The sequence below is a fragment of the Lathyrus oleraceus genome, chromosome 5 (genome assembly GCF_024323335.1).
Source record: "Lathyrus oleraceus cultivar Zhongwan6 chromosome 5, CAAS_Psat_ZW6_1.0, whole genome shotgun sequence".
In the NCBI taxonomy this organism is placed as follows: domain Eukaryota; kingdom Viridiplantae; phylum Streptophyta; class Magnoliopsida; order Fabales; family Fabaceae; genus Lathyrus; species Lathyrus oleraceus.
Genome location: NC_066583.1, coordinates 638,673,970 through 638,746,058, shown reverse-complemented (window position 1 = coordinate 638,746,058; position 72,089 = coordinate 638,673,970). Strand labels below are relative to the sequence as shown.

At 37.0% G+C, this 72,089-nt stretch overlaps 1 protein-coding gene across 1 annotated transcript; it reads right to left on the bottom strand.

Annotated features, from left to right (window-relative positions):
• Window positions 1-44,176: 44,176 nt before the first annotated feature.
• On the bottom strand, window positions 44,177-46,503 carry LOC127087510 (coatomer subunit beta'-2). Its single transcript, XM_051028400.1, has 10 exons — window positions 46,338-46,503; window positions 46,142-46,168; window positions 45,961-46,022; window positions 45,763-45,817; window positions 45,612-45,648; window positions 45,201-45,526; window positions 44,976-45,107; window positions 44,741-44,889; window positions 44,560-44,628; window positions 44,177-44,468 (listed from the first exon to the last, which is right to left on the bottom strand). Exons 1-10 carry the CDS (start codon window positions 46,338-46,340, stop codon window positions 44,393-44,395), a joined length of 936 nt encoding a protein of 311 aa, XP_050884357.1. The 5' UTR covers window positions 46,341-46,503; the 3' UTR covers window positions 44,177-44,392.
• Window positions 46,504-72,089: the final 25,586 nt, after the last annotated feature.

Here is a 72,089-nt window from a genome sequence, read left to right as displayed (position 1 = left end):
TTTGATATTGTTTTTATACATTTTAAAGTTAAAGAAAAACCTATTTATTATAAATAGTTTTTTATCAATAAAAAATAGAAATATAGTAATAAGAGAGTTTCTTGTGGAAAAACACATAATAGAGTCTAATATGAAAAAAAAAACCTTATAGGCATTAATATTTTGAATAAGAAGAGTATCTTGATTTCACAATATTTAAAAGTGAGAAATTATTTTAGCATATAAGTAAATGTAACAATAAGAAAAAAGTAAAATAATTGAAGTAAAAATAAAATACTTCAAAAAATTTGTGAAAAAGAAAACTTAGCATATAATTGGGCAAATTCGAAATGCTAAATTTTCGAATATATTTATATGATATACATTTTTATAGACAAATTCATTATTATTATTAGTACATGTTTTCATATTTTATGTGAGTGTTCTATGGGTACATGTTATTTATGTTTGACATGAATTTTTTATTTTCATTAAAAATAAAATGACATTTTCGAGTGGTTATACCTCAAAGTATTTATGAGTTAATACTAACCGTTATACATGGTTACTTTATCTCAAGAAAATAAAATATCTTATAATATATTATCCTTTTAATATAAATGATTTTAAAGAATGGGTTTAATCATTGAATCATTTGACATGAACATAAATAAAAGATATTATACAATTATGCCAAAATTTTCACCTCATTCAACAAATAACATAGGTATATTTTATGGATGCACCATGCTTAATGTACTCTCTCAAACATATATTTGTTTGACAAGTGGCACACACCTAATTTCTCAAAACTTCTCTCTCTCTCTCTCTCTCTCTCTCTCTCTCTCTCTCTCTCTCTCTCTCTCTCTCTCTCTCTCTCTCTCTCTCTCTCTCTCTCTCTCTCTCTCTCTCTCTCTCTCTCTCTCTCTCTCTCTCTCTCTCTCTCTCTCTCTCTCTCTCTCTCTCTCTCTCTCTCTCTCTCTCTCTCTCTCTCTCTCTGCCAATAGATAGAAAAATGCTTGGAGAATAGAGATGACAAAAAGAATGAACATAGAGAGAAAATCTTTAACGAGCATAAATTAACAAACTACAATGTTCCACTTACACTTTTCTGATTTTCCTTCGGGTTTCTAGTGTCTCATCATGAAATTTTTTGTCAATTATTTTTAGCTCAAGTTGTGTGTGAAATCTTTTATTCTCTAAATTATTATTTATATCTTGAATGAATTTATGTTGAGTTGAGATCTATAATTTTTTTTTTTTTTACAAATTTAACAAAGCTCGAATTAGTTGTAAATATATTATTTTTTTACGCATGCAACATTTATCTTGTCATGCATTTTAGGTGTTTGATAAAATATCAATCTTATTGAAAATTTATGTTTTTCCCTCTACATATGGTGAATGCTTTCAATCTATTTTTTTTCTCTATTTTATTTTAAATTTTAAATTTTTGGATTTTGTTGACTTTTTTTTTCTTCTATGTGATTCTTATTTTTAGTTATAACTTTAACTTCTTAGGTGAAAGATGCATACATCTAATTTAATTAAGAAGTATGGTAGATGAAAGTAGAAGGAAAAGGAAACGAAATTAATTTAATACTACATTTGTTTAAATGCATTTTGGTCCCTCTAATTTGGATATTTTAAACAATTGACTCTGTATTACAAAACCAACGATTATGGTCCCTTAATTTTGATGGCCTTTGATTTTTTTTAGTCCCCTCTACTTTTACATATGTGACAATGATAATTAGGATAAACAAATTATTTTAATTATTGGCAAGGATGACTAGGATATTTTATTAATTAATATGTTTTTAATTAATTTAATATTTTAAATATTTTTTAGAGAATTAATAATTTAAATTGATTGAAACAAAGTCGTCACCGTACTTTATTTATTCCAATAAAGGAAAGGAAAATATCATTAAAACCTTAAAAAAAGAAAAGAAAATGGTCGTCGCAACCAAATTCAGGGTTCAGGAGTCGATTATGCAGGGGGAAGGTATTGGTACCCCTCACATTCATTGTACTCAATGAGAATCTTTTAGTTAAATTTGCGATTGAATGCTAGCTTATGTTAATTGCTTTCTTCAAATGATAAAAAAGGGTCTCAAATATGTTTTATTAGGGTGCTTGACAAGATTGTGAGTTTTTCTCCTATGTATCTCCAGGTGCGATGGAGAACTCAAAGCTACGTAGTTCTTGGTAGCCAAGAGTGTTGGTTAACTGATTTTAATGGACAATGTTTAAGTCACATTCTAACGGTTAAACATTGGCTTGTTTGATCGTGGATGAGAGACTTATCATTTGTTTGTTTTACGGTAGAGGGATCTCATTTGATCGTATTCTAGCAACTTAACTGCTTAGTTGTATGCTCGCGCATAAGAGGCTTAATCGCTTGTTGTATACGCGTTATAAGGGACTAAACAATGTCCGTTTGTGAAAAGGTTTCGATCGCACGAGGGCGAGAAAAGAGTTTGATTAAAGTTTATTAGGGTTGAATACATGTGTAAATCGCATTCTAATGGTAAAGCATGACTTGCTTACTCACGACGGAGGCTTAAGCGCTTATTTGTACGCGTCATAGGGGATTAGAAAAATGTCCTCTTGAAAATAAGTTGTTGATCGATTAAAGGTGTGTTGAATTGAACATGTGTCTAGATCGCATTATAACGATAAAACATGGCTTGCTTACTTGCGGCGGAGGCTTAAGCATTTTTTCGTACACATTAGAAGGGATTAGACAAATGTACTTTTACGAAAGATTTTCAATCACCCGGGGACGAGAAAGTAAGTTATTGATCGCACGGGGACGAGAAATTAGGTTTTAAAGTATTGAATGATTTTAGGAGAATCACGAGTGTTTGATGAGAATGAGACGTGAGCCTCAGGATCAAATATTTAAAGTATTAACGGAATGCAAGAATCCAATGATACTTTTTTCATTCAATATATTCATAAAATTGTTTGATGGACAATGAACATTAAAAATATTGTTCAAAGGTTCTACCAAAATGCTAGACTCCAACGGCCTCTCTTTTCGTCCAAGTTATTATTAGGTATTTTAGAAACAAAATGAGTGAATGAAAAACTAAACCAAGACGTGTGCCTCAAGATCATTCATTCTAAGATTCAAGGAATGCGAGACTCTAAGAACCTTCTTCTTTCGTGTTTGATTAAGAAGAAGTTTAATGTTATGTTTATCGAGAAAAGATTTGAATCGCACAGAAGAAGTACTTGACGTTGGATCAAGTACTTGCATTAGTGAAAATGATTTAATTTGGATAATGAAAATGGTTTGAAGTCGAAGTGATTATGAAATTGAATTGATGGTTTGAAACAAATGATTGTTGAAATTGTGATAGTGGGAATAAGTCGATCAATTTAATTAACAAAATTAATTAATTGAAATTTGATTAAATCATCTAATTAAGCTAATTAAAATTAATTATCAAAATTATTTGATTAAAAATCAATGTAATCAAATAATTAAGTTAATTAAAATTGATTAACAAAATTATTTAATTAAACAAAAACTTCAATTAATTAATTAATTAAAGAATAAGCAACAAGATTGAATATAAAATAATCAAATCAAATTAACCACAATATGCTCAAAGTCGGTTTGTGCATAATGACAACACGAGTAATGTCATATGCAAGATCATAACGCGGTGAAAATACCAAATTAATGTATAGAAATTTTAACAGCAAAATGACATAAAATTGTCGAATCCACGGATTAAAAAATCCGATTTAAAATGCGATGAAATGAAATAGCCAGTAGCAACACAAACTCATATTTACAATATCATTTACATGATATATTCGAAACGGTCCTAATATACATGGTGCAACCAACAATAAAAATTAAATTACAAAGTGAGCATAAAGGTAACACAACAAAATCAAAATACTAAACACCTCAACAAGCAACACGATACTAAAGAAAATAGAATTTGAAATGTTACCACATAAATGTTGCAATGTGTTTAATGATACGTTACTACAACAATTGTTCTTTCATTAAGCATCAAGGTTTTCATCGTTAGCAAACCAAGTGGGATTAACACAACAACATCATATTGTCTTCTACTACAAGAAAGTCCAAATATGCACTTGTTAAAGGCACTATGTTCAACCAACTTTTCTACTACAAGAAACTCCATGATTACCATGCTCAATTGGCCAAAACTCATCCAACTATGAGGCTTCTTGCTTCAAATCAAAGTGAGTTATACACAATAAATGTGAGAAATATTGAATATATATTGAAAACCAATTTTGAAAAATATTCCAAAGGTAAGTTATACTTTTGTTGTTGATGGTGAAAAGCAGAAGCAACAAAGAAAAGTTGTTAGCTATGAATTCTCCATAAGAGTTCTTAGAGATTTAAGTAGCTTTGTATTTAGAAATAATGCTGTCAAATTAGTTAAAGTTATATCATAAATTTCTCATTAAGGTCTTCGTTTTGAATTTTCATGCTCCTAACTTCTGACCAATTGGTCTTCAAATTATTTAATCTCAAATATAAAGAAAAAATTCAGCAAAATTGAATCACAAAACCAAATACACACTGAAATTAAAATAACAAAAGAACTCAAAGTTGTAACATTTATCCAAAGTCAAAACACAACTGCAATGTACATCAACGTACAACAATAATATAACAAACTCAAACCAAATATCGTAATTGAAACAATACCAAACAATGTTGAAGCCGTCACTGCTTTTGCCGTTGTTAGCGCAAATATTGATGATGCTGCCTGAGTCTGTTGTTGTTGCGAAACAGAACTGAGTTCGGATTGTTAACATGAAGTCTAACGATTAACACAACAACATCATATCTTCTTTTAGTTATCAAAGAATCAATACAAATAACAACTCAAGATCGAAGTTCCAACAACATGTTTCATGATTTGCGTAATTGTTTAGGCCAATTTGCAGTTGTTGTAAGCATGACACTTGACTTGTTGGAGATGTTGAAATATTAAACTTGAGTTTAACCTTATTTTATTTTTGGGCTTAGTTTATTTTCGATAATGTTTCTAGAAAAGTCTTATAGTATTTGGAGTGTCTAGATATTTCTTAGGATTGTAACATTTTCTAGAATACTCTTTGAATGTCTAGAGTTGAGAACTCTCTAGATTTTGTGTGTCTAGAGTTCTCCTTAGAGTACTATAAATAGAGATGTAATCCTACACTTTTGTATCAAGTAAAAATACAAAGTTCTCTCTTCCATAAATAATTTTCCTACCTATCAAGTTTTTATTCAAGCCTCTAATATTCTCACACACTTTCCCTAAACACAAAAAGGGTTTATTTCCAACAAAGTGGCATCAGAGCTTCAAGGTCCTAAAAAATGGCGAATGGAGGTTTCCCTTTCCAAATTCCGATGCTCACAAAGAACAACTATGACAATTGAAGTATCAAGATGAAGGCGCTACTATGAGCTCAAGATGTGTGGGATATCATTGAGAAAGGCCTCAAGGAGAAAGATGAAGCCTCGCTAAGCCAAGGTGTAAATGAGACATTGAAGGAGTCAATAAAGAGAGACAAGAAAGCTCTCTTCCTCATTTATCAATTAGTGGATGAATATACATTTGAGAAGATCTCCAACACAACAACGACCAAAGAAGCATGGGACAAGCTTCAAACTTGCAACAAATGAGTGGAACAGGTGAAAAAGATTCGTCTTCAAACTCTTAGAGGTGATTTTGAACGTTTATTTATGGAAGAGTCCGAGTCAATTTCTAATTATTTTTCTCGAGTATTGGCCGTAGTCAATAAACTTAAAAGAAATGGCTAAGATGTTGATGAGGTGTAAGTCATGGAGAAAATACTTCGCACTTTAAATCCAAGTTTTGACTTCATTGTTACCAACATTGAAGAAAACAGGGATTTAAAGACCATGACTATTGAGCAACTCATGGGTTCCTTACAAGCATACCAAGAAAAACAAAAGAGAAAAATTAAACAAAAGGAGGCTATGGAGCAACTACTACAAATCAACATAAAGGAAACAAATTATGCGAATTACAAGAGCTAAAGAGGACGAGGTCGTGGCCAAGATCATGGGCGTGGACAGGGACATGGAGGAGAAGGAATAGGCGGTTACAATAACTACTTTAACAATGGAGAAATAAGTTGGAATCCACAAGCAACAAGAGGTCGTGGAAGGGGAAATTCATGGTCGAGGTGTGACAAATCACAAATCAAGTGCTTCAACTGCAACAAGATAGGTTACTATGCATCTGAGTGTAGATTCTCGAAGAAGGTTGTGGAGAAAGCTAACTTTGTAGAAGGAAAATATGGATAAGAAGAAACTTTGTTGCTTGCATTCCAAAACCAAGTTGAAGAGAAAAGTAACAAATGGTACCTCGACACCGGTGCAAGCAATCACATGTGCGGCGATTGAAGCATGTTCGTAGAGATCAATGAAGCGACAACTGACAATGTCTCATTTGGAGATGACTCAAAGATATCGGTCAAAGGCAAAGGTAAAATTCTTATACGCTTAAAGAATGGGAGTCATCAATTCATATCCAATGTCTATTATGTTCCTAACATGAAGAATAATATTTTGAACTTGGGACAATTATTAGAGAAAGGCTATGACATCCACTTGAAAGAACATAGTCTTTTCTTAAGAGATTGTAGACATAACTTGATTGCTAAGGTGCCTATGTCAAAGAATAGAATGTTCCTCTTGAACATTCAAAATGATATTTAAAAGTGTCTCAAGACTTGCTATACCGACTCTTCGTGGCTATGGCATCTACGATTCAGACATCTCAACTTCGACAATCTAAAATGTTTACTAAAGAAGGAGATGGTGAGAGGCTTGCCTAGTATAAACCACCCAGACCAACTATGTGAAGGATGTCTAGTTAGGAAGCAATTCCGAAAAAGCTTTCCAAAGGAATCAATGTCAAGATCGACAAAACCACTAGAGCTCATACACACCGATGTTTGTGGACCAATCAATCCAAACTCTTTTGGTAAGAGTAAATACTTTCTTCTCTTTATTGATGATTATTCTAGAAAAATATGGGTTTATTTCTTGAAGGAGAAGTCATAAGTGTCTGAAAACTTTAAGAAGTTCAAAGCCCCTATGGAGAAAGAAAGTGGTCTTTCCATTAAGGCCATGAGATCTGACCAAGGAGGAGAATTCATTTCAAATGAGTTCCACAAATATTGTGAAGACCATAGAATCCACCGCCCACTAACAGTGCCAAAATCACCTCAACAAAATGGAGTAGCAGAGAGAAAGAACCGGACCATACTTAACATGGTGCGAAGCATGCTTAAGAGCAAGAAGATGCTGAAAGAGTTTTGGGCCGAAGCAGTGGCATGTGTGATTTACCTGACAAATTGTTCCCCAACAAGAAGCATGCATGAGAAGACACCACAAGAAGCATGGAATGGAAGGAAGCTTGGGATCTCTCACCTCAAAGTGTTTTGAAGCATTGCATATACCCACGTTTCAGATGAAAGGAGAATAAAGCTCAATGATAAAAGTGAGAAGTATCTATTCGTGGGTTACGACTCAAGCTCCAAAGGGTACATGCTCAATAATCTAAATATTGTAAAGACCTTCATAAGTCGTGACGTGGAGTTCGAAGAAGAAGATTATTGGGATTTGAGTGTTCAAGAAGACATGTACGATTTTCTTCCTTACTTTGAAGGAGAAGACGAAATGGAACAACCAATGATAAAGGAACATATTACACCATCAACCTCACTGATACCAAGGTTGGATGAAACAAGCTCAAGTGAGAGAACACCATGACAAAGGAGTATTGAAGAGCTTTATGAGGTAATCGAAAATAGAAACTACATTAACCTCTTTGGTCTTTTGGGTGATTGTGAGTCTCTAAGCTATCAAGAAGCAGTTGAAAATGTAAAGTGGAAAGACACCATGGAAGAAAAAATCAAGTCAATCACGAAGAATAATACTTGGGAACTTACTGAAGGAGAATAGCGATCCAAAACGCAATGTAATTTAAAATTTTCTCCTTTAGTGATCCTTACGAATGAGCATGATCAATGATAGAAATCATTACCTCTTGTGGCGATTGAAACCTTTGATGCAGATCTAAGAAGTGATCATGAACGTTGAATGGTGACAACTCCTCTACTCAGTCCACACTAACGGATTCCTTCAATCTTAGTGCTAGCTGATACGAATCAAGGCTTTGAGTGAGAGAGAGAGAGAGAAACGAAATTTTCATCTGTTCCAATGCTTCTACATAAGGGTTCTATTTATAAAACCACTTGCGTGGGCTGCAAGCTAAAAAGCCCACTTAAGTGTATGTGACCCATATCTTATTGTCATACCCCAAAATTTGCCCGTTGATATTACAAAGCATTTTCCAAGACCCTCTGACTTGATCTGCAAGGCACTGATATCAAATGGACAAAAGCCCAGCTCACAACAGGCCTAATCCAAAGTGGCCCAAAATAGCTTGCTCGCTAGGCGAGCAATTCCTTCGCCTAGCGAATATCTCAGCATGCCACTCGCCCAGCGAAGCACCAGGTCCAGAAAAAGCCCAGACCTAGCTTGCTCGCTAGGCGAGCAATCCCTTCGCCTAGCGAAGCTTGCGAAAATTTGAAGTTTTGGACCTCATTTTAAGCCCATTAGGTCACCACCACTACCACTATAAATACCAGCTCCTCTGCCACGAAAAAGGACAGACGGACGGACGAACACACACACAGACCCAGAGGGAGAAACACTGAAACCCTGCTGATCCAGAGAATTCGGAAGACGGAAACCCTGAAGGCCGCTCACCCGCTCCGAAGCTACCGCCGCCCAACTCAATCCGGCTCGCCAATTCAAGGTTGCAATTCGATTGCAAACAGGTTTGCATCACTATTATCGCTTTATTTTCTTAATTTGCATGTGATATCGCTTTATGTTCTTATTTTGCATGTGGTACCGCTTTAGGTTCTTAATCTGCATGTGATTATCACTTTATGTTCTTATTTTGCATGTGGTACCTCTTTAGGTTCTTAATCTGCATGTGATATCGCTTTGTGTTCTCATTTGGCATGTGGTACCGCTTCATGTTCTTAACTTGTGGATGATATTATAATTGAATTCATAAACATATTTGAAGTTTTGCATGTGAATTTAAGTGTGCCTGAATATTGTGAATGCTGAACCATGTAATTATGTGTTGGATGCCATAAGCCATGCCGCAGGTTGAGGTCATACTGTTCTCAAATTCCAAACCCGTGGTCGCTCGCTAGCTCATCGCTAGGCGAGCCTGCAGCGAGCCTTCGCTGAGCCTTCGCTAGGCGAAGCAGAGGCGAACGGGACAGTGGCTGTTTTGTCTCTTTGTTGTCCATTTTATGTTCATCTAATCATGATTCTGCATTATTTGGCTTAAATTTCTGACTGTTATATTTATTTTATGGGGCAATTTCCAATTGTATTTTGCCTCAATGCTCTAATCCGTGTGTTGCATGATGTAAAGGCTAGCATACTTCCAAAGAAATAACCGGCTAGGCATGCCGCTTTAGGTGTGGACATTCTTGAGGAGATGGCTTTTGGATGACCTAAGTTTAATATGGAGATTCATCTTGAATCACCAAGCTTGATTTTTAATGTATTGATTTCATTGATTTCCTGTGGACCTAATTACCTAACTGATTACGGCTATTTAATTAATTGTTAAAATCCGGACTTTAAATAAATGATATCGGACCTCTCTTTATTACCCCACGATTACGTAATACGGTCATGTCCCGCGAATATGGGGATATCCTTAGCAAAGACCCTTCGGTTAAATCATCATAGTCCCTCGGATGTTGCCTTCGAAAATACGATTTTGTCCCTCGATGACCCTTCGGTGTAGCCTACGGTTAAATGATGATCGTCCCTTCGAATGCTAAGGTATCCTCACTACTGTTGCCTTCAATGACCTATCAATGACCCTACGATGACCCTTCTACATCCCAAGGATAAAACTACTTACTTCTCAATAGTCAGGACAGTTTTACCCTCATAAGGATAGGAAATGCCCGGAAAGACCTCGGACAGGTATAACCTTAATTGCTCATTCATAACAAAAAAATACTTTTCACACCTCACACCTTTCAAACATCTTTTGGAAAATCATCACTTAGCATACATCCGTACTAGGATCATTGCCGAGTTATATTTTTCTAAACTACTTTCAAAAACTATACGAGATAACCACTTTGTATACATTCATGCAAGAATCATTACAAAGTTAAATTCTCATTTTCAAAACATTTTTCACACATTTCTCAACCACCTTTTTCAAACTAGAAAACATAAATGATTGAGCAATTAAGAGCCCATGGATAACCATGGATACAAAGGGTGCTAATACCTTCCCTTTGTATAAAGTACCTCCCGAACCTAAGAATTTAAAATTAAGGTCTTTCCTGTTCTTTTCCACCTTTCCTTATGGGATAAAAGAAAAGTCGGTGGCGACTCTTGCTAACCGCGACATTGCGATTAAAAATCCAATAAAGTCCAGTTCACCGTATGACAGAACTGGCGACTCTGCTGGGGATGACTTTAAAAAGAGAGGTTACCTTAATAACAAGATCACATATTCACATTGTCTGATTTACTTTTAAGGGATTGCTTGGGTATTCTTGAGTGAAAGATCCTACACCCGGATCTAGTGTACCTTAGGTAAGTAGCAATAGATCATCGTGACTATCCGGCGTATACTGGAATGGTTAAAATGATGGCTACGGTTAATGTGACACTTTGGTTGTCCTGATGTTCCTCATGTTACTTGAGGAAAAATTTGGCTTCCGCGTGGTGTCATTAAAGCATTAACCAGACCTTTAGAACCCTAATTGACTCATCCTGGCCATTAGAAAGTAGTGAGATAACTGACTTCGGTTCCGACTGGGGTTGGTTGAGACTCGATACTACACTCTTTGAGATTGGACTTTAGGGAAGCTTTGGTCAACCACTTGGTGTTGCACTGAAGTGGACTTAAAGAAAGGTCAATGATTGGAGATCCTTCTAGAACCCGGTTACTATTCTAGGACAGGTTGAACCAACCAAACTTCAGTGGGGAGGGTACTTACCTATGGAACTCATGCAAGCTTTAAAACCTAGGAATGATGGTTGTGTGAATTGCTTGTGCTTGTTATTTACATAACATACATAACATCATAACATACATAACATCATCATAACATCATGGCATTGTACTAACCATTTCGAGGACTTAGGGATTTAACTTTTCTCTAGTTCGTAAAAAAAAAAAAAAAAAAAAAAAAAAAAAAAAAGAGTTTCCTTTTTTGGTAGTTATGCAAAGTTAAATTCCAAAAGGCCTTGAAAACATTTCATACATTGCATAGCATGATATAACATTGCATAACAGGTATTCTAAAGGGATCAATGTTCTCACGGTTTTCCTACAAATAGAAAAATGGACCTCGAACAAATTGTCAAAGACCTCCAGGCTCAGAATGCTCAACTCCAGAAGATAATCTTGAACTTATCCAGGGGGCAGAAGGAACTGAAGGCTCTTTTGCTCGAGAAGAAAAAAGACAAGAAATCTGTGAGGCACACTAACCCGGGAAGAAGGCAGTTTACGAAGATCAATATGACTTTAGCACAGGCACTGCAGGGTATGCTAAAAGCAAATTTAATTACCCTCAGAGATCCTCCTGCAAAACCCAACACTACTTCTCCTCGTTATAATCCCAATGCCAGGTGTGCATATCACTCCGATAGCCCCGGGCATGATACAAACAATTGTTGGTCGTTGAAGAACAAAATTCAGGATATGATCGACGCCGGAGAATCTGAATTTGATCCGCCTGAGACTCCTAATGTCATCACTGCCCCTCTGCCTAATCAAGATGAGACTGTCAATGCTGTGGAAGATACTGATAACGATTGTGACTTGGATAGCTGGATTTCCCCAACAATTGGTGACAGACTCGATAGTTGGAAGGCTGAAGACACTATCCCGATTTCCTTTAGTCAGGAGTAATTGTTATTGTTGTTTTAGCATTTTAAGGCATTGTGTCTATGCCCGGGGCACAATAGCTAATTTTTCAAGGGTGTTGTCATTTTCATAAGCATATTCATATTCAATAGATCAATGGACTTTTAGCATTCAAATATTGCGCTCTTTGTCTTTCCTGTCATGTTTTCAAAACAAGCTATGTTTTCTTGCACACGCGCACGTAACAATTTTCCGATCCACATCCACTCTGGATCCTGTTGATAATAGTTCTGCTACTGTTCATTATGACTTTGAAAATCCGATCTACCAAGCCGAGGATGGAAGTGAGGAGGATTGTGAAGTCCCTGGAGAACTCGCCAGACTGGTACTACAAGAGGAAAAGACCATACAGCCGCAGGAGGAGTCAATGGAAATTGCAATGGGTACTGAAACAGACCAGAAAGAAGTCAGAGGTTTCTTGGGGGCACTCGAATTACATTGTCCGATTCATCCCGCACTTGACTGCAACTTGCAAACCCATCTTCAAGTTACAAGAAAAAAGAAAAATCAAGAGATGGTATGGAATGATGAATGACCAAATCAAGAAATATCTCCAAGAACCTCCAATTCTAATGCTGCCAGTTGAAGGAAGACCTCTAATCACGTATTTGGCCGTATTAGAAAATTCAATAAGGTGTGCTGGGGCAACATGACGGGTCTGGTCGAAAAGAGCATGTCATATACTGCCTTAGCAAAAGGTACCGACTGTGAAACAAGATACTCACAGCCTGAGAAAGCTTGCTACGCTTTGGCCTAGGCTGCTCGCCGACTAAGACAGTATATGTTGAATCATACCACTTTATTGATTTCTAAGAGGGATTCTATCAAATATGCATCTGAGAAAGCTGCTGTCCCCTGAGAGAGTTATCACTGATAATTGTACTAAATTGAACTCTACACGCAGTTCAAAATAAAGCACCATGACTCTTCTCCGTACCGGCCAAAGACGAACGGCGCCGTGGAGACTACTAATAAGAATATCAAGAAGATCATACAAAAAATAACGGTAACGTACAAAGACTGGCATGAGATGTTACCATTTGCTCTTCATGGTTACCGCACTTCGACAGGGGCAACCCCTTTCTCTTTAGTCTATGGAATGGAAGCCGTTTTACCAGTGGAAGTTCAGATCCCCTCTCTAAGAATCATGAAAGAGGCGGGCGTAGATGAAGATGAATGGATTCAGACTCGACTCGATCAGATAAATCTGATTGATGAGAAGAGACTTGCGGCTGTTTGTCATGGGCAGATATATCAGAAAAGCATGACCCAGGCATTTAACAAAAGAGTTAAGAGACAGGTGTACCAACTTGGCGACTTGGTGATCAAGCGTATCACTCCACCACAAGGTGATCCCAGAGGCAAATGGACTCCCACATACGAAGGGCCGTTTGTGGTTAAGAAGGTATTCTCTGGTGGAGCCATGATACTTGCTACAATGGATGGCAAAGACTTCCCGCATCCTGTGAACGCGGACATAGTTAAAAAATACTACGCATAACAGAGACCCGCTAGGTCGACGTACCTAGGCAAAAGTAAGGGCATCCCGGCGAACCAAAAGGGTTCGGGCAAAAATTAGGGATAAACATATAAAAATGTACACCCGGCAAGTCGAAAACCTGAAAAGGCGGCTTGGGCAAAAAAGGGTATCCCGGTGGACTGAAAACCTGAAAAGGCGGTCCAGGCAAAAATTAGGGATTAAAGCGTAGGACTATGTCCCGTTCTCTGTCAGCTTCAACCAAGTTCAAGGGACTGAACAAGCCAATCACTTCTATCCGCCAGCAGGAGATGAGATGCTCGAAGACATGATGACAGTAGTGGAATTAAAATCAATAGGACTTTCTCTGCATAGCTTTCTCTTTGTGTTCTTGACAATTTCCTCTTACTAGGATTTCTGTCTCCTTGTACACAAATTGCCTGTTTATAGGCCCTCTTTCAAAATCAATACAATTTTATCTCCAAAAAAGATGCTTTTGTTTTTACTTTTTCCGTTTTGATTGCGTAAACGTCCATTGATTTAATTTGAATTGATATATGCATTTGAATATGATTAATGTTTATCAAAAATACATGCCTAAAATAGAAATAGCGATTACTACAAGACTTCAGGACCAAGGAGAAGGTCTAACCACGCTTTCCAATGAATCTGTTGCTAATTCGATTCCCCGGCAACGCCAATTATTCCCTAGAAGAGGTCGGCACCACCAGACAGACATGTCATCTCTTCCATCCCCAGCCAGGCTCTGTTGAGTGGTTCCATCGTCAGACCGAAATCAAGTATCCCCCAGCTAAGAAAGGGTCATCAATACAAATATCACCGACCAGAAGACCGAGATTTATTCCCCCAGTAGAGTCCCCTGGAAGAACGTTTCAGACGCATAGTGCATTCATTACATCATTTCACATCACATACCTACATACAATTTTCATTCCGCATCATATACATTACATCATTTCATAACATATACATGCATACAAAGCTCGCATTCATTCCAGACGCATAATTCACTCATTACATCACTTCACAGCACATGCATGCATACAACATTTGCATCTCATGCATCATGACATGGCATGAAGCTAACTTTATTTTTCAGGTTAATTATCCTCTTGATACAACCAACACAAAGGTCCATTCAGACGGACATCCTCATCAATTACATTCAAAATTCAACTATAACCCTCAGACACTGCCTAGCATACGGTATATTCCGAGGTGTAGTCTAGCGTACGACTACTTTCTTCTTCAGATACATCTTTCAGATCTGCTCCATGTCAACATCCATTCTGACATCCTCCTAACGATGGCATCTATAAGCCCATCCCAAATATTCATTGCAAATACAACATATACAAATACTAGCAGATATAGCCTACCGTACGGTTCTTTCTGATTCAGCCCAACATATGACTCCTTCCACTCAGATACGATCTAACGGACGATCCATTCTGATCTTCAACTATCCCAACACAGTCTAATGTACGACCAAGTTAGACCTTCAAATCTTCAAATACCACTGAAAGACAGTCTAATGTACGACCAAGTTAGACCTTCAAATCTTCAAATACCACTCAAAGACAGTCTAATGTACGACCAAGTTAGACCTTCAAATCTTCAAATACCACTCAAAGACAGTCTAATGTACGACCAAGTTAGACCTTCAAGTCAGATTCTGCAAAGATAGTCTAATGTACGACCAAGTTAGACCTTCAAGTCAGATTCTGCAAAGACAGTCTAATGTGCGACCAAGTTAGACCGTCAAGTCCTCGGATTCTGCCCAGATATAGTCTAATGTACGACCAAGTTAGACCAGATTCTGCTCAGTGACAGTCTAATGTGCGACCAAGTTAGACCGTCAAGTCCTCGGATTCTGCCCAGATACAGTCTAATGTACGATCAAGTTAGACCAGATTCTGCTCAGTGACAGTCTAATGTACGACCAAGTTAGACCGTCAAGTCCTCGGATTCAACTCGAATACAGTCTAATGTACGACCAAGTTAGACCAGATGCTGCTCAAATACAGTCTAATGTACGACCAAGTTAGACCCTACTCCCTTGCTCAGGTGCTACCTTCGGACAGGTACATTCCTGAATGGTAGTCTGGTATACAGCTACTCCCTTGCTCAGGTGCTACCTTCGGACAGGTACATTCCTGAATGGTAGTCTGGTATACGGCTACTCCCTTGCTCAGGTGCTACCTTCGGACAGGTACATTCCTGAATGGTAGTCTGGTATACGGCTACTCCCTTGCTCAGGTGCTACCTTCGGACAGGTACATTCCTGAATGGTGGTCTGGTATACGGCTACTCCCTTGCTCAGGTGCTACCTTCGGACAGGTACATTCCTGAATGGTAGTCTGGTATACGGCTACTCCCTTGCTCAGGTGCTACCTTCGGACAGGTACATTCCTGAATGGTAGTCCGGTATACGGCTACTCCCTTGCTCAGGTGCTACCTTCGGACAGGTACATTCCTGAATGGTAGTCTGGTATACGGCTACTCCCTTGCTCAGGTGCTACCTTCGGACAGGTACATTCCTGAATGGTGGTCTGGTATACGGCTACTCCCTTGCTCAGGTGCTACCTTCGGACAGGTACATTCCTGAATGGTAGTCTGGTATACGGCTACTCCCCTTGCTCAGGTGCTACCTTCGGACAGGTACATTCCTGAATGGTAGTCTGGTATACGGCTACTCCCTTGCTCAGGTGCTACCTTCGGACAGGTACATTCCTGAATGGTAGTCTGGTATACGGCTACTCCCTTGCTCAGGTGCTACCTTCGGACAGGTACATTCCTGAATGGTAGTCTGGTATACGGCTACTCCCTTGCTCAGGTGCTACCTTCGGACAGGTACATTCCTGAATGGTAGTCTGGTATACGGCTACTCCCTTGCTCAGGTGCTACCTTCGGACAGGTACATTCCTGAATGGTGGTCTGGTATACGGCTACTCCCTTGCTCAGGTGCTACCTTCGGACAGGTACATTCCTGAATGGTGGTCTGGTATACGGCTACTCCCTTGCTCAGGTGCTACCTTCGGACAGGTACATTCCTGAATGGTAGTCTGGTATACGGCTACTCCCTGGCTCAGGTGCTACCTTCGGACAGGTACATTCCTGAATGGTAGTCCGGTATACGACTACTCCCTTACTCAGATGCTACCTTCGGACAGGTACATTTCTGAATGGTAGTCTAGTGTACGACTACTCCCTTTTCAGCAGATTCAGCCTAATGGACGGCTCATTCTGCTCAGATATGGTTTAATGTACGACCAAGTTAAACCTTCATCTTCTCAGATGCTACCTAGTGTACGGTACATTTCTGAAGTGTAGTCTAGTGTACGACTACCCCCTTTTATCATCAGATTCAGCCTAATGGACGGCTCATCCAATACAGTCTATCATAAGGCCCATTTGGATCTTCAACTCAGATACGATCTAGCGTACGATCCATTCTGATCTTTCATCCCCAGCAAAGTCATCCGCCTAATGAATAACTCACTCTGGTATTCAGACACGGTCTAATATACGATCCATTCTGATCCCTCATCCCCAGCAGTGTATAGCATACTCTGACTCCCCAACGAAGTCAACAGCATGATGGATGATTCGCTATACGGCGTAGCGTATGACCCGGCATGACATCCATGGCTTCAGACATCGTCTAACGTACGACACCATCGGAAGCTCGTCATCAAACTTCCTGGATGGCATCTCTAAGCCCATCTCCCTCAAGACTAGCTCCTGATTGACAATCGCAAATTTTAGGGGCATTCTAGTGTTCAATAATCTTTCACCTCCAGATCACGAACGGCACATACCATTCTACTCTCTCGGTTCAAGAATATTGAACAGGGGCAGCTGTCATACCCCAAAATTTGCCCGTTGATATTACAAAGCATTTTCCAAGATCCTCTGACTTGATCTGCAAGGCACTGATATCAAATGGACAAAAGCCCAACTCACAACAGGCCTAATCCAAAGTGGCCCAAAATAGCTTGCTCGCTAGGCGAGCAATTCCTTCGCCTAGCGAATATCTCAGCATGCCACTCGCCCAGCGAAGCACCAGGTCCAGAAAAAGCCCAGACCTAGCTTGCTCGCTAGGCGAGCAATCCCTTCGCCTAGCGAAGCTTGCGAAAATTTGAAGTTTTGGACCTCATTTTAAGCCCATTAGGTCACCACCACTACCACTATAAATACCAGCTCCTCTGCCACGAAAAAGGACAGACGGACGGACGAACACACACACAGACCCAGAGGGAGAAACACTGAAACCCTGCTGATCCAGAGAATTCGGAAGACGGAAACCCTGAAGGCCGCTCACCCGCTCCGAAGCTACCGCCGCCCAACTCAATCCGGCTCGCCAATTCAAGGTTGCAATTCGATTGCAAACAGGTTTGCATCACTATTATCGCTTTATTTTCTTAATTTGCATGTGATATCGCTTTATGTTCTTATTTTGCATGTGGTACCGCTTTAGGTTCTTAATCTGCATGTGATTATCACTTTATGTTCTTATTTTGCATGTGGTACCTCTTTAGGTTCTTAATCTGCATGTGATATCGCTTTGTGTTCTCATTTGGCATGTGGTACCGCTTCATGTTCTTAACTTGTGGATGATATTATAATTGAATTCATAAACATATTTGAAGTTTTGCATGTGAATTTAAGTGTGCCTGAATATTGTGAATGCTGAACCATGTAATTATGTGTTGGATGCCATAAGCCATGCCGCAGGTTGAGGTCATACTGTTCTCAAATTCCAAACCCGTGGTCGCTCGCTAGCTCATCGCTAGGCGAGCCTGCAGCGAGCCTTCGCTGAGCCTTCGCTAGGCGAAGCAGAGGCGAACGGGACAGTGGCTGTTTTGTCTCTTTGTTGTCCATTTTATGTTCATCTAATCATGATTCTGCATTATTTGGCTTAAATTTCTGACTGTTATATTTATTTTATGGGGCAATTTCCAATTGTATTTTGCCTCAATGCTCTAATCCGTGTGTTGCATGATGTAAAGGCTAGCATACTTCCAAAGAAATAACCGGCTAGGCATGCCGCTTTAGGTGTGGACATTCTTGAGGAGATGGCTTTTGGATGACCTAAGTTTAATATGGAGATTCATCTTGAATCACCAAGCTTGATTTTTAATGTATTGATTTCATTGATTTCCTGTGGACCTAATTACCTAACTGATTACGGCTATTTAATTAATTGTTAAAATCCGGACTTTAAATAAATGATATCGGACCTCTCTTTATTACCCCACGATTACGTAATACGGTCATGTCCCGCGAATATGGGGATATCCTTAGCAAAGACCCTTCGGTTAAATCATCATAGTCCCTCGGATGTTGCCTTCGAAAATACGATTTTGTCCCTCGATGACCCTTCGGTGTAGCCTACGGTTAAATGATGATCGTCCCTTCGAATGCTAAGGTATCCTCACTACTGTTGCCTTCAATGACCTATCAATGACCCTACGATGACCCTTCTACATCCCAAGGATAAAACTACTTACTTCTCAATAGTCAGGACAGTTTTACCCTCATAAGGATAGGAAATGCCCGGAAAGACCTCGGACAGGTATAACCTTAATTGCTCATTCATAACAAAAAAATACTTTTCACACCTCACACCTTTCAAACATCTTTTGGAAAATCATCACTTAGCATACATCCGTACTAGGATCATTGCCGAGTTATATTTTTCTAAACTACTTTCAAAAACTATACGAGATAACCACTTTGTATACATTCATGCAAGAATCATTACAAAGTTAAATTCTCATTTTCAAAACATTTTTCACACATTTCTCAACCACCTTTTTCAAACTAGAAAACATAAATGATTGAGCAATTAAGAGCCCATGGATAACCATGGATACAAAGGGTGCTAATACCTTCCCTTTGTATAAAGTACCTCCCGAACCTAAGAATTTAAAATTAAGGTCTTTCCTGTTCTTTTCCACCTTTCCTTATGGGATAAAAGAAAAGTCGGTGGCGACTCTTGCTAACCGCGACATTGCGATTAAAAATCCAATAAAGTCCAGTTCACCGTATGACACTTATGATATACCAAAATTACTTAAGTGCGTGGTATCTTACCATATTTCGTATTCTACTTAAGTGCACCGTACTTTACGATGTTCTATAATTCACTTAAGTGCATAGCACCTTACGGTGTTCCTTATTTACTCTATCTCCCATCAATCCGTCCTTTTTGTGTGTGACCCTGTAGGTTTTTGCGACATTGGTAATTATATTAAATCACATATTTAACATGATAAACAGTGAGTGGTATCTAGCAACACATCGCTGCTACCTAAGACACAAAAATGTCATGTGATATGACAAATCCTTTTGTGATAATACTTATATATACAATTACCCTTTTGCCATTATGTCTATATTGAACACAAGGCATAGACCGTGTCATCCTTGTCCAGTTCAATATTGGGCCCTTAGACATTTATCCTGTTACGCAGGATGGGAAAATCCATCTAGGTCACTCATGTCCCTCAGCATGCTTTGTGGAGTACCCATCAACTGTCTTTATGATCATCCAGTTACGGACAACGTTTGATTAGCAATAAGGCACTCGACGTCCATAGTTGTTTCAGGTCGAAGGGTGGTATACACCACTATCACCATGAGAATAACTTATGACACTTTGCATAATATTCTATATAGTATTCTCATAGCGGGTCAATCCAGTATAAATATTACTCATAATATTCATACCTATGTTTAAGACTTGATAACTCCTTATCCATGATCCATGGGATGCGATCATCAGTCTTTACACAAAATAGTCTTAATACTTTAATGTTATCCCACTTCACAACAAAGCTCAACTACGAATACTTTAAGAATAATGTCCTTATGTTTAATGGGATCTCATGATTAAGTCACACTTGATACATTAAACGAACTAGCTATTCTAGGGAATTTATTAAACAAACATAATAAAGAAAAAGCCTTTTTATTATTAATAAATAATTTGATAAAAGTACCAAAAGTATTGGCCTCTAGGGCTTACACCAACAATCTCCCACTAGCATTAGGTTCCACGAAGTTGTAACTTTGAATGCTTTTCCTCTCGGGATTCATGCTTTGTATCAAATGCTTAGTCAACAAACTGGACTCTTGGATTCCTGGAAAAATAAATGTATATGCAAAATTTTGGTCATGATGAATGATAATGAAATGATGAAATGATATAAGTCACACATTTTCATAATTCTGATATGATATGAATAATCTGTATATGTCATTTATTGCAGGTTCAAAAGTTCGACACAAAATGAATATCAAGGTAGGTAGAGTCTATGGTTTCCTGCAAGAAAAACCCATATCCCCCTCATAGGTGTAGACTATGCTCCAAGGTGGTCCCTAGAAGGTCTCCCAGAGTCATCGAATCGAAATGGAAATACCCTGTCGTAGTGAATACTCACAGGATAAAAGTACTTCAAGTGAATCTAGTCTGGGTGTGGTTCTCGTGACAACCCAACGCGCGAAACGCATGCATACACGACTATCCACAAGTCTATCCTATGTGTATACTAAGCTCGGTTACAGAGCTTTCCTCTCATGTAGTCTATCACAACCCAACAACAACAACATAGATAATATCCATAACAGTATCAATAAAGTAAATGCGATAAATAAAGCAAGTAAATCTATAAAGGTAAACACCTAAAACTAGCGAGAAAATAACCTAAACTAGGATCAACTCCTTTTAGCGACTAGGAAGTACTCCAAGTAGCGAAGTATCCACAACAGAGTCGCCAACTGAAGCTAGCGGAAATATACCCGAACGTATCGCACGCTCGAGTATACAACAGAGCCGCCATCGAACTTTATTTATCCCCAAAGTGAAGGGAAAACATCGATAAAACTCGGGGGAAAGAGATATGCTGGGTAAGGAAGTCAGTTATGCAAGGGGAAGGTATTAGCACCCCAAACATCCATGGTACTCCATGGGAACCGTTTTGATTGCTCTCGCTCGAATAGGTGTGATATCCAAAGATTACTCGCAAAAGAATGGGGAAAGGAAGAAAATAGATAAAGTGCCCGGTAAGGATTGGGGCCCTCATGCCTACGTATCCTCATAGTGCAATGAGGAATTCAGAGCTTCGTAGTTCAAGGAACTAGAGGCGGGAGGTGGAAAGGAGTATGATCAAGGTATGGTCTGAACCAAAGAATAGTGTTTTGAACTCCAACAAGGGTGAAAAGATGAACCCAAGGGTAAGGTTGTTATTACCAATACGTGGACCAGCAGGCCGTCACTATAAGGTAATACCGAAAAAGATGAAGAAATAGGTGTTTGGGCACAGTCCCGAACATCTCTTGGTTCACAAGGTGACACAAGAAGGAGCACAAAGAGGTAGTGTATTTGGCTCAAAGACGTTGATATATCACATGGAGTGAATGAAGGTAGAATATGGATGTATCATGGATATGAATGGAAGGAAGTGACCGAAGTCACAGAAATTGAATATCTGGTGACAAGTGACTGAAGAAATATTGTTTGAAATCGAAAGGTGAAAATGTATTGGAATCCATAAAAGAAATAGGATTTGTACCATGGAGGGAAACAACTTTGACCGATACGTGGACCAGCAGGCCGCCACTATAGGGTGTTTAGCCCAAAAAGGAAGGAATTAAATGTTTGAGGTTGTAGCCCAAACAACTCTAGGTAGAAAGGCGGACTACATTAGGTGTCTTAAAAGTGTATGTATAGAATCCCAAAGAAAGTGCATTTAGATGTCAAAGGAATGATATGTCACTGGGTGAACGATTTATGATCGAAGGTAGATAACTGGATAATGAAAGATGTGGATGATGCCCTAAGGCGAAAGAGGAATAATTAGAATTATGCTCGCCAATGATTCGCATCCTCGTGCCTACGTATTCTCATTGTGCAATGAGAAAGTTAGAGCAATCGTAGTTCGGAACCGCGAGAATAGAGAGAGACATTTGTCTAAGCAACAAGGGCTCACAAGACAAACACCAAGTCAAGGAATGATTGTAATACGGAAGTGCAAAGAATAGTATCACTTACTGGGGAAACAAATAGTTCGAGATCAAATAAGGATAGTATCTTAGATCCAAGGAGGATATAGACTCTGAATCGAAGAGCAAGGTAGGCATTTACCAATACCTGGACTAGCAGGCCACCACTATAGGGTAAAGCCAAAAAGAAAGACTGAATCAAATGTTTAGGGTTGTAGCCCAAACAACTCTCAATTTAGGAGATAGACTGTCGTTAAGACACCCCAAAAGGATAAACAAGGAGTCCAAGGAGAAGTATGATTTATCTCAAAAAGATGGTATAAATTGAATGAATGAAGATTGACAAATAGGATAGTGATAGATAAGACAGATTGATAAATAAGGTAGATTGATAAATAAGGTAGCTCACGAAGAATCTGGATTCTCCTTCCTATGTATTCTCATTGTGCAATAAGGAAATCAGAGCTTTTGTAGTTCAACCTACTACGGCTGAAAACAAGATGATTAATGAGGCAAAAGAATATGCTGGATAATTGAATTGAAATGATTAGAATGGAGGGTGGAAAGAGTGGACTAGACTTGATAGTTATTTGATAAGAATCACACTAAAGTCTATGAGTAAAGGTGGATACGATAAGCAACAAGTCAAACGTCTTGCACCCAAAGATATCCAGAATGAGTGTAGGAAAGCTCCAGTCACATTCCTTCTTTACTACTTAAGGCTCGTGGCATGTAACTCTCGTCTTAACTTCAAATGTAGAGAGAAGAGTCTTTGTTGTTGTTTCTTGTATTGATGAAGACCTTATCACTCGTTCGATCCGAATTGCACTAAAGTCTATGAACAGAGGTGAATACGATGAGCGCTGGGTCATTCATCCCATACCCAAAGATATTAAGAATGGGGGTAGGAATTCTCCACTCCCACTCCTTCTCTATTGCTTAGGGCTCGTGTCATACAATTTGATTCATGATTGATAAATTGTTGATGTAGTCCTTGCTTGTTACCTTGCTTTGTGAAGATAGAGAGACTTGCCAATCGTATGATTATAATTGTGCTAAAGTCTATGAATATATGCGAATACGATGAGCGTTGGGTCATTCGTCCCATACCCAAAGATATCCAGAGTGGGGGTAGGAATTCTCCATTCCCACTCCTTCTCTATTGCTTAAGGCTCGTGCTACACAATTCTAACTTTGATTTAACAAGCTCTTGAACATGCCACCTTTGATATGCTTGTATAATCCGCTGCTTGGTATGACTGAGGATACCTTGATTGAGAATCTGACTTGAGGCTTCGAGCTCCACAACCTAGAAGAAAAGTCTTATTAAGTGACCAAGGGTCTTTTGGTCACTCAAATTAGACCGTGGGATTATACAAGTTCAAAGGAGTTAATTGATCAAAATTGCTTTTGATCAATTTGAACCATGGGTTTGAAATGATTTGGAATTTTGGTTAAAACCTAATCTAATGGTTAGAATTAATCAAACTAGCATAAGGGAGCATGTTATGGTTGATTAAAGTTGATTTAAAAACCTATGTTAAAATCCTAGGGGAGCATGTGCATGTTAATCAAAGTCTCGATAAAAAAATCTCTGTTAATTCTATTCCTAAGGGAACATGTTAATGTTGAGACTCTGGATTAAAATTCTAAGTTAAATTCTAATCCTAAAGGAGCATGTGGTTATATGAGTAAAATGTCCAAAATTTCTCCTAAAGGGTAAAATGGTCTTTTGACAATTTTTAACGAATCTAAATTTCTGATAATGAAAATTCAAATTAAACTCCTAATTGGTCCATTTAACCTAAATTCTATCAATCAAAGTTATCTAAATAACAAAACAAAAGCAAATACAACAAATAAAATAGTGTGGGCCTTTGCAAAATAGAGGTGTAGGCCTGGTTTGGATGTGCAGGAAAACAGAGGGCAAAATAGAGTCCAAATACATGGGCTTCAGTTGCTAAAGCCCAATGCAAAACAATTTCTTTTCAGCCAGGGGGTGCAGTAGAAAAATTAGAGTGAGATAGTATTGCATTGGGCTTAGAATGTGACAAGCCCAGTCAGAAAATAAGCACAAAGATTGGGAGTTGACTTGGAAAAAACCAGAAAAATTTGAATGTACGTTCGCGCCCTTTTTTAAGGCTGATCAGACTGCCGGCACCGGAGCTCCACCGTGGGCCACCGTGTCGGAAATTGCTTACAGCGGTGGTGGCTACCGGAAATGAATGGCGAAAACACCTCCATCTTCGTCTCTATCTCCTGAACAAAGATCTACCCTCCAAATCCTCTAATTTCTATCCTAAATCCAATAATGAGACCGAATCCTCAAGAATCCATAAGAACTTAGATCTAAAATACTCCTCCATGAACAAGATTCGAAGCTCCTTATATAAGGGTTTGCAATAATATGGTGCAAGGTTCAACATAACAATCAAAATGCCCAGAAATGATGAAAAAATGGACCTACCTCCGAAGCTGAGAATTACTCTGGCGAGTGTTGATCGAAGAAGATGAAGACATAAAATCACTTGTACAAATAAGTGAAGTATTGCCTTTATCTTCTTCTGACTTGCTTGTTTTCTGAATCTTCTTCTTCAAAAATACTGTAGTATGATGAGGTTAAGCTCACTCTTCTTGAAGCTTCAATGTGAAGCTTCAATGGAGTTTTGGGAAATTGAGCTTTGCGTGTGAGAGGGAGAGGATTCAGAGAAAAATTACAGAGAATTGAAGATTGCAAAAAGTGTAGAGAGTGTTGAGGGTAGTGAGTAGTGAAGACTTCAAATGATGGTGAAGATGAGAATTTATATAGATTAGGCTTGGGATTAATGAGGCTTGGAGTTAGGCTTGAAGTTAGTTAAATGGGGTATGAAGTTAGTTGGGATGAACTCAGTGAGTTTAGGTAGTTAACTCACTGAGTCAGAAGTTAGTTAATTGGTTAATTTAGTGGAAATGGTGGTTTATGACTGGCTATTGCAGGTGAGAATTTGGATGAAATCAGACTTTGATGTTGGCTAATGACATGCTATTTATTTGATTTAGGCATGGATGACTTGCAGCTGTATGTTACTCATTGATTATGTTGTGCAAGAGTGATTTTGGGTTATGTTGTGTTTGTGCAGGTTCAAGTGTCTGTGAATTTGCTGCACTTGGTTTGCTGCAGAATTACTGTATTCACAATGCATGTGGTTGAAGCTTGATGAAGTAACGAACCTTGGAGTGTTGTCGAATGCTCACAGTTCTCCCGGTATTCATGCAAGTGCGCATACTTGTCTTGGACGGCAAGCCATAGCTAACTTCAATGATGAAGGATCATGCTTCAACCCAAAAGTTCCTCTCACATTAGTAGTGCAAAAATCCTGCAAAACAAGCTATGAGTCAACTCAAACAGGGAATGAGTCGACTCAAACAACATTCTTCCCAGGTTTGAGTCAACCTGGGAGTCGACCTATCCGGACCCGCGACGAAATGAATCAAAGGAAAACTAGAAATGAGTCGACGCAAGGCATGAATGAGTCGACTCAACTAGGATTCCCTAGAATTGAGTCGACCTATTCGGACCCGAGGGAAAATGGTTCAAGAAAAAAGGGGGATGAGTCGACACAAGGAGTGAGTGAGTCGACTCACTTAGGTTTCCCAGAATTGAGTTGACCTATGGGCTAACCTGTTTGGACCCGGGGTTTTTGTGCCGAGTCATGAGTCGACTCACAGAGTAAAAACACCCAAAAATGCGTTTTTTCAATGTATTACACCTTTTTTGCACCCTTTTTTTGTATGTAATGAATATTTTAGGGATGGAAATAAAAGGAAATGGCCAATTGAATGAAAGCGAATCAACTTAATACATGAACATGACCATAAACCCAAACTCGAGATCTATAACTGACACCTGACAATGTTCAGACGAATGAACGAAGGTGGATGAAAGTTATGAGACCAAAGACTCAGATCATGGCCAATAGACTCGAGCACCAAGGGGACAAAATGGATGGACCAAACCGGATGCTGAGTGCGACACACTGAGATCACTTGAGATTAGGGTTTTGGAGGCCTTGGTGCCTCGGGGCAAATCCAAACCAAGCATTCCCAGTTATTGTATGAACAAACCAAAGCCCTGCAAGCCAAACACTTGAAATCCATGGTAATAAATGATGCTCATGCATGAGTTATCAATGTATGCAATTGAACTCTAGTCAAATGGTTAGATGGAAATATGAAGAAAAGGGGAGGACAAATTTTGGGGTACAACATGGTCCTCTTTACATCATTGGAAAAATTCAACCTATAGCTTTGATGCTTGGTCAAGATGATAAGGATCAAAATGGAATCCCAATATGTCCCTCTTTAATGTAAATGTATTAATGCTATAACTATATAATAGTGCTCGCATTCATCAATGCAAATATGAATTTCAAACTGTGATCTTAAGTCTTCTTAGCTTAATTTTTCAGTTATTATTCCTCTAAGGTGCATAGCTCTTAGACGTCTTCAAGCTCCTATTAGCCCTCATCAATCCTCTTATAGTGACACCACAACATTCACTCCAAAATAAAGTCAAGAAGAAACTTCATTCTAAGGACTAAAATTCCAAATGCCAAATAAGGCAACAAAAGCTTAACCATCAAGTAGAAACCACAACTCAAGGTTTAACCACTTGGAAGAAGTAACAATCAAACGCTTAACCATCAAACATAAGCCACAACTCAAGACTTAAACATTTAGAGGAAGTACAAAATTTAACCACCATAGAAGAGAACCTAAGATCAACAAATCCAATTAAAGAACAAATCTTAATCAGCAAGAACACTTAACCACTCAAAACGAAAGAAAAACAAATGCTTACCTATCTATGAAGGAAGCATCATGTTTAACCATCATAAACAGAAACTCAAAAAAATAAGCAAATACGGCTAAATATCATTAACAACAAATAACTAATGGAATAAGCACACTATTTATAACCATGTTGTAATTATAACTTAGTAGAACTCATTATAGTATTTTCGTTTTCTTCAATATGTTGGTGCTTAACAAGTTAACAAACACTACGACATTGAACCTTCCAAGCTAGAGTCATCATTAATATTGAAACTTGTCAAGACTGTCATAATATGTATGATCAAGTGATGTTTTTTCAAAGATTATCTCAGACGGACTCATGATCATTTAATTCTCTTCATGGTTGAGAAATTTGAGAAGTACTCATACCAGAAGACCAAATAATAGCTAGAAGAGATCTGAGAGTAATAATTATGCCTCCGTATGAAGTAATCACATGGATGTGAAGTTAATAACCATATCCAAAATTGCACTAAACTTCATCAACCAAAGGCTAAGCAAACTCAGAAACAATCCTCTTATATCTTGATAAAAAATGTGGTTTAGCTTAACTCATACCTACAAAACTAACTTGCAGAGTGATGAACATGTTGTATATTATGCAAGGTGAGACTCTTAACACACTCCTCATGTGCAGGACTGAACATCTGAAGCATGGAAATAAATAATGGATGACCCGATAGCAGAAATCTGATAGCAGATGCCCTACCATATTTTAAACCATAATTTGATACCATGTTAGGAAACATAGTTTTCATAGAAGAAATGGAAGAAATACAGAGAAAACTTTATAATTTATTATATTGAATGAAAAGAGAAACAATTCAAATTAGAAAATTAGTGAAAAACATTGCACCACCAATTAGTAACCAATTAGTTACAAACTATACCTCCTATATTTCTAATAACTTCCTCCCTGAAAACCCCATGTTTATTCAAAAGATAAATTGTTGTAATTTTTAGAAATCGTGTCGCCCGTTTATTAATCGAGTCACCAGATTCAAGAGTTTATGCAATTAACTCGCATCTTTACTCCATGAAGACAACAAAATGAGTTTTTGTTTCTCAAGTGAGCTTCCTCTATCTTTTCTAGCGCCAGAACCGTCGCCGATCACATTACCGAAGTAATTTCTTCTTCAACATTATCAGGCCAATTTTTCTCAAATCGTGTTGAACGAAAATGGAAGCTTGTTTAATTTACTTATGAACTGGTCAAACACGAAGATGAAAAACTTTTAGCTTAATGCATTCCAAAATCCTATAACTTAATTTATCTTTTTTTATTTAATAAACATTAAGTTATCACTACTAGAAAAAACACATTTAATGTCGGACGCGAAATGCATTTAATCTCAGATACAGAGGCGAGGTAAGGAATGACATCATGAAAAGTGCATACTTTACCTCTTGATTTTAAAATAACCTATGAGTATGTGAATAGATCATGCGTTCGATCTCCAGGGAGACCTTTTTAGAATTCTGAAATGGAAAAAACACATGTCCGATCGATTTTGTAATTTCACTAACGAATATACCATATTTTCACCCCGGTTATCTAATAAAATCAACGGGTAAAATAATTTTGAGTTTATTAAATCTAATTTTGATTGCTTATTTCACTAAACCCTATATTGAACATATAACTTCTCAAAATTGGTTAGGAAAATAATTATATGAACAATTGTGTTAAATTTGAAGAACAACTTACATTGATTATGATTTTGAAGCATCCTGCAACTCATCATTCATCTTACGTTATTTGATGGTTAAAATCTCTCAAATGTTTCAAGTTCTTTATTTAAAACTTTCTTTTCTACTAATTCATTCTTGAAAGCATAAAATTTGATGCTTTGAAAAATGAACAAATACAGAAGAATGTTGAACAAAAACTAGAAGTGAAACAAACATAATTTTGAAAATCATTATGAGTTGCAGAAGGCTAGAAAATCATTAATAAGTGTGAGATAAGTTCCAGATACAATATAATTTTGCATATGATTATTTCCAAAATCAATTTACTAGATTATATGTTCAAAGAGGGGTTAGTGAAACAAACAATCGACATTAGATATAATAACCTCAACTCGATGGAACAAGATGAGAGTTGCACAAAGAATCACAAAAAAACATAAACTCAATAGCAATATCAATCTAAAACTTAAACTCAATAACAATAATTAAACTACAACATATAAATTTTCATAACTTTGGATAGTAGAACAACTAAACAACAATAACATCAACAACTCAAAAATGATGTACATACATCAAATAACAACTCAAAAAACAATCTCTTAACAAAACTACAACAACATCATCAATAAACATATAACATAAAGTAGTTTATACAACAACAACAAGATTAAACCGATAGGGTTTAGGGTCTCAACAACGAGTCATAACAACACCAACATTAACAACAACAACAACATCAATAAACATATAACATAAATTTACTTAAACAACAACAACAATATTAAACCTCTAGGAATTATACCTCGGTTTTTCAATACGTGAGGTGAAATCATCGTCATGAAATGTATTATTTGTAGTAGTATATAATCTCTCAAAAAATATTTTGTTAGTTAACTTAGTTCATTCTATTAATTTTTTACTTTAAATGTCTTATGTGAGACAATATTGTTGAGTATCTACTACAGACTTTTTTTTAACCAATATCACACGATTGAAAATTGATAATCTATTGAATATAACAATGAACTATCAACACATAATATTTTTTATATAACTTCGTCTTCTTCCCTCTTTTTCTAAATCATCTTCTTCATCATATTTATCAACATTCATCTCAAACCCAAAAAATCAAAATTAAACTTAAAAAATAGTTTAGGACATAAGGTGAAGGCTCAGTTAACTCCCTCACTAGTGTAGGACATAAAAAATAGTTTTAGATTTAATCAATGGTCAGAATTTGTTCAAAATAAAAATGAGAACAATATACATTTTCACAAGCAATACTATCCGGAATAAAGGCAATAGTTGCAATTGCTTTTCGATTTTGTTTATGTTTAGAAAAAAAAGTTAGAATTGTTTAAATTGAATCAAGTACTTAACGAGAGCAACCTATTCATGAAACTAGGGGTGTCCGTGGTTCATAAATTGAATTGAATCGAACTATATTAGTGGTTCAATGCAGTTTTTAAAAAACACTTTAACAAAAAATGGTTAATCTGTTCAATCAATTCAATTCAGTTTAAAACCAATTCAGAACCGGTTCATAATTTTAAATCAGTTTAATTTATTTTAACCAATTTAAAACCAACTTTTTTAAAAAATTGGATTAATTTTTTCACCAAATTTCAAACTGGTTTTCTTATACATTTAAAAAAACTGTTTTTTGTGGTTTTTATAATAAAATTGAATTCAAATCTAGATTTTTAAAAAAAATGGTTTATATAGCAGTTTTTAAAAAACTTTTTGATTTAAATATTTTGATTTAAATAGAATTTTTGCATCACCAATTCTGAATGTTCTTTGTCATTTTTTCTTCATTGGAATTGTCATTGGACTCATACATGTTGCTTATGTCACTCTTAAGGTATGTAGTTATCAAAATCAACAATAAGGTATGTAGCTATCAAAATCAACAACGGTGGAATATAATGAAAGGAATACTATAAAATCTTTTTTCTTAACACTTAAAAATAAAAGCTCGGTTACATTTCCTTTAGGATTACAATGAATAAATGGAACTTAGAGGCCATCACTTTATTTAACCTTTCATTCCTTTACTTTAAAACATTCTCTTACTATTTTCTGATATGAAAATTGAAATAAAAACTGATATGCATCATAAAGATAGACTCTTTCATATTTCCTAAACTTCCAATATCTTTAATAGGTGAAGAAAGTCGTTGCATTGTGAAGATTGAAGTCGGTCTTGCCGTGTAACTCGAGTTGATTATTAGAACTACAAATAGCCATATAAGAAGCACAAAATGACCAAGAGTGCTCACTGTATTTTCCTCTACATTGTAAGGAAAAGAGAAAATTCATTTATTTGAAGTCGACAAAAGGCGCCACAGAAGACAAACATGACACTTACTGTGAGCGAAAAACATAATTGAAAAAATAAACATGCAAAATTAAACACAAATATAAGTTACAAACATGGAGATATCGAGAAATTTTAGTTGAAAAACTATAACATTGATACATATGATTATTGTCTTAATCCAATTTTTGGCAAACAAATATCAAACAAATGTCCTACTGAATGCAACCTAGACAATAAACAAGAAAAAGTATGAGATTCATAGTAGCAGAATTACAAATTTTTGAATTCGCAGTGTGGTTGTATTCAAACGAGAGTTTTAAGAAAATGTGTAATAGAAATAAAATTGGTTGGGGAGACTGGGAAACTAATGGTCAGCACCACATAAAAATCACCAAACTACATTTTCACCAAAATCTTTAATGTATCATTCATTTAGCTCATTTATCATTAGTGTAGGATTAATGGGTGACATTGGTCATATAATCCATAATTTATGCAAAACAAATCAAATCAAATCCAAACATAATTGATATAATAAAAATTTGTATCAGAAATAACCTAGCAGAAGACAAGCAGACAAAATATCTCCATATCTTACCCTCAATCATCAACAACTGACACAAAAGCTAAGCAACTGACATTATCTGGCGTAAAATATAGTTTTGCAAAAGAAAGAATGAAAATTTAACATGTATCAATAAAGTAATAAGACACTAGTTTTTACATCTTTTTATATCTTACCATCCTCAATTCGATCAATATTATCGAGATCATCAATACTAAGAAAAGATGGAACTACTCCTTTGAGCCAATCTTCAGTACAAATAAGTGCTTCCTCACTAGCCGATGTTAAAGAGCTACGATATGCATCAAGGATCCTGCCTCCGATACTGAAAGCTGATTCAGAGGCTACACTGGATATCAGTATGGATAAAACCTCTCTTGCAAGTATTGGATATCGACTTGAATTCAGCTTCCACCACTCTAGCACATCAAAATTTGGAGGACGATTTTCTGCTTCTTCTTGAATATACTTATGTAATTCTGTCTCTGATGTGCTGTGTAACACCCTTCTACCCAACGACATATTTAAATAAATTATCAGAGTACAACATGTAGAAGAGTTTACATTTCCTACAACATAACACTTCATCGCATCACAACATATAACATATTATTTATTTTATTAAAACTTCGCAGCGGACAACAACACAAATATTATCATTCATCATATAACACTTCATAATAATGTTTCAACATTATCTCAACAAAGCATCTCAACATATTAGTCATCATAAACAACGTAAATAATAACCAATTATCTATCGAATCCCATAACCCCGGTGTCACATGACCAGAGCATTTGACTCGACTCCGTAGAATAACTCTACACTTATTCTTCAAACCTCAACAATAGCTACTCCTCTTTATCTGCACATTGCTCATCATAGATGAACATAAACACATGCAGAAGGGGTGAGAATTACATTATTAAATAATAATATAACGACAGAAATATAAACATAAATATATTTCACATATGCCAACACAGCTCATCATAATCATCATAATCAACATACTCATGAACATCAACAAAACAACATATCAAATGCAATGCACACACCCATGCATGACTCAACACGACTCGGTATACCCATTTTGTGACCAACTACAGGATCACCACTCCCAGATTCATCACCATAGAATCCGAGTTCCCCGCAAGGAACCAAGCCTCTCCACAAGCCCGGAGTCAACAACATCATTGGAACTCAGTCCGTTCATCACTAGGCATCGGCCTTTCATGAATGCATGCACACCAAACATGCATCATAATCAACATAGCAACAACAGCATCATATAGTCATGTTATCATCATCATTAATAGCATGACATACAACTCAACAAAACAACAACAATATTACAACGATATCACATCTGGGAGTTTAAAACGCGAAAGCTGTCCGTCAAACTGATATGGCGAACGCCATTAGGCTAATGGCGAACGCCATTAGCGTTAAACGCTCTTATTCTGGAAAAACTGTCCGTCAAACTGATATGGCGAACGCCATTAGGCTAATGGCGAACGCCATTAGCGTTAAACGCTCTTATTCTGGAAAAACTGTCCGTCAAACTGATATGGCGAACGCCATTAGGCTAATGGCGAACGCCATTAGCGTTAAACGCTCTTATTCTGGAAAAAAGCCCAAATGGCGAACGCCAAAGGCATAATGGCGAACGTCATTTGGCTGTTATGTGCATAAATAAGATTTTAAGTGCGGAAACAGTGGACGCGCGGGCTTCTAAGCATATAACTCAACAAAACTCACAGATCGGAGAATTTCCATCAAAACCCCAAACTTTCCCAATCTCCCTAAAATCCCCAAAATCCATCAACAATCCAACATATATCATGAATTTGCTCGCATATTATCGTTTAATAAGGTTCAGACCCCTTACCTCTTTGGATTGAAGGAAGTTCTGAGCAATCTTTGGCCTTTTCCTCTTCCTTCTCTTTCTCTTCAGCGTTTCTCCCTTTCTCTGACTCTGAGGCAAAAATACGTGAAAACACTCTGAGTTCTCACCTTGGCCTCTTTTATCCACTTCCACTTTTACCCTTCCACTCTTCATATTCCATTTATTTTATTTATTTAATTATTATTAAAATAAATAACATCTATAATAATAATAATAATTCCCAATATTATTTAATAATTCATTTTACCTTCAAATAATCATATTAAAATAATATTTAAATTAATCTAACAATATTCTGGGTGTTACAACTCTCCCCCACTTTAGAAGTTTTCGTCCTCGAAAACATACCTCAAGCAAATAGAGCCGGATACGACTCCTTCATCTGATCTTCACGCTCCCAAGTCAAGCTCTCACCAGCTGGACCTCCCCAAACAACTTTCACTAGAGCAATCTTCTTACCTCTCAGGGTCTTCTCTTCTCGGTCATCTATCCGAATTGGCAACACCTCAACGGTCAAATTATCCCTCACCTGGATATCATCCAACTGAACAACATGCGAAGGATCCGCAATATATTTTCTCAACTGAGATACATGAAACACATCATGCAGATTAGAAAGCGATGGCGGTAAAGCTATCCGATACGCCACTTCCCCAACCCTCTTCAAAACCTGATACGGACCCACAAACCTCGGAGTAAGCTTTTTAGACTTTAAAGCTCTACCCACACCTGTCGTCGGAGTAACTCTCAAGAACACATGATCTCCCTCTTGGAACTCAAGTGCCTTCCTCCTCTTATCATGATAACTCTTCTGACGACTCTGAGAAATCTTCATTTTCTCCTGAATCATCTTAACCCTTTCAGTCGTCTGCTGCACAATCTCAGGTCCGAGTACAACACTCTCACCTGGTTCATACCAACACAATGGAGTTCTACACCTCCTACCATACAATGCTTCATATGGAGCCATACCGATACTAGCATGAAAACTATTATTATAAGTAAACTCCACCAACGACAAATAACTATCCCAAGAACCACTTTGCTCCAACACACAAGCTCTCAACAAATCCTCCAAGGATTGGATAGTTCTTTCAGTCTGACCATCAGTCTGAGGATGATAAGCTGAACTCAACCTCAACTTAGTCCCCAACGCTTTCTGCAAACTTTCCCAAAATCTAGAAGTAAATCTGGGATCTCTATCAGACACAATACTGGATGGAATACCATGCAGCCTCACTATCTCCTCAATATACAACTCTGCCAACTTCTCTAAAGAGTGATTAATCTTCATCGGCAAGAAATGCGCCGACTTAGTCAATCGATCCACAATCACCCAAATAGAATCATTACCTTTCACCGTCCTCGGCAATCCCGTCACAAAATCCATGGAAATGCTATCCCACTTCCATTCAGGAATCTTCAAAGGTTGCATCATACCTGCCAGTTTCTGATGTTCAATCTTTGACTTCTGACAAGTCAAACAGGCATACACAAACTTAGCAACATCTCTTTTCATACCAGCCCACAAAAACAACTTCTTCAAATCTTGATACATTTTAGTTGCACCTGGATGGATACTCAATCCGCTCCTATGGCCCTCTTCAAGAATACTCTTTTTCAATTCAGACACCTCAGGAACACAAACTCTACCTTTAAATCGCAGGATGCCATTCTCATCAATCTCAAAATTACCACCATTACCCTGGTTAACCATAGTAATATGATCAACTAGAGCGACATCAACTTGCTGACCATTCCGAATATCTTCCAGAATTTCACTAGTCAACTTCAGCATACCCAACTTTACACTATCAGCGGAAACTTCACAACCCAAACTCATATCACGGAACTGTTCAATTAACTCAAGCTCCCGAACCATCATCATAGACATATGTAGAGACTTTCTACTCAGCGCATCTGCAACTACATTAGCCTTACCGGGATGATAACTCAATTCAAAGTCAAAATCCTTCAGTAATTCTAACCACCTTCTCTGCCTCATATTTAACTCTTTCTGATCAAACAGATACTTCAGACTCTTGTGATCACTGAACACTTCGAATCTGGAACCATACAGATAATGCCTCCACATTTTCAACACAAATACAACAGCTGCAAGTTCTAGATCATGCGTAGGATAATTCCTCTCATGAACTTTCAACTGTCTAGAAGCATAAGCTACAACTTTACCATTCTGCATCAAAACACCACCAAGACCCATCAAAGAAGCATCACAATAAACAACGAAGGACTCACCAGGATTAGGCAAGATCAACACTGGAGCACTGGTCAACCGCCTCTTCAACTCAACAAAACTCGCTTCACAAGCTGCATCCCACACATACACTTGACCCTTCTTAGTCAACTGCGTCAACGGCAATGCCAACTTAGAGAAGCCCTCAATAAATCTGCGATAATAACCAGCTAACCCCAGAAAACTGCGTATCTCAGTAGCAGACTTCGGAGTCTCCCACTGTAATACAGCATCAACTTTAGCAGGATCAACAGAAATCCCACCACTCGAAATCACATGGCCAAGGAAACTCACTTCCTTCAACCAGAACTCACATTTAGATGACTTTACATATAATTTCTTTTCTCTTAACACCTGCAAAACAATTCTCAGATGTCCTGCATGCTCTTCTTCCGTCTTAGAATATATCAATATATCATCTATGAACACCACAACAAAATTATCAAGGTACGGATGAAATATACTATTCATATATTCCGTAAACACACCTGGAGCATTAGACACACCGAACGGCATCACAGTGTATTCATAATGACCATACCTCGTACGGAAAGCAGTCTTCGCAATATCATCTGACTTCACTCGGATCTGATGATAACCCGACCGCAAATCAATCTTACTGAAAACATGAGCTCCAACCAACTGGTCCATCAAATCATCAATCCTCGGCAATGGATACCGATTCTTGATAGTCACCTTATTCAACTGCCGATAATCGACACACAACCTCATCGTACCTTCTTTCTTCTTCACTAACAATACTGGTGCACCCCAAGGAGAAACACTTGGACGCACAAACTTCTTCTCAAGCAATTCTTCAAGTTGCTTCTTCAATTCAACTAATTCAGTTGCCGACATTCTATAAGGAGACATCGACACTGGACTCGTACCTGGTACTAAGTCAATGGCAAATTCGACTTCACGTTCTGGAGGTAAATCACTTACATCCTCCGGAAACACATCCTGAAATTCACAGACAACAGGCAAATCTACACTCACCACTTTCTTATCCGCTTGCAGAGACGCAAATAAAGCGAATATCTGAGCTTCATCTTTCACAAAATCCCCCACCTGCCTAGCAGATAGAAATCTTGCCTCATCATTCTCACCAACTTCAGAAAACCGCACCGTCTTCCTATAGCAGTTGATAAACACGCCATAGAATTCTAGCCAATTCATTCCCAGAATAATATCAATTTGGTGCAAGGGTAAGCACACCAAATCAATCACGAACTCTCTCTCAAAGATCGTCAAATGACAACCTCGACAGACAACAGAAGTCTTCACAGAACCATTAGCAGGAGTATCTATCACCATACTTCCGCCTAGGGACGACATAATCACACCAATCCTGGTCGCACACTCATACGAAATAAACGAATGAGTAGCACCAGTGTCAACAATAGCAAGCAACTCAACATTATTAATCAAGCAAGTACCTTTAATCAGATTATCTTCTTTAGGAGCTTCAGCCCCACTCAGGGCAAACACCCTACCAGTAGTATGAGCTGCAGTAGCCGCCTTCTTCGGTTTCGAGCACTGCGAACTGATATGGCCTTTCTCGCCACAATTAAAACATGTCGGACCAGCATCCTTACATTCAGTAACTCTATGACCAGCCTGACCGCATCGGAAACATCTCAGCACTTTCTTGGTACAGCTATCAGCACGGTGGCCTGGCTCGCCACACTTGAAACATTTACCAGCTATGGGAGATCCTCCCCCACTTGGCTTCTTCTCATCTACTACTTTCTGCTTACCTTTACCATTCGGAGATGCATAAGGACTACCACGATCCTTATTCTTCTTCTCACTAAGACTCTTGTAATGAGCAGTCCTAGCCTTGCTATCTTCATCAAATATCCTGCACTTATTAACCAGTGTAGGAAACCTACGAATCTCCTGGTAACCAATGCCTTGTTTGATCTCGGGACGCAACCCGTTATCAAACTTGACACACTTGGATTCCTCAGCATCAGCATCATTATAATGAGGACAATACTGCACCAGCTCCTCAAACTTCGAAGCGTAATCAGCAACAGACATGTTACCCTGCTTCAGTTCTAGAAATTCCATCTCCTTCTTACATCGCACATCAGCAGGAAAATATTTCTCCAGAAAGACCGTCTTGAACCTTTCCCAAGTCATCTCAGCACCTGGTACTTCAATTCTCTGGCGAGTGTTATCCCACCAGTTTTCAGCCTCTTCAGATAACATATGCGTACCAAACTGCACCTTCTGTGCTTCAGTACACGTCATCACCCGGAAAATCTTCTCAATTTCCCTCAGCCAAATCTGAGCACCATCTGGATCATAGCGCCCTTTGAATGTAGGAGGGTTATTCTTCAGAAACCTTCCCAAATTCTTAAACTCGTCGACCGGCGGATTCTGCTGCGCCTGCATAGCCTGCGCCATAGCAGCCAAAGCCTCAGCAATCGCACGGTCATTTTCTCCAGCCATACTCTGCCCAACACAACCACCACCGTTAAATATCGACAGTGTCATTTACACTAATCGACCAACAGGGAAAACATCACATTATGACTCGACTGGACTGACTATGCTCTGATACCACTAATGTAACACCCTTCTACCCAACGACATATTTAAATAAATTATCAGAGTACAACATGTAGAAGAGTTTACATTTCCTACAACATAACACTTCATCGCATCACAACATATAACATATTATTTATTTTATTAAAACTTCGCAGCGGACAACAACACAAATATTATCATTCATCATATAACACTTCATAATAATGTTTCAACATTATCTCAACAAAGCATCTCAACATATTAGTCATCATAAACAACGTAAATAATAACCAATTATCTATCGAATCCCATAACCCCGGTGTCACATGACCAGAGCATTTGACTCGACTCCGTAGAATAACTCTACACTTATTCTTCAAACCTCAACAATAGCTACTCCTCTTTATCTGCACATTGCTCATCATAGATGAACATAAACACATGCAGAAGGGGTGAGAATTACATTATTAAATAATAATATAACGACAGAAATATAAACATAAATATATTTCACATATGCCAACACAGCTCATCATAATCATCATAATCAACATACTCATGAACATCAACAAAACAACATATCAAATGCAATGCACACACCCATGCATGACTCAACACGACTCGGTATACCCATTTTGTGACCAACTACAGGATCACCACTCCCAGATTCATCACCATAGAATCCGAGTTCCCCGCAAGGAACCAAGCCTCTCCACAAGCCCGGAGTCAACAACATCATTGGAACTCAGTCCGTTCATCACTAGGCATCGGCCTTTCATGAATGCATGCACACCAAACATGCATCATAATCAACATAGCAACAACAGCATCATATAGTCATGTTATCATCATCATTAATAGCATGACATACAACTCAACAAAACAACAACAATATTACAACGATATCACATCTGGGAGTTTAAAACGCGAAAGCTGTCCGTCAAACTGATATGGCGAACGCCATTAGGCTAATGGCGAACGCCATTAGCGTTAAACGCTCTTATTCTGGAAAAACTGTCCGTCAAACTGATATGGCGAACGCCATTAGGCTAATGGCGAACGCCATTAGCGTTAAACGCTCTTATTCTGGAAAAACTGTCCGTCAAACTGATATGGCGAACGCCATTAGGCTAATGGCGAACGCCATTAGCGTTAAACGCTCTTATTCTGGAAAAAAGCCCAAATGGCGAACGCCAAAGGCATAATGGCGAACGTCATTTGGCTGTTATGTGCATAAATAAGATTTTAAGTGCGGAAACAGTGGACGCGCGGGCTTCTAAGCATATAACTCAACAAAACTCACAGATCGGAGAATTTCCATCAAAACCCCAAACTTTCCCAATCTCCCTAAAATCCCCAAAATCCATCAACAATCCAACATATATCATGAATTTGCTCGCATATTATCGTTTAATAAGGTTCAGACCCCTTACCTCTTTGGATTGAAGGAAGTTCTGAGCAATCTTTGGCCTTTTCCTCTTCCTTCTCTTTCTCTTCAGCGTTTCTCCCTTTCTCTGACTCTGAGGCAAAAATACGTGAAAACACTCTGAGTTCTCACCTTGGCCTCTTTTATCCACTTCCACTTTTACCCTTCCACTCTTCATATTCCATTTATTTTATTTATTTAATTATTATTAAAATAAATAACATCTATAATAATAATAATAATTCCCAATATTATTTAATAATTCATTTTACCTTCAAATAATCATATTAAAATAATATTTAAATTAATCTAACAATATTCTGGGTGTTACATGCTGCACTCATTTGATTGGTATAATTCAGCGCAATGGTACGGATCATTAACTGCATTAAAACCACTTGATATATTAACTGAACTACCTAGATGAGACACTGCCCTACCAGAGTATTAATCAAAAATAGACTTCAAATATCAATCCAATTTGGTTTTCAAATATTCTGCATCACTAGTACCATAAATCCTAGCTGCCATCCATACCACAAGCTTCATTTTACATCTAGGGTCTAATACCTTTGCAATCAATAACAACATGTTAAGGTGGTCAGGTTTTCCCCCATTATTTATTATACTTTTCCTTCATCTTTATAGTCATTGACCTTACCTTTTGATCTTCCGAATTACACATGTTCAGAATGCTTCTTCCTATCAAAGACATATTAATACATCCTTAGTTTCTGTTGATTAATAACAGAGCAACACAATTCTAAAGAAAAACTACTATGAATATGACTAACCTATCAAAGACAGGTGAAAACATAAACTCCAGATAAAATGTTTTAAGAAAAAGTAATAAACACAAAAGCACTTACACATATCGTGAGAAGCTAACTACTGGATCTTATCTCTACATAAACTACTCAGGGTAGATACAAAACAACATAAAAGATAGAGTAAACTGAAAGTCCTGCAATGCAGATAATAACTTTTGTTTTTGTTGCAGTTACCATTCAGCAGAAGAGAAAGGTGATGATAGGCTTCAATGAGAGTGCATTTGCAACATATCAATAATATATTTACGATGTTTTTGAATAAACTTCTCAGAGGATTTCTTGTGCAAAAAGAAACATCAAAATAATTTTGAGATAACTATACTTTTTTTTAAAACAACAACTTCTTGTATATGCTTTTTTTTTCTAAAATAAAGCAAAATCCCTAAACAATTATAATAATTTGAAACTACTGCCAATAATAACAAATCATTTTAATCTAAACAGATCAAAAGACTCCTTTGATGTACAAAAACTCAAGCATTCCCAAGGATACCCACATTAGAGGACATCAATACAGTTCTTCAGCAAATTCTGTATCCAGCAAAAATGATTAAGACAACAATATGTAAGTTATTTCAATTCAAAGTGAAATTGAGAGCAGAAAATATCAAGTTTACCTCAAAAAGAGTCGAGACAAGAGTTTTTACGAACAAGATCCGAGTAGAGAAGGTGAAATCGAAACCGAGTGAACATGAAACATATCGAAAATGAAATCGAGTGAAATTTAAAATCAATTGAAATTGAAATCGAATGAAAATAAATAGAAGGTGAAATTGAAATTAATGTTGAGTTTGAATTGGAGAGAAAAATGGTTTAGGATTCACATTTCACATATTTGAGAAAGAACAAGTTAATGTTAAAATGAAAATATTATGATAGTAGTAACTGTTTAAGAAATATTAAAAAATTATAATTAAAATATTTATCATTTTAATATAATGATTTATTAAATTTATTGAATTTGTTAAATAGTAGTATTTATATTTGGATAAAGTTGTGGAAAGAGTTTATAAGAGTTTAAACTGATTTTTAAGTTTAATTAGATTAATTGAATTAGTTAAAATAAATAATTTAATTTATATGGTTCAATTCAGTTTAGAATAGGTATTTGGATCCGTTAACCAAAATTTTGAACACCCCTAGTTCAAATGGACTGACAGTTGTTCGACTATTGTGTTTAGTGGAGAAATTCTTCTGGATTTTCTGTTAAAAATTATTATGCCAGGATTTCGGAGATTTGCAAGCAGAATTCGGAGCTAGATGAGACTGTTTTGGTTGCTTTGGAGAATTTGTGGAGGACAAAAGCGCCAAATAAATTCTTGATTTTTGGTTGGAGATTAATTTTGAATCAGCTTCCTACTAGTATTAATTTTGAGCGCCGCAGAGTCTTGAGTGGTTTCCACAATGTGGTGTGTTCTTTGTGTGGGGGGCTAGTGAGAACTCAAATCATCTTTTTTTAAGATTGTTCGGTTTCGGAGGATTTGGTGCGGATCGGAAGACCTTCATTTTTGTTATCTCCTTTAGATAGTATCCAGACATCGGTTAAAACTAATCTAAAGGTGGATTTCAGATGAATTTTCGGCTCGACAGTTTGTTGGACAATTTGGGTGTGTAGAAATTCTATCATTTTTATGGGGATCGTTAGTCAATTTTGATGGATTGGGTCTGATCAAACATTTGTCGTTGAAGTGATTTATGGTTGTACTTAAGTCGGGTTCTAAGCTTTCTTGGTCGGAGTGGTGCGTTAGTCCGACATCGGATTTGATTTAGTTCGTTTGATCGTCCGATTTTAGGCTCTTTTCGTATTTTGATTGTATCTTCATGTTGCACTCCTTATGCATTTTAATTCAATTGCTTAAGAAAAATAGATTTCACTCTTTCACTGTTTTGAACAAAGTCATGCTGACCATAAAATAATTAGCAACAAAATGTTAAAGAACAAAATTTGAATAATAATAATAATAATAAAAGTTTGAATATAAAGTAGATAATCTAAAAAGGAGTAACACCTCAATTTCAAGGGAGAGAGTTTGTTCCTACAAAATCAACAACATAAGAAGCACTTATATTAATTGTGTCGTAAGAAAAATTACTTGAACATGCATCATGAAGTTTTATAAATAAATAAAGGGTTAAAATTAATATGAGATTCAATGTGCGATGTATTGTTAAATTTGACTAATTTTAAGAACATTATTCAGTCAACTATCAAATTATTATTACTTATCAATTGTGAAGGAGAGGAATTTATTCAAATTTGTATGGCTGCTGTACACATTACACAAGTTCATTTTTATCGTATCAATACACTTGTTTTAAACTTCTAACAAGATTCATCTCCTTAACTATTGGTCAATATCTTAGTCCTCTTGATTCAACTATTTTTGAGTATGAATAGAGCTACAATATTCTTATATGATGATTATAAGAAAAATTAATTACACCCACACCTAGTTTTGATATCTCCAAGAGTATTTTTTATGAAAACTCAAATTTATTTATTTAGTTTAAAATTTTGAATAAAAGTCAAATTTTCACATTTTGAAAAAACACAAAGATAAAGATATAGACATGTTTGAATAAGAATTCGGATATTTTGATTTAGTTTTGTAAAAATATTCTTTAGTTTTTAAATTTTAAAAATAATAAAATTTGTTTGATAGTCTAATTTCACAAAATTATTTATAAAAACTCTTTTCTATTTAACAGTTTTGAAAACTAAAAAATTAAAATAAATTTTTAGAGGTTTTAGTTTTTAACTTTAAAAAATAAAAGATGAAAATAAAATTAGTACACTTTTTCTTAAGAACAAATTGACACCATTGTATATTAGTGTCACTATCTCTCTCCTATTTTTTATTCTTATATACTTGATATACTTGTACGAATTTCAAAAATACACTAAGACATCTATTTGACACCCAATTTGAAGTATACAAATATAATTTCTATTTTATTAATGATAAATTTATAATATTGTATTATTATAAAATAGTATTTTTATTATTTTTTAAAGTAAAAATCTTAAATAATTTTTTTCTTCAAAACTATTTTTTAAAATTATTTACAAAATAATTTTAAAAAATTAAAAACAAAAACTCATTCATACAAATTTTTAGTTTTTAGTTTTTAAAAACTATTTTGTATATCAATTTTAAAAAATAGTTTTAAAGAAAATAATAAAAGAAAACACATTTGATAAATCTTACTTTAAAAAACTATTAACCTTAAAAATAAAAATTGAAAAGTAAATAGGACCTGAAATTATTTAATAAACAAAAGTAGTATACATCAAAATAGTCACAATATATGGTGAATAAAAGGTATGACAATAACATGTTATTTATTTGTATCTAGAACACATAACTAGATGTTGATCATTATTACTAGAGGAACTAACATAAACAACAAAATTTAAGACACTCTTTATAAGTTATATTGAACAACATGAGTTATATTCTAGTATGCTTTCAAGTTCAAATGGCACATCTTTGTTTGCTTGTTTAATCTTGTTTCACTTGAAAATTTGCAAGATTCACAGTAACGATGATAAATCCTTTGTCACAACCAAAAGCAAGTCTGCAAAATATAGCAATGTGTGCTCAATTAGTAAACTAAAAAATAGAATTCATTGTTAATTGTCAAAACAATATTGAGTTTAAAAAATTACTGAGATGATCCTTTTTTGTATCCAATACTCCATACTCTCTCAAGACCAAAATCCAATGAAGTTTCAAGCCTGTAAATTATTAGAGATAGCTATTAAAAAAATAAATATGAACTAACATAAAGTTATTATTCAACACACTAGTAAAAAAAAATATAACAAATTCCAAAAAATACTTATATACCTGAATGTGGCATCATTCCATATTTTAACAGTAAAATCCTCTGAAGCTGTAACTATTATAGGAATCTCAGGATGAGCACATATTGCTGTAACATTGTTTTTGTGTCCTTCAAGTGTTTTTATGCATTCTTTAGAATCATAATTCCATATCTGTTGAAATATAAGTTTACCTTAGGATAAAATTAAATACCTCAAAAAGATGAATGAACTAAAAAAAGAGTAACTTATATGCAAACCTTGGCAGTGTAATCATCAGAACCACTTAAAAGATATTGCTTTTCATTATTCTCAAAATAATCAACACAATTAACTCCTTTCGAGTGTCCTTCAAAGGTGAAATTTGGAGTTGAAGAATCAATAGTCCAAATCTAAAAAAAGAGAGACAAATAATGAAAATTTAAAATAAATATATATGAGTGCAATCTAGAAAATAACATCAAGATAATATCAAATTTAGATACCTTTAGAGTTCCATCTAGAGATGTACTAGCAAAGGTTGATGGATCTTTAGGGTTAAATGCCACTTGCATTACATAATGTGTGTGACCTTCAAAAGTCTCATCACAAGACCAACCTTTCTTCCAATTCCACAATTTCAAAACTTGATCATCAGAAGCTGACACCACATATGGCAGAAAAGGATGTATATCCAAACTCCTTATATAATCTTTATGTCCTTCAAATTCTATTATCTTTTCCATTTTTTCGTAATTGTAGACGCGAATATATTTGTCGTCCGTCGCTGCGATTATCCAATTTTCACGAACAATAAACTTTGCAGATCTCACTATAGGTCAAACAATAACAAATAAGAAACACATCAACATAACTTAAACTAAGAACAATAATGTTACATTGTGACATTTATTTACCTGGTGATTCACTAATTTTGAGAGACTTCTCTTCAACCTGTGTCACAGTAACAAAATTAATGTCAAATATAACTTCTTCAACAATTTAAAATTAGTTATTTGCATGAAAAATAATTATTTTTCGGTTCAAAGCTCAAGTTTAATTATTTACCTTTGTTTGATAGTTCCATATAGAAATAGTTCCTGAATATAAACCTAGAAGAACCCTGCATGAAAAAAAATAATATATGTAAGTGCTTGTAATAATAACAACTAAATGTTACACTCAGAATTTTCACGAGAAAAATTGATAATATGAATATGTTTATTCTCATGTCATATAAAAGAGAATATATATTAAAAAAATTACCATGGCTCAGTTGGATGCATATCAACAGATTTCACTCTTTCACTGTTTTGAACAAAGTCATGCTGATAAAAAAAAACAGTTAACAACAAAATGTTGATAATAATAATAATAATAATAATAATAATAATAATAATAATAATAATTTGATTATAAAATAGATAATCTAAAAAAAGTGTAATACCTCAATTTCAAGGGAGAGAGTTTGTTCCTACAAAATCAACGACATAAGAAGCAATTTTATTAATCATGTCATTAAAAAAATTACTTGAACATGCGTCATTAAAGTTTCATAAAAAATTAAGGAAGAAAATTTGGAAGAAAATTTTAAAAAGACTAAACATGATTAAGTTCAATAAACTACATAAATTATGACTAACCATATTAGAAATTTGGTGGTTTCAAATTGAATTGTTGATCCAAACGATTGCTAGAACGTTATTAAGTGGTAGAAGATGTTGGATTTGGTTGGAGTATTTTTGTGTTTATATAGTTAAGGATGCTTTGCAGTTAAGAAATGAAGAGTTTTTTTTCTTATGAACTTCAAAGTTGATGTATTGTTAAACTTTGACTAATTTATGAACAATTATTTAGTCACTATCAAATTATTATGATTACTTATCTATTAAGATATCATGCATGTGATGGGAGGAAAATGAGTTTATTCAGTGCACTTGTTTTTAACTTCTAAGAAGATTCATCTCTCTATTGATATTTGTCAGTCAATATCTTAGTCCTCTTGATTCAACATTTTGTGGGAAAGAAATAGAGCTACGATGCTTCTTAACATGACTTTTCAACGTGAATAAAAGTATTACAAAACTCATCCAACAAAATCTTATTTGATCATAGAAAGAAAAACTAATTACACCCCCACACCTACTTCTGATACCTCCAACAAACCAAGTGAAATTATAAATAATTCCTTCTGAATTTTATTTTTATGGAATATGAGTCAACTTTTTACTAATTAAATTTATTTTTATTAACTCACAAAATATTTGTGTTATGTTAAGTGTTTGCAAATTATAAAATAAATAATATATATAATTAAGTAAGAAACATAATATAAAATATAATTAAAAGTTAAAATAAAACAACATAAATAATAAAAGATATATTTTTACAAAATGACTAATAAAATATAATTAGATTAAATAATGAATTTAATCAAAAGCAATGTTTTAAAAATCGGATTGGTTATCAAACCGAAACAGATAACTCGGTTGAATAAACCGATTTCTAAAACAAAATTATATGGTTATTCAATTGATTGAATCAGATGACTCAATCTTTAAAAAAATCACAACACTTATTAATTTTAAACATAGTCATCACACACAATAAAATAATACAAAATACAAATTCAAATAAATTTTGAGCAAAGTTTAATTAAACATAAATTAAAAAAATAATATATTGTCTAATAAGGTTAATTTTAAAAAAGAAAATTTATTTCAAATAAGTTTTAAATAAAGTCTATTTATATTTTAATTTATTTTTAAATTATCAATAAAAATATTATCAAAACGGTGTTGTTTTGTCTAGAAAAAAAATAAGCATTTATTCCGTCAATTTTTCATAACCGTCAATTTTTCGATTTTGACCGGTTCATATTGGTTCAATAACTTATTTGATCGAACAATCAAATCAAATTGATGACCCCTCCGAAATTTGACCTACCAGTCTCATGGCCAATTTCTAAAACACTGACCAAAACTTATCCAATCTTACCCGTGAACATTCAGAAAATTCTAAAAATTTCAAATTATATATAATATATATATATATATATATTATATATATATATATATATATATATATATATAATATATATATAATATATATATATATATATATATATATATATATATATATATATATATATATATATATATATATATATATATATATATATATATATATATATATATATATATATATATATATATATATATATAACGATACCGAAATAACAAAGTATAGTTGGTTTTTTGATCGGGAAGAAACCTACAAGGGTAGAAAAAAGGGAAACAAGAAGAACAAAACAAGATGGTTATTGTTGAAATTAAACCCAAAACTTTGAGTAATTCTGAGTCAATCTTGATGAACAAGATTCAATCAACCGATCGAGTTCCCAATTATTCTTCACTCTTCACTCTTCACTCTTCACTCTTCACTCGAGTGAATTAATCAATATTGGTTGCAAAATTGTATTGTTGCATAATGATGACGAAAACAAGAAAATAAAATTGAATAAGAAAGAAGGTTAGGGTTTGACGGAAATTGGAGAAGAAGATGATTTCTACAGAGTCTCTCTTTGCCCACAGCCTATGAAAAATCTCGTTAATTTTGCAACTGCAAGTGATTACAAGATTGTTATCAAAATAGGGGTTACTCCCTTTATTTATAATTGAGCTAGCTTTCTCCCTAAGCTAAAGCCCAACAACTACAAAGGCCCAAAATACTTATTTGGGTCTAAGTCGAAATCCTGTGCCAAGCAACATGCTTCGACACTTCGACATCGAATACAACTCGATGCACACTATATGTTTCGACACATCCTTGTTTCTGTCGAGCACTACCTGCTTCTACACAAGGAATTACAATTCACTACACCACCTAATTCATTATGTCTAAGCTATCTACATTCATCATAGATCTTAACTTCTTAAACGTTTTGACATGCACTCTTTTCGTCATGATATCTACAATCCGATTCTCGGTTCTACAGTATTCCAAGTTCAGCTTCGCTTCTGCTACCTACTCTCAAAGATAGTGGAACCTCATTTCGATGTGCTTGCTTCGTCCATGTGCTATCATATTCTTTGCTAGATTGATAGCATACATGTTGTCGATCTTCATGGCAATTGCTCCCTGGTTCTTACTTATAATCTCTTCGAACCATCCACGTTTCTTGACATGTGTAATACCCCAAAATTTACCCTTCATTTTTCTTGGAAGCATGGGATTTTGTTTCACATCGCATTAGCATCATACTAGGTCATACTCATTGCATACTACATTAGTGACTTGGGAAATCAGGGTTTGATTGGTCACTCCTCACCAGAAGGAGCCTACACAAAGCAAGACTGAGAAATGAACTTCATTCTCCAAATATACAAGTCTCAAGGGGTTCCATATGTCTTATTATGGTCCCCAGTTCTTCAGTGGAAGATTCAGAGCTCTCAGAGTGTGCATCTGCATTTAATCAAGAAATTAGGGTTTCATGGATATCTGCAACAGGCAATGTTTGATTGGAAGTAGAGGGTGTCATTCATGTCATGATTATAGAGGCATCTTGGCCTAGGAAGATTCACAATTATCTCACAAAGATCCATTGACAATCAGTTCCTAGTCATTTTTGCCCTAAACTAGGGTTTTGGCATAAAATCGGTTTATTTCTGATTCCTTGGGTGAAAATTATTTCCATGACCCTCCATATGTTCACAAGGGTCCACATACAAAAAATCAGCTCTTTATTTGAGCCAAAGGTGCTTCAATTGATCAATGGAATCAGGAATCAGACAGTTTGGGAAAAGTCAACTATGGGGCCAGAAAAGTCAACTCCTGACATTTTGAAAGTGGAATCTCAAAATTCAGGCCTAAGGAATCCTACATGTGAAATTTGATCAAGGTTGGATCATGGATTCATCATTTAATCAGGAGTTTGAAAAGTTACTAAATTTGGAAATAGTTGACTTTCCATTTAAGGCAAGTTTTCAAGGTTTTTGCACCCACTTTAAGCCTATATTCCATCAAGATACAAGCTCCATTTGAAAATTTCTCCAACATAAAAGTTGTTCCTCTTGTTCCAAGCTTTCTATAGATATAAATTTTGTTTCATTTGGATTAAAATTGAGAAATTTATGCTTGGTCAAAGTGAGACATTATTTTAGATTTGTCAAGACTTATGGGCCAGATTTCTTTCACTTCAAGGCATCTTTTGAAAATACTTTCTTCATGACAGTTGTACCTTGATATGTCCTCTTTCACACCTTTTTGGAACCACCCCATTTGGATCATTGTTTTGGAAGATACACTCATCTAAAGTTGGTATCATAGGCTGAATTTTTTGACAACATTTAGGCCAAACTGGCCCAACCATTTTGCAGCTATGGAACCTGAACTTTATTGCTATTTTTCACCTCTTTCCACTCATCATTTCAACTTGTGTTCAACATGAAAGATGTTAATCTCCATGCCCTATTTCTAATGTTTGCATTGCCTTGCCATTTGGTTACATATTCATCAAGATACAAGGTCTTAAAGTCACCCTGGTGGACTATTTTTGTGTTGCACAAGCCAAACCAAGTCAGACCACCAAAAACGACCAACATACTTTTTACCTCATTTGGCCATTTGCTTTTGGTTCATTCACTTAAGTTTTGCCACATTTAGCCATTTCATTTCACACCCCATTTTTGCACATTTTGTTCATGACTCAAAACCAACATTTCAAGCCCATTAGCCATCATTAAACCCTACATATATAAACATCAAAAACCCTAATCAGAATAGAGGCTGCTATTTTCAAAGGAGGCAAGGCAAGGAGAGAAAGATCAAGTGTCATCTTCCATTTCATAAGTTTCTTGAAATTTCAAAGCTTCCATTTTTCTTCCATCCTCTCCAACATCAAGAGGCAGTGGACCTTGCATCCACTAGGTAAGTTCACTCATTCTCTTCCATGGCCATGAACATCATGCTTGCTCATTAATATTTCATGCTCACCATTAATACTTACCATGCTTATGCTTGCAACTTTTTTCTTTTTCCATGCCATGCCATTATTTCCATGCTTATTGTTTATGTTGTTATTGTGCCATGCTTGTCCATGAACCCTTCAATATGAGACTTTGCTTTAAGTTGGAATTTGGTAACATTTATTTTTTGTTGAATCTGGATGCATGAAGCCCCCTTGTTGTTCGCTTTTCTACATGCTAAAGTCATTATTTTTAACGAAACAAAGCACCATTGTGCTCTACATGTTCCAAACTCAAACTTTGATTTTTACATCACCTCATTTGGAGCCCTGTAGCATTAGTTATGTTGTTTTGAAAATGGAGGAAATGAGCTGCATTTTTCATGTGTGCTGAATCCGGGTGCATGAAGCCCCCTTGTTGTTCGCTTTTCTACATGTTAGAGTCATTATTTTTCATGAAACAAAGCACCATTGTGTTCTACATGTTCCATACTTGAACTTTGATTTTTTACATCATCTCATTTGGAGCACTGTAGCGTGAGATATGATGTGTGGAAGTTGGAGAAAATTTCCTGCGTTTTTGCGTTTCCTTTCATGCATGCATGCTGAGTTTTTTTTGTTCCTTGAAGAACGGCCACGTGGCGCTCCATACAGCGGTTCGATCGCCCGCCTGTTTCTTCATCTTGTCCGTCCACCTCATTTTTTGTCTCATGTGACTAAAGCTCCCCATGACCAATTGACTTGATGTTCACATAATTTATTTAAATGTTCAGTTTTTTATTATTTTGGTCACACCAGAATTCTTCATGGACTGGGCCTTGGCGCCCCACTGCTATTTCCACCCCATATGCCTGGCCCATTGCTATTATACCACATTCACATTTATTTCCTTTTTTAATTCCACATTTAATTTCTGTTTTCATTTTAATTAATAAAAATATTTTATTTGTTCATAAAAATATCAAAAATACTTTTTACATTTCTTAACGTTTTATTTAATTTATTTAATTTTTATTTTCATATTTTATTTAATGTTAATATTTTAAATTAATTATTTGTTTCAAATAGTCCATTTTAACACACATTTATTTATTTATTTTATTTTTATGACTTAGAACTATTTTTAACTTCTGATTTTTGGGATGAGGGTTGACCAATGTCTCATGGTCAACGTGACCTTTTATTGGAATTTTATTTCTCATTTTCAATTTATTTTGGATTTATTTTTGACCTAGTTTGCTTGGTTGACTTTTCATTTGACTTCTGTTTTATTTCAATTAATTTGTACACTAATTTTCATTATTTTTGAAATCTTTTTGGGGGATGATGATATCCTGACCCCACCTTATTTATTTTAATTTTTCATAATTTTTGTGATTAATTTACTATTTATTCTTGATTTATTTCTAACCTAGTCTTGTTGTTTGACTTTCGGTTTGACCTTTATTTTGATTCAATTAATTCAATAACCAATTTTCATTATTTTTGAAATCTTTTTAGGGGATGATGATGTCCTGACCCCACCTCATTTAATTTATTTTTTAATAATTTTTTGAATTAATTTACTATTTATTTGATATATTTTTTAAGTTGACTTGACTTTTCGGTTGACTTTTCTATGATTGATGTTTAACATAGGGATTACTTAGGGCAATTGAAGAGATCTTTTGATCCTCCCTTGTTCATCTCATGTGCCACATATTAGAGGCCTTTCATCTTGATTTTATTTGATCCTTGCATCATTTCCCGATAAATTATTCATTGGTTCTTTGTGTGCATAGTTTCACTTGTCCGATTCATCTGATATTTGTTATACTCGTTTCTTTCATCCATGCTTCCATTGTTTGATTGTTTAACATGTTTATAATGTTTATGCATTGTTTAATGCTCATTCATTTCATTCTTTTATTATTTGATTTGATCATACACTTGTTTATATATCTTATTGATTGTTAATTGTGGCCTACTTGTATGGTGTATGAGGCTTATATTTTTATTGTTTGATTGCCATGAACAATCCCCATTCATAACAAATGTACCCCTCTCCCATTGAAGTGTATAATGTCTATTCTTTCATTCTTTATTCATCTGTTAATACAAGAAATAAAATGAACGTCCGATAACCATTTCATAACAAGATTAAAATCTCGATCCAACGTCGAGTAATCATTTTCAAAACCTAACAGAACCAACACGTATTCATTCATTCCTTTTGTAAGTCGATTTCTTCATGCATCACCATTTCTCTTGTAAGTCGATTGCTTCAGGCATCGCCATCTACCACCTGTAAGTCGATTGCTTCATGCATCGCCATCTACCCTTATCCTCTCCTTGCTCCAATCGTCGATTCTTGTTCCGTTTAGGTAGCACCCATTAGGTAGAACCCTTTGTATGATAATATAGGTAGAATTCCCTTATTCTTTTGTATGATAACATAGGTAGAATTCCCTCATTCTTTTGTATGATAACATAGGTAGAATCCCCTCTTACTTTGCATACTAACATTAGGTAGATGTTCCCATTTGTAAATCCTAACACTTAAGTCCACATTGCATGACAACTCTAGGGCAGAGCTTCCCCATTCTTTTAGACCTTCTGTGCGTCTCCGATCCTGTGGCATGTCACTCCGTCCTATTGTAAAGAGGTAACTGCCTAAGACTCGATTCAGCGAGCTGCGACACCTGCTGCTAGGACGTGAACACATTGCCCACTCTCCTTTGACACAACTGGTGTCCTCCTTTGTAAGTCCATGTTCAGATGGAAACCCGTAGTTAGCCGAACTACGGCAACTCTGATTCTCATTCCAGATGAGATACGTAGGCACGAGACGCGATGTCTTGTCGAGTTTTTGATTGACAATTAACAACTAATCTTTGTTTGCTTTCGCCGTCGTTGCGATCTTTTCTCTCGCCCTCGTTGCGATCGAGACATTCCCTTTCTCTTGCCCTAGTTGCAATCGAGACCCTTGTACCCGTAGTTTGTTGAACTACGTTTTGCTCTGATTCTCATTCCATATGAGATATGTAAGCATAAGACGTAATGTCTTAGCGAGCACACTTCTCTTTAGCCCATAGGTAGCCGAGCTACGAAGACTCTGATTCTCATGTTCAGATGAGATACGTATGCAGTGGATGCGACATCCGTGCGAGTCATTTTTCTTTTGACCTTTCTTTTAGTAAATAGTACATTAGATATTACACACACCCTTTAGACAAGAACAACAAGAGTGGATCCCGTAGAGTACTACGGATGCGTAGGGGTGCTAATACCTTCCCTTCGCATAATCGACTCCCGAACCCAAGATTTGGTTGCGAGACCTTGTCTTTTCCTTTCCTTTCTCCAGGTTTACTTCGAGCGTTTCCTTTCCCTCCTTTGGGATAAATAACGCACGGTGGCGACTCTTCTGTCATTTCTTTCTCGCCGGTTGTTTTTTCGCACTCTATATTTTTCAGGCTGCGACAACATGCACAAAGAGAAGCAGTTATGTACTCTATTTCACACGACGATAGTGCCACTATTGGGTCCTTTCTCGAAATTCAAGCAACTGGTGCACCACCTATCATAAACCCATAACCAGCTATGGATTTTCCATCCTTAGTATCTCTACACCAACTTGAGTTGGTGTATCCTACTAGCTTGCATTCTTTTCCTTCATCATTTGCAGGAAACAAAATTCCATAGTCGAGAGTTCCTTTCAGATGCCTTAGTATCCTCTTCGTCGTTTCTAGGTGTGATATCTTTGACTTCTGCATGAATCTACTCACTATACCTACACTGTATGTTAGATCAGGCCTTGTGTGACAAAGGTATCTAAAATGATCCAATAAGTCTTATGTACTGCGTTGGATCGACATCATCTTCATTTGTGTCTTTCGACAGTTACAATCTGGGCTTAGCTGGAGTCGAAGTTGGGTTGTAATCTTGCATCTCAAATCTCTTGAGTATTTCACCTGCATATCTTCTTTGGTGCATCATCAAACCTCTACCACTCTTGTAGAATTCAATGCCAATGAAATATGAGATATTTCCCAAGTCAGACACTTCAAACTCCTCACTTAGGTCATGTTTGAAATCTTCGATCTACTTCTTGCAACTTTCTGTTAATAACAGGTCATCGGCATAGACACATAGCATAAGCAAATTCCTTTTCCCTTATAAAGTTATCTATCTTCTTATTCCAAGCTCTTGGAGCTTGCTTAATTCCATACAGGGTTGTGCAACATACACTTCTTCATCTAAGGGGCCATCCAGGAACGCATAATTCACGTCCATCTGACATGTGTGCCAGTTGTTCACGTTTTCTAGACCAACAACCAACCTGATTGTTTCGATCCTAGCAACATGTGCAAAAAATTCATCAAAGTCGACTCCTTCCTTATGAAGAAATCCTTTTGCCACAAGTCTTACCTTGTGTCGAGTTACTTCACCTTTTGGATTCAACTTCACCTTGTATACCCACTTCATATTGATTACCTTATTTCCTTGAGGCAATTCAACAAGTGAACATGTGTCGTTGTCTTCTATGGACTTCAGTTCCCCATTCATTTCTTTCACCCACTTCGAATCCTTCAATGCCTCAATTGTATTGACTGGTTCGACATGTTCATAGAAAACATAATGTACCAATTCACCTTCATCATCGACCACATCATCTGATGTAATCACACATTTTTACAACCTTGTAGGCATGTGTCTTGTTATTTTAAGTCTGCTTGTGCTTGCTTGACCTCTGACTTCTTCTTGTCAAACTTCTCTTTCGAATTCATTACTGGTTCTGCATATAAGATTCTCACTGAATCTTTCTTGACATTTTCAGTCCAATCTCATTCCTTAAGCTCATCTATCATCACGTCCCTGTTGATCATTACTTGCTTGTTCATTGGGTCGAACAACTTGTAACCTCCAGTCAAATGATATCCTATTAGGATCATCTGACTCGACTTGTCATCAAGTTTTCTTCTCAATTGATCAGGCACATGTCTATGTGTTGTAGATCCAAATACTTTCAGATGACTCAAGCTAGGCTTGACATCAGACCAACATTCTTCTGACGTAATTCCATCTAGCTTCTTTGTCGGGCATCTGTTCAAAATATATGTTGTTGTCGACACAACCTCTCTCCATAATTCTTTGGGTAGATGCTTTCCTTTCAACATACTTCTCACCATCTTCATGATGGTTCTATTCTTCCTTTTTGTCGTTCCATTCTGCTGTGGAGTGTAGGGTTGCACCACCTCATGCACAATCCTTTCTTTCTGACATAACTTGTCGAAGTCTTTCGATACATACTCTCCACCACCACCAGTCCTTATAATCTTGAGCTTTTGACCACTTTGTCTTTCGACCATATATTTAAACTTGGAAAATACCTCGATCACTTCACTTTTCTTCTTGATCAGCTAAGTCCATAGTTTTTGACTGAAATCATCTATGAATGTGACAAAGTATTTGCTACCTCCAATCGAATCCACCTGGATAGGACCATACACATCAGAGTATATGATTTCAAGAATTGCCTTCGAATTGCTTCCTACATCCTTGTTGAACTTGTTCTTGTGTTGCTTCACCTGGACACATTCTTCACACACTTCATTTGGAATGTCGATTTCCTATAACCCTGAAACCATATTCCTTCTCTTCATATTTGTGATGTCTTTGAAATTGAGATGGCAAAGTCTATAGTGTCATATCCATTCATCCCTACTAGCTTCAGTTGCAAGGCACTTGTGCTCCATCACATTAAGTTCAATCTTGAAGGTTCTATTCTGAGACATAGGTGCCTTCAAGATTAACCTTCCACCTGAGTCGAGAACTCTCATCATCTTGTCTTTGATTGAAACTTTGTAGTTATTTCCGACCAACTGACATATGCTAAGAAAATTGCTTTTCATGTCTAGTATGTACAATACATTGGAAATTACTGACCTTTTGCCATTTTTCCTCATAATCAGAACATCACTAATACCTTAAGCTACTAGAGTATTGTCATTCGAAATTTTTTCCATGTTCTTCATTGAGGGTTTCATGTTGACAAACCAATCTTTCCTACTAGTCATGTGTGATGAGCATCCTGAGTCCAAGTACCATTGGTCCTGGAATTTTTTTCCATCTCTTGTTGTGACCATCAACAACATCTCTTCTTCGTCATGCTTTGTAAACTTTGTATCATTTTTATTCTTTTGTTTTTAGGACAATCACTAGAGTAGTGACCATTCTTCTGATAGTTGAAACATTGAATGTGACTTTTGTCAGGTTTTTGACCATCGCCTCTTCCTCTACCTGCACCACCACCTCTTTGGTTGCTTTGGTATGAGGGTCTTCTCTGGTTCGACCAACCTCCTTCTTGTTGATTTCGACTAGTCGAATTGTTGTAGCCTCTTCTACCTTTATTGTCGAGTCACTCCCTTTTGCCTTTCTTTTCTCTTGTCGATTGCGCCTGCAAAGCCACATCACACTTCGACTTGCCTGCAGCTCTTTCAGCCATTCTTTGTTCATGATATTAAAGTGTCCCTTGAAGCTATTCCTTTGTAAATGTTGACAAATCTTTTGACTCTTATATGGCTACTACCACGTGGTCAAAATTTGGAGCCAATGACCTCAAGATCTTTGAAACAACTGATCTTGATGTCAACACTTCCCTACATACCTTGATTTGATTCACCCGTTTTGTAACTCTGGTGAAAAAATCAATTATGCTTTCATTGTCTTCCATTTCAACCAATTCATACATTCTTTTGTGAGTTTCTAACCTCACCTCTTTCACCTTCACTCTAACTCAAAATGATTTTTACAGAATTTTCGATGCCTCTTTCGTTAATTCAACATCACTAACCTTTTCAAAATTATCAGAATCAACACATTGATGGATTATAAAGAGATGTTTATAATATTTCTTCTTAAATTCTTTGTGTGCAGCTTTTTCTTCATCTGCCACGTTTGTTGCAAGCGGTGTCACTCCTTCCTTCACAAGATACCAAAGATCTTGATAGAAAAAGACAATCTTTATCTGCTTGCACCAATTCTCATAATTCGGATTCTTAAGAATTGGGAGACTCGCCGGAAAATTCCCGTTCGGATGATTCATCACCATCGCGCATTGCATCCCACGAACCGCTCAGCCAGTTCTCTAGATACCAGATGTTGGAATTAAACCCAAAACTTTGAGTAATTTTGAGTCAATCTTGATGAACAAGATTCAATCAACCGATCAAATCCCCATTTGTTCTTTACTCTTCACTCGAGTGAATCAACCAACCTTGGTTTCAAGATTGTATCGTTGCACAATGATGATGAAAACAAGAAAAGAAAATTGAATAAGAAAGAAGATTATGGTTTGACAAAAATTATGGAAGAAGATGATTTATGCAGAGTCTCTCTCTGCCCATAACCTGTGGAAAATCTCGTTAATTTTGTAACTACAAGTGATTAGAATGTTGTTATGAAAATAGGGGTTACTCCCCCTGTTTATAATTGAGCTAGATTGCTCCCTAATCTAAAGCCAAAAAATTACAAAGGTCTAAAATACATATTTTAGTCTAAGTCGAAATCATGTGTCAAGCAATCTGCTTCGACACTTTGACATCTAATACAACTCGACGCACACTACATGTTTCGACACATCCTTGTTTCTATCAAGCACTACCTGCTTTGACACAAGGAATTGCAATTCAACAATTATAAACTATTATTCTTTACTTTCTCTTTGAAACAAGATTACAAGTGTTATAGAATAACGTATAACCTCTCTCACCCTAATTAGGATTTGTGTTATACAATGAGCAGAGACTAGTATGCTATTTACAATAAAACTAACACACTAAACTAATGAGCTTTTATATGCAGACCCATTACGCAAGCTAACTTAGACAACAAGCTAAATTAAACAATTTGGTATAACAAATAGTCCTAATTCGACGTGATAACAATCCTAGCATATTTCAACTACAACATGTGAATAGACTTTGACGACATGCTAAGGTCTTGTTGGATTTTCGAACCAAGAAGACACCCTTCAACCATACTAGAGTTTAATCCAATATCTCACAAATCTCCACCTTGGAACAAACTCTATAACATCAAGGGAACAAACTAGCTTTTTTCATGTAGCTTTATCAACTGCATATAGTGGAAAAACTTACAACTTGGTAATGTCTTTGTGATCATACCAACAACATTATGATCTGTCAAAACCTTCAACACTTGCACTTCTCCATGCTTTACTACCCCTCTGATGAAATGCAACCTCACATTGATGTGTTTGGTTCACTCATGGTAAGCTGAATTCTTCGGCAGGTGTATAGCACTTTGACTATCTCATTTAACAATGATAACTCGACCTTGAAGTTTTAAATCCTTAGCAAAACCTTTAAGACACAATGCTTCTTTCACAACTTCAGTGAGGGTGATATATTCCACTTCAGTGGTTGATAAGGCAATAACCTTCCGAAGTGTTGCTTTCCAACCGATTGATATGCCAAACATAGTGAACACATATTCAGAAATGGATTTTTTGGAATCCATACAACCTTCATAATTATAGTCGATGCTTTACTACTTTCACCATATGCTTTACCATAAACCATGACTCTGTTCAGAGACTTATTTATGTACCTTAGGATCCACTTCAATGCTTGCTAGTAAGTCTTTCCAGGATTAGCCATGTACCTGCTTACAAGACTTACTGCATATGTTATGTCAGATATAGTACAAACCATAACATACATCAAATAACCTACTATGTTAGCATATATGATTCTATTCATATATGCTCTTTTGACCTTAGTATTGGGACACTGATTTGCAGACAGATTGAATTGAGGATTTGTCGGAGTCACAACAGACTTTGAATTCGACATGCCAAACTTATCAAGAATCTTCAGTAGGTATGTGTCTTGAGATAAGCATAATTTTGACTAATTTCTATCTCTTCGGATGTAAATCCCAAGAATCCTAGATGCAGCTCCCTGGTCCTCATATAAAACTCTTTATTGAGTTCAACCTTCACCTTCATTACATCATCGACATTGTTGCTTTCTATGAGAATATCATCCACATAAAGCAACAAAGTAACAAATGAATTTCCAGGTCAAAATATGAAGTAAACACATTGGTCGAACTAACATCTAATGAAGCTTATGTGTGCCATGAACTTGTCGTATCTCATATTCCATTACCGAGGAGATTGTTTCAGTCCATATAAATATCTATTCAGCTTGCACACATAATCTTCCTTTCCCTTTTCTGCATATCCTTCAGGTTGCCTCATCAGAATTGTTTCTTCTAGATCTCCATACAAGAAAGTAATCTCCACATCCATTTATTCCAATTCTAGGTCGAACTCTACCACCATGGCAAGTAACATTTGAATAGACATGTGCTTCACAATAGGAGAGAACACATCATTAAAGTCGACACCTTCTTTCTGAGTGAAACCCTTTGCAACCAATCTTGCCTTGTATCTCTTCAACGTCACTCCTTTGATTCCTTCCTTAACTTTGAAAATCCACTTACAACTAACTAACTTGGTTCCAGCAGGTTTCTTGATTAGTTTCTAAGTATGGTTATCATGAAGAGACTTTATCTCATCGTCCATGGCCTTCAACCATTCAGTCTTATTTTGACTCCTCATAACTTCTTTATAACCTCTAGGTTCTTCACCTAGAACCTCACTTGTAGAGATTAAGGTATAAGTTATGAGATCTGTATACCCAAGTCTTTGAGGTGGCTTGATGACTCTTCCTGGCCTATCTCTTGCCAACAGGTAGTCATCGACAGTTTCCTCAACTTCCTTAGTATCTTCAGTATCTTGTGCTTCTTATTTGACTTGATATGGGATACATAGTTCAACATCTACATGCTCCACCTCTAAAGGAATTTATTCCTGTTCCATCTATTCTTCAAATATTTATGCACTTGGACTAACGCCATCAGTTTTCTTGAAATCCATCTCATCTTCATCGAAACCTACATCTCGACTGGTGATACACCTCTTATTACTTGGATCTAGGAACCATAACCTATAAGCTTCGACTCCTTCAAGGTATCCCATGAACATGCATCTCAGAGCTCTAGGTTCAACCTTGTCTTGCCTAATGTGAGCATAGGCTATGCATCGAAATACTCTAAGTTTGTCGAGATCAGGTGGGTGTCCCGACAAAACTTTTTTAGGTGTTTTCATATATAACTCATTCAAGGACATCTGATTATTAGATATGTTGTTGTCAAAATAACCTTTTCCTAAAACACCTTCTTTAACCCAGCACTAGTCAACATGCATCTAACTCTTTCCAAAATGGTTCGATTAAATCTTTCAGCCAAACCATTTTGTTAGGGAGTACCTGCAGTAGTTATATGCCTTGCAATACCAGAGGCTCCACAAAAATTGTCGAACGCCTCATTGAAAAATCCAAGGCTATTGTCGGTTCTCAACCTCTTGACCTTTCTGTCAGTTTGATTTTCGACCAGAGTCTTCCAACTTTTGAAGTTCTCAAAAGTTTCATCCTTAGTCTTCTGGATGAATACCCATAACTTTCTGGAATAATCATCAACTATGGATAGAAAATACCTTGCTCTTGAATGTGATAGACACCCTGTCGGCCCCCAAAGATCAGCATGGATGTAATTAAGGGATCCATATGTTCTTTGTTTGCCTTTATTGAACTTCACTCTGCAAGATTTTCCAAGTACACAGGGTTCACAAAACTTTAGCTTTTCAACTTTTTCTCCACCAAGTAGATTTTGTTTCCCTAATTCGACCAGACCCCTTTCACTGGCATGGCCCAATCTCATGTGCCAAATTTTTGTCTTCAACAAAGGTTTTGTGGATGCAATATATGTAGAGCCACTGACAACTTCAACCTCAAGGGTATATAAGCCTTGTTTCTTCACGCCTCTTAAGACTTCCTTCGACCCCTTCATGACTTTTAGAATACTTTTCTCTCATTGGAAAATATATCCTTTCTTGTCCAATTCACCAAGAGAAATCAAATTTCTCTTCAAATCAGGTACATACCCGACTTCAGTGAACAACCTTATTGATTCACCATGAAGCTTGAATCTCATTGATCCAACACGTGTAATATTGCAAGCTTTATTGTTTCCAAGCAATACAGATCCACCATCTTGATCACATAGTTCCTCGAACAAGTATTTGTTTGGAGTCTGTCGCATTACATGAAAAACCGGCGGGAAAAAAGACACAGAGCCGCCACCGTGCGTTATTTATCCCAAAGGAGGGAAAGGAAACACTCGAAGTAAACCTGGAAAGGAAATGGTCTCACGACCAGAGATTGATAGGGTCGGGAGTCGGTTATGCGAAGGGAAGGTATTAGCACCCCTACGCATCCGTCGTACTCGACGGGATCCACGCTCAGAAAGAATAGAAAAAAGGTTACTGAATAACTGCTCAAAAACTGCACGCACTGGAACAAAACACAGATGAACGAAGACGGAGAAAGCGGACTCGGCAGGATGTCGCATCCTGGGCCTACGTAGTTTGTCAGACACAAACATCAGAGTCGACGTAGTTCGGGGAAAGGGGAAACGTGCTCGCTAGGATATCACATCCTATGCATACGTATCTTCTCTAACCAGAGAAAGAATCAGAGCACTCGTAGCTCGGCTAACGCACGCCACACAAACACTAAACGGAGACGCTGAGACGTCAAAGCAAACACACCACTAGAAACGGAATGCCAATCGCTGGTCTAACATCTAACTCCAGACAAAACAACCACGAACGGGAAACCGACTGCCAATCGCTGGACTTACATCAGACTCCAAACAAACAACAAACAAACGAACGGGAAACCGAATGCCAATTGTAACACCCCGATAATAATAAGTATTTATTTAAATTAAATTAATAATATGTTTATTAATTTAATTGGAATATTTGAATTATTATTATTATTTTGGAATAATAATTATTGGGATAATTATTTAGTGGAATAATATTATTGGATATATAAGTTGGATTAATAAAAAGTCCCAATTTTTGGAAAAAGGTTTTCACGTGAAAAGGAAAAGAGAAACGGCTGAAAGAGAAAGGGCAAAAAGAGAACCAGAGAACAAGGGTTGAAGAGAGGAGAAGCTTGGAGCTCGGAAGCTGCCGGATTAACTCAGGTAAGGGGGGGTTTATCATCAATTAACGGGTATTATGGGATGATATGTACTGGGTAGTAATAGACCATTGTTTTACCTCTGATTTGGATGATATATGTTGAATTTGTGAACTATTGAGATGAACGAAAATTGGATTATAATTGAAGAATTCGTAGGAATTAGGCGTGGAAATTGTTAGACGTTGTGGAATTGGATAGGATCTGTGTTGTGTTAGACAATAGGAAGGAATTATGTGCGAAATTGGACTGTGGAAGGTTAGATCGGATAGAACTCGTAGCAGAAAAGCCATTGCAGATCTGCGAGCTCTGATCTCTGGTCATACGCGTATGGCACTAGGCAATACGCGTATGAGATGTTGGTACGCGTATGGGGGGAAGCCTTACGCGTATGGGAGAGAAAGATGACATTTTGAACGTGAATTGGTCTCTGGTAGTACGCGTAATGGGATATTGTTACGCGTAGCATACGCGTATGAGACAGGTGATACGCGTATGAGTTGAGCGAGGAAAGGCGCAATACGCGTATGAGAGTGGGCATTACGCGTATGGAGTTGGCCAGGTTTGGGCAATACGCGTATGGCATGGGCAGTACGCGTATGGGCAGAGTTGGGATTTTCCTGAACTGTTGTTGTGCAGTTTTTGGTTGTTTAGGCTAAGTGATGTACTTAGCTGAGATATGATGTTGTAGGGATCAATTCCCGTTGTTTTGAGTGGTGTAGGTATTAGTAGAGTGTGCTAATACTGTGTTTGACTATGTGGCATGATATGATATGCTTTTGTGATTAATTATGTTGATAATGTGTGATGGTATACATGATGATGTGAATGTATACATGTGTGAATAGACTGTATTATGGCTTAGAGTGTGAGCATGTGTCTATTCTTGATTATTGTTGATGTTGCATTGCTAGGTGATTAGCATGCATGTTGTGGCCCATTTGGGGTGGTAGCTAATTCCCATGGTGAGGAATTAGTGAGTAAATCATGTTGATTGTTGTTGTTGTTTGCATGCTAGGTGATTAGCGTGCATATCATGGCCCATTTGGGGTGGTAGCTAATTCCCATGGTGAGGAATTAGTGAGTGAGTCACTATGTCTCAAATGAGTGGGACTAGTGAGCTTGGTAGCCGTGCCTGGATTTGGACGGTGAGGTTGAACTATATGTTCACAACATAGTCGGTACCGCATGCATGGAGTCTCATTGCATAATATATGTATGACGTGTAATATGAATGGATGTATTCCAATATTACACGTGTGTTTGCGTTGGTATTGTTGTGTGTGGTCATTGAGTATGGTTTGAGATTATATATATGCCATATGTTATTGTTGAGTATGATATTTGAACGAATATTGCTGTTGCTGAATGCGTAGTCTGATTAGGGTGAATTAATGTGTTAATTACTTGGCATTACATATTGTTCTATAATGCTTATTATATTGATTGAGGAACTCACCCTTACGCCTATTTCTCAGGTAACGAGAAATGAGTTGAGTAGAAGCTAATACTTGGAGTCTAGAGTAGTTTCTTATGGGTCATGCTCTGATAGATGTAACATCGGGAGGGGACGTTTTAATTAATTCGATTTCAGTTGTTGAATGATTGACATGTATTGTGTACATGTTTTACATTGATGTTGAATTGATTCCGCTGCGATTTATGCAAAGAATCTTATTTTGATTAAAGAAATGAGCATGACAGGATATTTTGATAAATGTTGTGAAATGATTGTGTGACACCCTTCGGGGCATAATTACTCTGATGAATATATGTGTATTTTAATTATAATAATTTGGGGTATTTAGAAGGGTGTTACATTAGTGGTATCAGAGCATAGTCGGTCGAGTCGAGTCGTAGTTTTCTGTTTTCCCTGTACAGGATAGGTGTTGTGTAACACCATCAGTACTTATTGTTTAGTTGTTGGGGTTTCAGAATAGAGATGGCTGGAAGAGGTAGAGATGCTGCTGCGATTGCTGAGGCTCTGGGTATGCTAGCTGGAGTACTTGGAGGAAATCCGAATGTTGTGGGAATGGGAACTGCTCGTCAGTTGAGTGAGTTCCAGAAGAACAATCCTCCAATGTTCAAAGAAGCATACGATCCAGATGGTGCCCAGAAGTGGTTGAAGGAGATAGAAAGGATTTTCAGAGTAACTGAGTGTGCTGATAACCAGAAGGTCAGGTTCGGTACACATATGCTGTCAGAAGAAGCTGATGATTGGTGGGTTGCTACCCGCACTGAGTTGGAAACTGCTGGAAATGCTGAGATTACTTGGGCGGTGTTCAGAGAAAGATTCCTGAGAAAGTATTTTCCAGAGGATGTCAGAGGGAAGAAAGAAATAGAATTCTTGGAATTGAAGCAGGGTAACCGGTCTGTTACTGAGTATGCTGCTAAGTTCACAGAGCTGTCGAAGTATTATACTCCCTATGCTGAGGCTGCTGGGGAATTTTCAAAGTGTGTGAAGTTTGAGAACGGGTTGCGTCCCGAGATCAAGCAGGCTATTGGATATCAAAGGATCAGAGTGTTTTCTGATTTGGTTGACTGTTGCAGGATTTTTGAACAGGATTCCAAAGCCAGAGCAGAGAGCTATCAGCAGAGGGTTGATAGGAAAGGTAAGAATCAGATTGATCGTGGGAAACCGTATGCAGCTGGCAAAGGTTTCCAGAGGCAGAGTGGGATGAAGAGGCCTAGTGGGGGAGATTCTAGTGCTCCTGCTAAGTGTTACAGGTGTGGTCAGGCTGGACATCGTATCCATGAGTGTACCAGTAATGAGAAGAAGTGTTTCAAATGTGGGAAAGGTGGTCATTTGGCTGCAGATTGCCGGTTGAAGACTGTGACTTGCTTCAACTGTGGAGAGTTGGGTCATATCAGTCCACAGTGTCCTAAGCCGAAGAAAGAGAATCAGTCAGGAGGCAAGGTTTTTGCGTTATCAGGTTCTGAGACTTCTGCAGATGATCGTTTGATCCGAGGTACGTGTTATATTAATGGCTTTCCTCTTGTAGCTATTATTGACACAGGTGCGACTCATTCTTTTATATCCTTGGATTGTGCTGTGAAACTTAAGTTAGAGATATCTGAGATGTTGGGTAGTATGGTGATTGATACTCCTGCGAAGGGTTCAGTGACTACTACTTCTGTTTGTCTGAGTTGTCCTTTGAATATTTTTGGTAGAGCCTTTGGGATAGATCTTGTGTGTCTTCCATTAGTGCAGATTGACGTTATTCTGGGTATGAACTGGTTGGTGTTCAACCGAGTTTCTATCAACTGCTTTGATAAGACTGTGATATTTCCTGAGATTGAAGAAGGAAAGAGTTTGTTTCTATCAGCCAGGCAGGTGAATGAGGAAGTGGCAGATGGGGCAGAGTTGTTTATGCTGTTAGCGACTTTGGAAGCTAAAGATAAACTGGTGATTGGCAATCTCGCTGTAGTGTGTGATTTTCCTGATGTGTTTCCGGAAGAAGTGAATGAATTGCCGCCAGAGCGTGAAGTTGAGTTCTCGATTGATTTGGTACCTGGTACTAGACCGATATCGATGGCTCCTTATCGTATGTCTGCTGTTGAGTTAACTGAATTGAAGAGTCAGTTGGAAGATCTGTTGGATAAGAAGTTTATTCGTCCGAGTGTGTCACCGTGGGGTGCACCAGTGTTGTTGGTTAAAAAGAAAGAAGGTACTATGAGGTTGTGTGTGGACTACAGGCAACTGAATAAAGTGACGATCAAGAATCGGTATCCTTTACCGAGGATTGATGATTTGATGGATCAATTGGTTGGTGCTAGTGTGTTCAGCAAGATAGACTTGAGATCTGGGTATCATCAGATACGTGTGAAAACTGAAGACATTCAGAAGACTGCTTTCAGAACAAGGTATGGACATTATGAGTATTCTGTAATGCCTTTTGGTGTGACTAATGCGCCTGGAGTATTCATGGAGTACATGAATAGGATTTTTCATCCGTATCTAGATCAGTTTGTTGTGGTATTTATTGATGACATTTTGGTGTATTCGAAATCTGAAGAAGAGCATGCTGAACATTTGAGAGCGGTGTTGGAAGTTCTACGAGAAAAGAAGTTATTTGCTAAGCTGTCTAAGTGTGAATTTTGGTTAGAAGAGGTTAGTTTTCTTGGCCATGTGATTTCAAGAGGTGGTGTTGCTGTTGATCCTTCTAAGATAGAAGCGGTGTCTAAGTGGGAAGCTCCGAAGTCAGTTTCTGAGATTCGAAGTTTCCTTGGTTTGGCTGGTTATTATAGGAAGTTCATTGAGGGATTTTCTAAGTTGGCGTTACCGTTGACAATGTTGACTAGAAAGGGACAAGCGTTTGTTTGGGATTCAAAATGTGAAGAAGGTTTCCAAGAGTTAAAGAAAAGGTTGACTACTGCTCCTATTCTGATATTACCGAGTTCGTCGGAACTATTTGAGGTTTATTGTGATGCTTCATTGTTGGGCTTAGGTGGTGTGTTGATGCAGAATAAGCAGGTTATAGCTTATGCTTCGAGACAACTAAGGGTTCATGAGAGGAACTATCCGACACATGATTTAGAGTTGGCAGCTGTGGTATTTGTTCTGAAGTTGTGGAGGCATTATTTGTATGGGTCAAGATTTGAAGTTTTCAGTGACCATAAGAGTTTAAAGTATTTGTTTGATCAGAAAGAGCTGAATATGAGACAGAGGAGATGGTTAGAATTTTTGAAGGATTACGATTTTGGTTTGAATTACCATCCGGGTAAAGCAAACGTAGTGGCTGATGCGTTGAGTCGGAAATCATTGCATATGTCTATGTTAATGGTTAGGGAATTGGATCTGATTGAGCAGTTTAGAGACTTGAGTTTGGTGTGTGAGAGTACTCACAATAGTGTTAAATTGGGGATGTTGAAGTTAACAAGTGGTATTTTGGACGAGATCAGAGAGGGTCAGAAATCCGATATGCTTTTGGTTGATAAGTTGACTTTAGTGAATCAAGGTCAAGGTGGTGAATTCAGAGTTGATGAGAATGGTGTTTTGAGATTTGGTGACCGGGTGTGTATTCCGGATGTTGCTGAGCTTAAGAAGAGTATTCTGGAAGAAGGACATCGTAGTGGCTTGAGTATTCATCCTGGAGCTACGAAGATGTATCATGATTTGAAAAGGTTATTTTGGTGGCCGGGAATGAAAAGAGAAATTGCAAGTTTTGTGTATTCCTGTTTGACTTGTCAGAAGTCGAAGATTGAGCATCAGAAGCCGTCTGGGCTAATGCAACCGTTGGCTATTCCAGAGTGGAAGTGGGACAGTATCAGTATGGATTTTGTTTCGGGTTTACCGAGAACAGTTAAGAATTTTGAGGCTATTTGGGTGATTGTGGATAGATTGACGAAGTCTGCTCATTTCATTCCGATCAGAATGGATTATCCGTTAGAGAGATTAGCCGAGTTGTATATTGAGAAGATTGTGAGTTTGCATGGTATTCCGTCTAGTATTGTTTCGGACAGAGATCCTAGATTTACATCAAAGTTTTGGGAAGGTTTGCAGGAGGCTTTGGGAACTAAGCGGAGATTGAGTTCTGCATATCATCCGCAGACTGATGGTCAGACGGAGAGGACGATTCAGTCACTAGAGGATCTTTTGAGAGCTTGTGTTTTGGAAAAAGGAGGTGCTTGGGATTGTTACTTGCCTTTGATTGAGTTTACCTACAACAATAGTTTTCATTCGAGTATTGGTATGGCACCGTTTGAAGCTTTGTATGGTAGGAGGTGTCGGACACCTTTGTGTTGGTATGAGTCCGGTGAGAGTGCTGTGGTTGGACCGGAGATTGTTCAACAAACTACAGAAAAGATTAAGATGATTCAGGAGAAGATGAGAATTGCTCAGAGTCGTCAGAAAAGTTATCATGACAAGAGAAGGAAGTCACTTGAGTTTCAAGAGGGAGACCATGTGTTTCTTCGTGTTACTCCGATAACTGGTGTTGGTCGAGCTTTGAAGTCGAAGAAGTTGACACCTCGATTTATTGGTCCTTATCAGATTTTGGAGAGGATAGGAGAGGTAGCCTATCGTATCGCTTTACCGCCGTCACTTGCGAATTTGCATGATGTTTTCCATGTGTCTCAGTTGAGGAGATACATTCATGATCCGTCGCATGTAGTCCAAGTAGATGATGTACAGGTGAGAGATAACCTGACTGTTGAAACATCACCTATGAGGATCGAGGATCGAGAGTTGAAGCAGTTGCGGGGTAAAGAGATTGCTTTAGTGAAGGTAGCTTGGGGAGGACCAGCAGGTGGCAATATGACTTGGGAACTTGAGAGCCAGATGAAGGAGTCTTATCAGGAGTTGTTCGATTGAGGTATGTTTTCGAGGACGAAAACTCTTTTAGTGGGGGAGAGTTGTAACACCCCGATAATAATAAGTATTTATTTAAATTAAATTAATAATATGTTTATTAATTTAATTGGAATATTTGAATTATTATTATTATTTTGGAATAATAATTATTGGGATAATTATTTAGTGGAATAATATTATTGGATATATAAGTTGGATTAATAAAAAGTCCCAATTTTTGGAAAAAGGTTTTCACGTGAAAAGGAAAAGAGAAACGGCTGAAAGAGAAAGGGCAAAAAGAGAACCAGAGAACAAGGGTTGAAGAGAGGAGAAGCTTGGAGCTCGGAAGCTGCCGGATTAACTCAGGTAAGGGGGGGTTTATCATCAATTAACGGGTATTATGGGATGATATGTACTGGGTAGTAATAGACCATTGTTTTACCTCTGATTTGGATGATATATGTTGAATTTGTGAACTATTGAGATGAACGAAAATTGGATTATAATTGAAGAATTCGTAGGAATTAGGCGTGGAAATTGTTAGACGTTGTGGAATTGGATAGGATCTGTGTTGTGTTAGACAATAGGAAGGAATTATGTGCGAAATTGGACTGTGGAAGGTTAGATCGGATAGAACTCGTAGCAGAAAAGCCATTGCAGATCTGCGAGCTCTGATCTCTGGTCATACGCGTATGGCACTAGGCAATACGCGTATGAGATGTTGGTACGCGTATGGGGGGAAGCCTTACGCGTATGGGAGAGAAAGATGACATTTTGAACGTGAATTGGTCTCTGGTAGTACGCGTAATGGGATATTGTTACGCGTAGCATACGCGTATGAGACAGGTGATACGCGTATGAGTTGAGCGAGGAAAGGCGCAATACGCGTATGAGAGTGGGCATTACGCGTATGGAGTTGGCCAGGTTTGGGCAATACGCGTATGGCATGGGCAGTACGCGTATGGGCAGAGTTGGGATTTTCCTGAACTGTTGTTGTGCAGTTTTTGGTTGTTTAGGCTAAGTGATGTACTTAGCTGAGATATGATGTTGTAGGGATCAATTCCCGTTGTTTTGAGTGGTGTAGGTATTAGTAGAGTGTGCTAATACTGTGTTTGACTATGTGGCATGATATGATATGCTTTTGTGATTAATTATGTTGATAATGTGTGATGGTATACATGATGATGTGAATGTATACATGTGTGAATAGACTGTATTATGGCTTAGAGTGTGAGCATGTGTCTATTCTTGATTATTGTTGATGTTGCATTGCTAGGTGATTAGCATGCATGTTGTGGCCCATTTGGGGTGGTAGCTAATTCCCATGGTGAGGAATTAGTGAGTAAATCATGTTGATTGTTGTTGTTGTTTGCATGCTAGGTGATTAGCGTGCATATCATGGCCCATTTGGGGTGGTAGCTAATTCCCATGGTGAGGAATTAGTGAGTGAGTCACTATGTCTCAAATGAGTGGGACTAGTGAGCTTGGTAGCCGTGCCTGGATTTGGACGGTGAGGTTGAACTATATGTTCACAACATAGTCGGTACCGCATGCATGGAGTCTCATTGCATAATATATGTATGACGTGTAATATGAATGGATGTATTCCAATATTACACGTGTGTTTGTGTTGGTATTGTTGTGTGTGGTCATTGAGTATGGTTTGAGATTATATATATGCCATATGTTATTGTTGAGTATGATATTTGAACGAATATTGCTGTTGCTGAATGCGTAGTCTGATTAGGGTGAATTAATGTGTTAATTACTTGGCATTACATATTGTTCTATAATGCTTATTATATTGATTGAGGAACTCACCCTTACGCCTATTTCTCAGGTAACGAGAAATGAGTTGAGTAGAAGCTAATACTTGGAGTCTAGAGTAGTTTCTTATGGGTCATGCTCTGATAGATGTAACATCGGGAGGGGACGTTTTAATTAATTCGATTTCTGTTGTTGAATGATTGACATGTATTGTGTACATGTTTTACATTGATGTTGAATTGATTCCGCTGCGATTTATGCAAAGAATCTTATTTTGATTAAAGAAATGAGCATGACAGGATATTTTGATAAATGTTGTGAAATGATTGTGTGACACCCTTCGGGGCATAATTACTCTGATGAATATATGTGTATTTTAATTATAATAATTTGGGGTATTTAGAAGGGTGTTACACCAATCGCTGGACTTATATCAGACTCCGAACAAGCAAACACACACAGGAAACCAACTGCCAATCGCTGGACTTACGTCAGACTCCAAGCACACAACAAACTAACGGGAAACCGAATGCCAATCGCTGGACTTACATCAGACTCCACACACACAAACAAAACAAAAAGGTTGCCTGGAGAGATCAGCTCAATCTCCTGCCTACGTACCTCATCTGGTATGAGGATCAGGGCGACGTAGTTCCCCTTAACAGGGAAAAAGTTTCTATCCTAACCAGAGACTAGGGAGATAACAGACTAATAGGGAGACTACGACTCGAGCCTAAAAGTTGTCATGCAAACGATCCCTATGTTGAGGTCTCTAATCAGATCCTAACTCGTACAGGAAACAAGCTAGCCTAAACAGCAAATAAGCAATCACAGGTGAACAAGTATCACACGCTATATGCAAACAAATGTCTCAAACAAGGTTGGGCTTTAGTCAAGGGGTCATGTCAACCTCGACAAACAAGCCAACTGGAAGGGGTGTTTGAGGCTCTTAACCGCTGACATTGATCGTCAGGGTGAGCAGATGAAAGGTAATGAGGATAAGACCTCATAGCTCTTAACCCGGGCCTGGGTGAGCTTGACTCAATGAAAGTGTGGGGATCCAGAATGTGGGACCCTACTCCACTTGACTGACTCTATATACAAGGATCTTGGGGTGTTTATTCAAAATGCATCAGCACGTAGTGCGAGCAAGATGAATGACTCAACTGAATAGCGGGGGATGGATTACACATCCCTTCTATCTGCCAATTGCCTCTTCACTTAGGAGGACTTGAATTACAAGGCACAAAGA

Bases quoted from the DNA above. Each gene is read 5' to 3' on its own strand.
- LOC127087510 (XM_051028400.1), bottom strand. The intron at 46,023-46,141 runs GTATTACACTTT...TTTTTTTATCAG, and splicing joins CTCTCTCCCTTGAAATTGAG to CATGACTTTGTTCAAAACAG. The intron at 45,649-45,762 runs GTAAATAATTAA...ACTGTGACACAG, and splicing joins TATGGAACTATCAAACAAAG to GTTGAAGAGAAGTCTCTCAA.